Here is a 72,089-nt window from a genome sequence, read left to right on the forward strand (position 1 = left end):
CCCTGCCAATATCTCAGGATGCCTCCGAAATAGTTGGAAACATGACCTATCAAGACCACTTGAGTCACTTTTCAACTACAGCCTCAAAACAGGCTTTTGTACCACGGGAATGGAGGACTGCAACAGTTATCCTACTTCACAAGGACAGACTGCCAACCAACCTTGAAAACTACAGACCTGTTTCTCTGTCTAGTCTTATATGTAAAGCCATGGAATGAATTGTCATGGAAATGGTCAACAAAGTCATAGGTGGCCTTTAGACACTGGACCATAACTGGCTTAACTGGAAAGATCATGCTTACTAATCCAGTAGGACATTTTTGAGAAGGTCAACAAGACAATGGATGAGGGGAAAATGATGCATATCATCTACCTGGACTTGGCTAAGGCATTCAGTAGAATATCCCACTCTGGCATAGCTGACAAACTTAACAAACTGGGCATAAACCCATACATAACTCACTGAATTGCCAGCTGGATCACAGACAGGACCCAGGAAGCCAGGATTGGTGATACCACCTAAACTAAAACACCAGTCACCAGTGGGTTAACTTAGGGCTCCATGCTGGGATGTCTCCTATTCTAGCATTTACTTATCAGAGGTAAAGACTAATGTCAACAGCTTTTGACTAACCAAGTTTGCAGATGACTGCAAAGCGGGAACTATAATAGGTTCCCCCATGACACAAACATCTTTCAAGAGGGTCCAACACAGACAAATGACTAGTTCCAAAGTCACAGAATAAAATTCAGTGCCAAGAAATGCGTTATAGTGCCTTTGGGAAAACTTCTACCCAGCCTATTTATTCCATTGATAAGTTACCACTAAGAGTTCACCCGGTAGTCAGAGATCTGTAAATATATGCAGACAGTAATATGGCCTTTGGCAACATGTGCCCGAAGTAGCCAGAAAATCATTCTATATCACTAAACTTATAAGTGAGGGCATGGCATACAGATCCAAGGAAATCATAGTACCACTTTATTCGGCCCTTGGCAGGCCCATTACTGAGAAAAGTGCCCCCTTCACCATGTAGCTGACCAGACATATGCAACAGCTGAAATGCCCGTGTCTGTCTCATATAGATTACTGATAGGTGATTTATGCCTGGTATACAAGGCATCCCTGTATCCAGTTCTGATGGACCTTTTACACATCTGCAAAACTAGATCTGAAGGTGTAAATTTTTCTTCTGTCAAAAATAAGGCATTTTGGTGAGACAGATATGTGTCTCAGAGGATTTTCATGCAGTGGAACAGCCTCTCCATCCATGTGAAGCAGAATCCATCCCTATCCCTATTTAAGTGTAGCCTTGACCAGTGGATGGAAAATCAGAAATTCACCATGAGTCTGGCCCCCATGTCTCTGATAGAAGCAGACAGTAATGCCCAAACTAACATAGCCTCTCTACACAGCCTCTACAAACTTCAGAACTAACATATCCCCTCCTAATAAACACCCATGATACCCAAGGAAATAATTGCGTTGGGTTGCATGGCTAAAATTGTAATGGTCCTGGTGGTTTTAGCCTAGCATATAACTATGAACTATGAACTATGGACTAAGAAAAGAAACTCCTGATGAAGACATACCTATTTTTTTTAGGGACCCCACTAAATGAGTCTCACTCATCAAACCCTTATAGAGGTTCATATGGTTCTCCTCCAACTCTTCCAAAGTACAAGTTCTTAAAATTAGAAGGGTGCTAAGTCCCATGGTTCTTATTACCCTGAAATAAAAATATCTCGCTGAAACTAAGGTGGGTAGCATGTGCACAGAGAAAGTTCCTGTTAAGTTTAGATTGGTTCAGACAGGCATATATCTGGTTCTTCAAAATGGAGTATATTAATGAGAGAAAGCTGCGCAATTGATAGTTTTGCTATGATTCTCCCTGAACTGGCTGGAAAGAGCAGATTTTGTCTCACTGGTATTAATGATGCAAACTAAATGACATGGATTCAATCCCCACCCAGCAAGCAAAGTTGTCCTTTCTTTTTGGGCACCACTTATAAATAATTGCATTGTCTATGGAATTATCTTATGAATGTAATGCATTTTGACAGAAGCAAAACATGTTGGCATTTTTTGCAAAGTAAATGTGATACTGTACATTTTTGTGTTTTATTTACTAAATAGTAAAGAGTTTTACAGAAAAAATCTAGTGATAATTTTCTCATGTAGTGCACACACACACCTATATAGTAAACTTGTTGGTTGTGTTTGCATGGGCTTAACGACATTCAATTTTATATTTAGGACTTTAGGACTTTATGATATAAATGAGGTGAACTTCACTTTTCACATTGTGTTTTTACCTGTCAAGGTTTATTTCTGTTTTTTTTTTAATTTTTTCTTTTTAGTTACTGCTTTCTCTTTTCCTTGTGGATCAAAAACTACTGAAATTTCTATTCACTAAATGAATGAAATGCAGTGTAGACATTGTCATCCAGTTGTCTGTACTTTTTTGTGGTGGTGGTGGGGTGGGGGATAGGAAATGAACTAAGTTAACCATTGCATTTAGCTACTCATTTCAATCACACCAGCTCCACACCAATTGACCATCAACATACAGTAAATACTTTAATTACTATAATAGTAGATACTTTAATTACTATAATAGTAGATACTTTAATCACTATAATAGTAGATACTTTAATTACTATAACAAACATCTAAAATTCAGGTTCCTAAAACTAAAGCTGAGCACTATCATCATGTAACAAATATAAAAGTTACAGTAACAGCAGCACTTAGCTCTAGTTTTAATAAATTGTTTTTACAGCTCTTTGATTTTTTCAGTGAAATAATAGGCTTTGTGCATTGTTTTTGCAACTACTGTTTTGCTGAATTATAATTCAGGACATTTAGCAGTATTCTTCCATTATGGTTTGTATTTCTAGGTCACATGTTCCTTGTAGCCAAACTTGCCAGACCTTCATAAAAAATCCCACCCTGTAAGCTAAGAGCTGCTGTAAAAAGGATCTTTGACCATGATGTGGAGATTCCCATTTTAGGGGCACATTATCCACAATGGAGAAAGACCTCATTATTGGCTAATGTGCAGCTCACCATTTCATCTGGTACACAACAGTATTAGCAGATGTGTCATATTAGCAAATGCACCCCCGCTCACTCAGCCATTTACCCACACACACAACACACATTCAAACACACATACACATACAACACATAATCAAACTCACACACACACACACACACACACACACACACACACACACACACACACACACACACACACACACACACACACACACACACACACCACATAATCCATACCTGTCCCTGTTTGGTCAGAACATCCTGTATGCCTTCTTTTCTTCTGCTTTATAAATCTAGGATGAATTCCATCAGTCATTAATGCTAGAAATTAAAGTTTCACACTTCATATCCTTCAGATAATCCCTGGTTATGCAAAAGCTGTTACCCATGCCTACTCTTCCTTGTTCCTCCTTCTTGTAAGTCATAAACTGTTGCAGGCATGGAATAATGCCATAGATCGTCAACATATTTTTACTAATACACTTACTACACCGACTTCTTGGTTAGTGTAGTGGGTTGGTGATGAGGTTTATTGTGATAAGTATGCAGGGTTCAACTCCCTTTTAGTGACTTTTTTGGTACACTACTTAACAGTATCTCTGATATCTAATGGTCCCCCTCATCCCTGTTATGTGAAGTGCCCTTACAGCACAAGAGGTTATCTCTGGCATTTAGTATTCCCCAATGAGCCGTATACTTAAAGATATCCCTGATGTCTGGTGTCCCCCCACAACTAACAGAGTTGACATCCCTGGTGTTAAGTGTTCCCCTGGACTCACATAGTTAAAGATATTCCTGGTATTTAGTGTTTCTCCTGACTCACAAAGTTGAATGCATCCTTGGTGTCTGCTGTTCCCTCAAGCCATATAGCTAAAGACATCCCTAGTGTCTACTATTACCCCAACCCAGGTACTTAAAGAGGTGTGCGGAGGTATGAGAGTTGGCCCAATCCTCCCAACCCACAGAGTCCCCTCCTCACTCTGTGACACTCAGACACACACACATCCATTCACCAAGATGTGGATACACACACACACACACACACACACACACACACACACACACACACACACACACCTGCAGTGAATTAACATGGCCTTTTGGCTTTACTCCATCGCATATCGCCTACTCAGAGGTGATCTCTGCCTAACATACAAAGCTATGTCAAACCCAGAGCTGTTGGACAATCTCCACTTAAAGAAATCCCAATCCCTCCGAGCTACACGCTCTAGGGACCTAAACCTTGTCACCACAATAAACAGAACATGCCGGAGAAATAGATTCCTGTCCCAGAGACTTCCCATACTCTGGAATAAACTGCCTATCTATATCAAACAAAGCTCTTCATTAGCACTCTTCAAGAAAAATCTTGATGATTGGATGGGAAATAGGAACTTCACCCCGGGGATCACCTCAGTGGCTCTGCTCAACAGTGGCACATGAAAATAATTTTCTTGGGTGGCAAAAGCCAGGGTACCTTTTTGGCTGGGCTTGTATAGGCCCCAGGGCCGATAGCCTAGTACCTACCTATGAACCTATGAATCTATGTTCATTGCTACTAGAGGACAGGTGCCACCATGTTAATTTTTGTAGCTCCCTAAATTGCTTGGTTACATAAATAACTCACTGCATGTAATTCTGAGGGGAAGCCCTATAACGAATTAGCATATGCCTCTCCCCAGATTGCCTCATTAGAATGAAGCATCGCCATGGAGACAGTGACAGCCCAGCATGGTGCTGCACATCTTCATGCTGTATCACTGTGGTAGGGCTGTTTCTGTATCAGAAGTAGTTACCGTATGGAGTGCACCTTGTGTTTACCTCACAGTAACCTTTCTGTGGTTGTCCCAGGGTTTTATTGTCAATGCATGAATAACAATGGGCACACTGATCGGTGTGTCCAATCAGTGTGGATATTTTATGAATACTAATAAGGTTTATTGTTTAATGAAATGGTTATGGATCACATGGCCTACCAAATGTTATTTATAGTATTTAAAAGAGGTATCTATATAATCTGCCTTTCTGGATGATAACGTAAATTACAGGATTAGGCACATTACTCATACAATCCACAGTTGAACTGTTTACATTCCTATAAAGACTACACAGAGTAGGAAGGTTTTGAAATGTGCCAGAATTTCTTAGTTACAAAAATTAAATTGCAGATTGAAAGTAGTCTGTACGTTCTAACTTAATGTACAGATTAATTAGTAGGGTTGAGTCAGTGACACAGTATAGTATGTGTTTATGACAACTGATTTACCTCCATATAAAACAATTTCTTTCATGAGTAAATATGTAAGACTACATTTTTATCCACTACCCTAACTGTGGAGTGGATTTGTTCACTTCTTGAACATCCGTAGAACACATGATGTTCAACTAGTAATGCGGGTCACTGTGGATCAGCTGATAGGGAAGACAAAACATCTAAACTGTTAGATAACAACTTCCCCTTCCTTCCTGTAGGGGGAAATTAGAATTCTTCACTGCCTGGCAGCTCTGCAGTGAAAATGGAATGTATGTAGCAGTATAGCAAGGACAATGCATGAGAAAGTGCCATCAGATTTTTAGCAGCATGACATATGCATGAAAAAACACAATCTCTTACCACGCTAAAGTCATTAAACTGTCCACAGATAGAATTTATAACTTGAGAGTGGCATAATAAAAGCCTTATAACCCCGCAGTGCACTACTAAAAAGGACTGCATTATCCAGCTCCCACACTCGTAAGGAGCAACACAACACGTAGTTGTAAGGAATGGCTTTCTGTCATTCAATTGTGGTTAGAAATTGGAGAAAATAATAAATTAAGATGAATCCAAAGTGCAGAAAGGTTACTCTTCTCTTCAAATGTTTAGGTAGCTTCCTAAGAACTTTTCATAGCACTTAATATCATTAACAGCCACTATGCTGATTTCAATCATAACAAACCTGGAACAGCGAAATAAACTAAAGAAGTAAGTAATGGCGTAATTAAACGCTGAACGCCAATGAACCAGGAAACTGACTGCCAAAACCGCTTTAAACAGTGCTGATAAAAATATATATCCACGGACTGCAGAGCCAGTAAAAAAACAAATGTTTATTCCACAAACGACACAAGGTTAAGCGCTTTCACACACAAAACGTGTGCTTCATCAGAACAATACATACTGATCTTACCAAAGCTTAAATATACAATTTGGCGCCAACTTCCGAAAATACATTTAAAGCTGCAACGCTTTTTATATACAAAAATATGCACAAACCAAGCCTATAACTTCCGACTTGGTTCAGTAGGTGTTATATTGTTCAAGAAACACAATAAAAAGCAGAATTCCAAACAACATAATAACTTTAACTAATGCTTCTAAACGTTTCAAATGTGTACTGTTAATATATACTGTAAATATAATGTAAACCGTTAATATAATGTATTAAGTAATGCATAAATTCTGACTTGATAATAGCTAACTTAAATTATTAATAAATTAATTATTAAAAACTAGTGAGTTAAAAATAGTGAGTTAAAAATAAATGAATGTATAAATATACTAACTTGATAATAAATAATAAATATTGAATATTGAGCAATAACATAACTAAATAACAAACTAACTCTGGCATACTTCATTTAACTACATGAATACATGATGACATTTTTAACTCTTGTATATCAAATTACAGAATTACTAAAAAATTACTAAAGAATTACTAAAAAAATTACTAAAAGAATTACTAAAAAAATATATATATATTTGTGTATCCTATAGCTGAATACAACTCAAATATTAAAAAATATATAAAAATCAAAAAATACTTTGATAGTAAAAAATATGTGTATGTGTGCAAAAATGTATTCAGAATGTAAACATATAGAGTGCTCATACTGCAAGTATGGGTTTAACTGAGATAGATTCATTTATTCCCGGGGGGTGTAGTTGCATCAGTCAATATTTGCCAATAGCATTCCCTAAATGACAGATGCCCCTTCATGTTACCCTCCCTGGGATTTGGCTTTACTATCTCTATGATACAAAATCTAAACTCATGCTCCTCACCCTTGTTCATTATATGTTTAGCTAAAGCGTTTTTCTCATCCTTTCTCCTAATAGAGTATGCATGTGCATATATCCTTTTTCTGAACTGCTGTTCAGTTTTTCCTATGTAATAGGATGAACATGCCATACATTTAGCAAGATACACAATATTTTTAGTGTTACAATTTCCTTTCTTTGGAATTAATCTGGTCTTATTATAATTCAATAACACTATCTCTGTCTCTTCTGTAATATATCGACATTGATTACAAGAACCGCATCTCTTCGTACTGCCCACATTGTTAGTCACCTTACCAATTGTATCATTTTCCAAAAGAAATTTCAAATTCTGTCCCATCCTATATATAAATCTGGGCTTTATTCCTAATATTTCTATCATTTCATCATTAACTAATAATGTGTGCCAATGTTTGTTAATTATCTCCTTTATCTTGTTGCTATGTGGACCAAATTCTATAACACAAGATCTACCATATTCATTAACATTCACTCTATCATTTAATTCTATGTTATTAGTTACTACATTAGTAAACTTAGTACCCAACAAAGGGACATACTTAGTCCCCCATTGTTTAATCACATCAGTACTGACTTTGTCCATCATCCGCCTATTGTATCCCCTGTCAATAAAAAATGAAGTAATAAGTTGTATTTCGTTCAACATATCTATATATTCAGATGTCATTCTGAGTGCCCTTATACATTGTCCTTTGTATATGTTTCTCTTAGTCTTATTAGGATGACAACTTCCAAAATCAAGATAAGAATTAGTAAAAGTTTCTTTTCTGTGTATATTGGATTTATACACACCATCGTGTCTAGTTACAATAGTGTCCAAATAAGATACTCCTACACTATTGCAAGTAGATGTGAACTTTAAAAAATTACTGCTGTTGTTTAAATAAATGAAAAAATCTTCAAAAGAATCCTGATCACCTTCCCACATGATATATATGTCATCTAAGAAACGTGAATAATATTTAATTCTTTCTTGATATACGCTGGAGAAAATAGTCTTCTCCTCCCAACTAAGCATAACTAGGTTGGCATATATGGGGGCGCATGCCGACCCCATTGCCACACCTTTAACCTGTTTAAATATTTCTCCTTCATAAAAGATATAATTGTTATCAAGGACAATGGACATTAATTCATTTATAAGTTGCACTCGGTCCCAATCCAGTTCACCATGTCGATAGATACTTTTACTAAACGCCTCTAGTCCTTCTACTTTCAGGATACAAGTAAATAGGTCTATAACATCAATAGAGGCATAGAGAAGGTTGTCAGTGCTGATGTGAGTTGGAAAACTTGCCAAAAATTCCCAGGAATCCTTAACCAGGTGCTCTACCTTGTTGTAAATATGTTTCAGCATGGTATCAATAGCTACCCCCAATGGAAATGTCTTTGATTTGCTGCCTGATGTAATGGGTCGAAAAGGTGGGTTATTAACATCTTTGTGTACTTTTGGTATACCCACCATAGTAGCTAGTGTCGGATATTCCACCCTAAGAAATTTGTATAAATCATCAGTGATTCTATTGTCAATCAAATATTCTTCCAGGTATAAATCAATCCTTTTATATGCTATGTTCAACTCATTGGTAGAGATACTCTCATAATTTTCCTGGTTATGAAGTATGTCATGTATTCTATTCTTGTATTCCATACTGTCGTATACCACGACCCCACCCCCCTTGTCGGGCTTCATGATTCTAATGTCAAAACTAGATCTTAACTCATACAAAACTTCGGTTTCCTCCACAGTGAGGTTGGTAGTAACCTTACTTCTTCTAAATTGTTTATTTTTGTGATATATGTCATGTGTAACTGCCTTTTCAAATCTACCTACCTCTTTATTCATTATCGGCATAAAGGTACTTCTCTTCTTTAATGTGTTCACATCTGTGCGGATATGTTGTTCCACATTCCATAATGAATAAAGAGGTAGGTAGATTTTATCTAAAGGGTTGTCTTTTATTCCGACTACAAATAGCAGTATACAGGTTAAATACGAAGGGAGGCTGAGATCTCAGAGCAGGGGGAGGCAGAAGAGGAAACTGCCTGTCGAACCATCCATGAATATGAACTTGAAGAAGATGTGGCTAGGGAAAGAAACTGTTTAGTCGTTAACATTTCTTCCAGGAATCTTTCTTGTGCCGAAGAGTCTGTTTTATCTAAAGGGTTGTCTTTTATTCCGACTACAAATAGTATTCTAGAGGAGTCCTTGCGTGACTTTAAATTATTTGTTAGGAATTTATCATTGAAATTGATTTTTAATGGCAATAATGAAGGCAGCTATTTATCCAGTAGCTTTAAGAAACCAAGTGTGTTTATCCCCCCTATGCATCCATTATTGGGAGCATTTAGTAAAATGGTAGAGGACGACTTATATAGGATGAGCAATGTTAAACGAAGAAGGAAGGATAATTTAACATATCTTGAAAGGGCAGCACTTAAAACATTGATAAATGACTTTTCTATCTCATTGAGGCCAGCTGACAAGGGAGGAGGAATTGTGATTATGGACACCTGTGACTATTCAGCTGCTGTTAGGGTCATGTTAAGTGACAATAAATTTTATGAACGCATTTCCTTTGACTCTATAGCTGGTTATAGCTCTAAGATACATTCTATTCTAGAGGATTTATCTAGCAAGGGCTTGATAGATGACTCCCTGTATTCCTTTCTGGAGGTATCTCATCCTTTAGTTCCTACTATTAAAGGGTTACCTAAGATTCATAAAAGTCTGGTTAATCCACCTCTTCGACCTATTGTGTCAGGTGGTGGGTGGTTGACCGAGCCTTTTTCTCTGTATTTAGAGAAGTACCTGAGACCTGTTGTTGACGCCCATCAGTTTATCTTAAAGGACACCAAACAGTTTTTGGTTGACCTTTATGACCATTTGAACAGTGTTTCTGACTATCATGAATTTTTGTTTGTTACTTTGGATGTGAATTCCCTCTTTACTGTCATCCCTAACCATGTAGGTATGGATTATATTAAACGCCATCTTACTAACCACTCTGGGTATTGTGAAGAGAGGATTTATCTTTTGGTGAGGAACTTCAACCTGGTCCCCAGGTCCCTGATAACTTCTTCTACTATTTTGGCATTTTGGCATTTAACTTTGGTGGTGGCACCAGTTATCCGTCGTTTCTGTGACACCTTTGAAGGATATCTGTGTCAGATGTTTTTCTACTATGGCGCCCAGTTTGCAGTCATCTGCAAACTTTGTCATAGGACTGAGCCCTGTGGGACACCACTTGTGACAGGCTTTGAGTCTGACGCCAGTTTGCAACCCATCTTGTGATGTATGGGTTGACATTGCTGATGAGTTTTCAATGATACCGAATGGGGGTCAACCAAGTTTAAAAGGCATGATCTGCCTTTGACAAAGCCAAACTGGGTTGGATCCAAAGTCTGCAAATTCCCTATGTCTTTATTTATGAGGTCCATTATGATCCTCTCCATGGCTTTGCAGATAAGGCTTGTCAAGCTAATGGGCGGTAATTTCCAGGGTGGTACCACAGTTGCAGAGGTAAGACTTTGATTAAACAGCTGTCCTAGCTGTGGGTTTCATTGAGTTCATGGAGCACAACACCATCAGGTCCCATGGATGCTGTGTTTTGCTTTGGAGAGAGCAGTTCTCACTTGGGCGCTGGAGATGTTTGGGGGCTGCAATCGTTTGGTATAGATATCTCTTGCACTGAACCTGTCAGCCAGTATGTTGGCAATGTCTGTAGGATCAGTAATCTTCACATCATTTTGAACTAGCTCTGAGCATATCTGGGAGTTTCCTCGGCCTTATGATTGTCTTTTGAGTCTTTAGCTATTTTATGATTTTATGAGAGCTCTTAGTTTTTTACTTATAGTGATCAAGGGTGTCTTACCTTTTAAGGATTTTGCTCTATCTTGTAGTAGCTTCCTCCTTTTGTTGTAGAGTTTGTTTATATTACAGAAGAGACAGAGATAGTGTTAATGAATTATAATAAGACCAGATTAATTCCAAAGAAAGGAAATTGTAACACTAAAAATATTGTGTATCTTGCTAAATGTATGGCATGTTCATCCTATTACATAGGAAAAACTGAACAGCAGTTCAGAAAAAGGATATATGCACATGCATACTCTATTAGGAGAAAGGATGAGAAAAACACTTTAGCTAAACATATAATGAACAAGGGTGAGGAGCATGAGTTTAGATTTTGTATCATAGAGATAGTAAAGCCAAATCCCAGGGGGGGGTAACATGAAGGGGCATCTGTCATTTAGGGAATGCTATTGGCAAATATTGACTGATGCAACTACACCACCGGGAATAAATGAATCTATCTCAGTTAAACCCATACTTGCAGTATGAGCACTCTATATGTTTACATTCTGAATACATTTTTGCACACATACACATATTTTTTACTATCAAAGTATTTTTTGATTTTTATATATTTTTTAATATTTGAGTTGTATTCAGCTATAGGATACACAAATATATATATATTTTTAGTATTTTTTTAGTAATTTTTTTAGTAATTCTTTAGTAATTTTTTAGTAATTCTGTAATTTGATATACAAGAGTTAAAAATGTCATCATGTATTCATGTAGTTAAATGAAGTATGCCAGAGTTAGTTTGTTATTTAGTTATGTTATTCAATGTAAAAAGATACTGAACAGGGTAAACGCCCAAATCAAACAGCAGCAACGAAAATAAATGTCAAAAGAATAAAATCAAATATCATCTATCTGTAGACATCCAAGTAAAAATCTTTCATCAGACTCAATACAAGGTACAAAATTAATGAGTCTTAAATACTAGTAAAGGCAGGAAAACACTTAATAAGGCTCATTAACAAACAAGCTCTATCACTAAAAAATACATCAATACAAACTATGAATGCTCAAAACTACAAATGCTTCAAATCTAAAAATATCAATTAAAATCTCATATATTTACATAAAAAATCTCTTATAAAATACTAAACAAAATGATAAAATAAAAACATCACTTCTATATGTTTATTTAACTCTGAGTCTCCTCATCCTCAGAAAAGGTTTCAATGAAAGCTTGGCATTAAGACCAGGGATCATATCTGACCTAAGCTTCAAAATCCAAATATTCTCTCTATTCTCAGTGAAATATCTCCTCCTCTACTGGTAACACTTATGGTTTCAATAATCCTAAAACTAAATGTGTGTGTATTGTCAGTATCCATCACATGTTTGGCCAGTGCATTGGTGCCATTCTTAATTCTAATATTATACATATGCTCATCATCGATCCTTAAACATCTGTTCGTCTTGCCAACATAGAATGACGAACAGATGTATGCGTCAACCAAATATACAAGATCTCTAGACATCTGGCCTTAAATGAATAACAGATTGAGGTAGTGGGATGTATAAAGGCTTGGTCACCACAAATAAAATCACAAAAATTACATTTGCCACACTTCATAGTCCCATATGGAGACTCCCTGTCAAAGTTATTACTAACAGTCCTATCACATAAAAGCCTTTTAAGATTTTTCTTATTCTTATATCTAAAGCGTGGACAGTCACCAACAATACCCTTAACATGGGGATCCACCATTAAGATGTCCCAGTGTTTCCTCACTACATCTTTGACTTCACCCACATCTTTGGTATAGAACAAAGTAAAACCTGATGGAGATGTAACAGTGGTAGTGGGTGTATCAGATGATCCAGTACCCAAATACATATCTGAAAAATATGGGGATCTTAATTCAAAAATGTCTTCACGACCTATCATAATGTCATCAGTCTTATACCCCCGCAAAACCAACCTACTATCTAAATCAGACAAATCCTGATGGAAGCCAAGGTCTGTGGGGTTATATCTTGAAGTCCTCATACTCTGCCCCCTAACAATGTTGTTAAAGATGTAACCAGGGTGCATACTGTGTCGATGTAAAATGGAATTCTTATGACAGGGCTTTCTATATACTCCAGTGTTTATGGACCCATCAACAAAAATATCCAAAAAAGGAAGCCTAGTATCAGAAGTCTCATAGCTAAACTTAAGGTAGTCAGTACAAGCATTCAAATCTATAATGTAAGATTCTAATTGTTCTACTGACCCCTTCCATAACAGGAAGAGGTCATCTACAAAATGCCTGTAAAAAGATACATGTTCCACAAAACAAGGATGCAAAATCATGTAAACAGTTTCCCATTCAGCCATGAAGAGGTTGGCGTAGCTATTGGCAGTGAAGAAAGAACTCCTGTTCAAAGCAGAAGACATTAGTATGCAAAACGACATCCAAAAAAGTCAACAACAGATAAATCCTCTCTTCACAATACCCAGAGTGGTTAGTAAGATGGCGTTTAATATAATCCATACCTACATGGTTAGGGATGACAGTGAAGAGGGAATTCACATCCAAAGTAACAAACAAAAATTCATGATAGTCAGAAACACAGGAGCGTTAGTGCTGTTAATGATTGTGTGAATTCTGATAGTACGGTGAGTTGTACAAAGTTGTTGACTTTTTTGGATGTCGTTTTGCATACTAATGTCTTCTGCTTTGAACAGGAGTTCTTTCTTCAATTGGATGGCGTGGCTATGGGCACGTCATGTGCCAATAGCTACGCCAACCTCTTCATGGCTGAATGGGAAACTGTTTACATGATTTTGCATCCTTGTTTTGTGGAACATGTATCTTTTTACAGGTGTTTTGTAGATGACCTCTTCCTGTTATGGAAGGGGTCAGTAGAACAATTAGAATCTTACATTATAGATTTGAATGCTTGTACTGACTACCTTAAGTTTAGCTATGAGACTTCTGATACTAGGCTCCTTTTTTTGGATATTTTTGTTGAGCGTCTACATGATGGGTCCATAAACACTGGAGTATATAGAAAGCCCTGTCATAAGAATTCCATTTTACATCGACACAGTATGCACCCTGGTTACATCTTTAACAACATTGTTAGGGGGCAGAGTATGAGGACTTCAAGATATAACCCCACAGACCTTGGCTTCCATCAGGATTTGTCTGATTTAGATAGTAGGTTGGTTTTGCGGGGGTATAAGACTGATGACATTATGATAGGTCGTGAAGACATTTTTGAATTAAGATCTGGAGCAGCTGCCCCATATTTTTCAGATATGTATTTGGGTACTGGATCATCTGATACACCCACTACCACTGTTACATCTCCATCAGGTTTTACTGCGTTCTCTTTGTTCTATACCAAAGATGTGAGTGAAGTCAAGGATGTTGTGAGGAAACACTGGGATATCTTAATGGTTGATCCACATATTAGAAGTATTGTTGGTGACTGTCCACGTTTCAGGTATAAGAACAAGAAAAATATTAAAAGACTTTTATGTGATAGGAATGTTAGTAATAACTTTGACAGGGAGTCTCCATATGGGACTATGAAGTGTGGCAAATGTAATTTTTGTGATTTTATTTGTGGTGACCAAGCCTTTATACATCCCACTACCTCAATCTGTTATTCATTTAAGGCCAGAGGGGATTGTATGTCTAGAGATCTTGTATATTTGGCCACGTGCAAGATCTGTTCGTCATTCTATGTTGGCAAGACGAACAGATGTTTAAGGGATCGGATGCGTGAGCATATGTATAATATTAGAATTAAGAATGGCACCAATGCACTGGTCAAACATGTGATGGATACTGACAATACACACACATTTAGTTTTAGGATTATTGAAACCATAAGTGTTACCAGTAGAGGAGGAGATATTTGGGCGTTCACTGAGAATAGAGAGAATATTTGGATTTTGAAGCTTAGGTCAGATATGACCCCTGGTCTTAATGCCAAGCTTTCATTGAAACCTTTTCTGAGGATGAGGAGACTCAGAGTTAAATAAACATATAGAAGTGATGTTTTTATTTTATCATTTTGTTTAGTATTTTATAAGAGATTTTTTATGTAAATATATGAGATTTTAATTGATATTTTTAGATTTGAAGCATTTGTAGTTTTGAGCATTCATAGTTTGTATTGATGTATTTTTTAGTGATAGAGCTTGTTTGTTAATGAGCCTTATTAAGTGTTTTCCTGCCTTTACTAGTATTTAAGACTCATTAATTTTGTACCTTGTATTGAGTCTGATGAAACCGAAAGGTGAAAGCGCTAACTCTGGTACCTATATGCAATAAAAAAGGATTTTTACTTGGATGTCTACTTCTTGGATGCACTGTGGTGACTGACGTTTGATACGCTAGATAGATGATATTTGATTTTATTCTTTTCGAGCTGTGTTTCGCCTGAATCTCTTTTTTGACATTTAGTTATGTTATTGCTCAATATTCAATATTTATTATTTATTATCAAGTTAGTATATTTATACATTCATTTATTTTTAACTCACTATTTTTAACTCACTAGTTTTTAATAATTAATTTATTAATAATTTAAGTTAGCTATTATCAAGTCAGAATTTATGCATTACTTAATACATTATATTAACGGTTTACATTATATTTACAGTATATATTAACAGTACACATTTGAAACGTTTAGAAGCATTAGTTAAAGTTATTATGTTGTTTGGAATTCTGCTTTTTATTGTGTTTCTTGAACAATATAACACCTACTGAACCAAGTCGGAAGTTATAGGCTTGGTTTGTGCATATTTTTGTATATAAAAAGCGTTGCAGCTTTAAATGTATTTTCGGAAGTTGGCGCCAAATTGTATATTTAAGCTTTGGTAAGATCAGTATGTATTGTTCTGATGAAGCACACGTTTTGTGTTTGAAAGCGCTTAACCTTGTGTCATTTGTGGAATAAACATTTGGTTTTTTACTGTTTTTTTACTGGCTCTGCAGTCCGTGGATATATATTTTTATCAGCACTGTTTAAAGCGGTTTTGGCAGTCAGTTTCCTGGTTCATTGGCGTTCAGCGTTTAATTACACCATTACTTACTTCTTCAATCATAAATAGAAATTTAGTTGGAATTATATTTCATCTCATGCAGCATAGATATGTATCTAATTATTATCATCTTGATGAATTTATGCAATATGCTCAGTCTGTCTGTCTATGAACACAGGAATAATTCTAGGCATGCAATCATGGGGACCATAAGATGCCTAGTTTTAAAACACTGCGGTGGTGGTGCTAAGGTAGCGTTGTCACCTCACAGTAAGACATTGTTCTGTTCAATTCTCAGCTAGAGCGTCTTCTGTGTGGAGACATGCATGAATGGGCATACCTTCGTTGAAGGTTGTGCATCAGGGCTGGCAACTCGGCACGTAAAAATCTACTGCCAATCATTAGCGGACCGGAGTTCCGCTGTGGCAACCCCTAACCGGGAAAAGCTGAAAGACACAACAAGTAGTCCAACAAAATCTATGAATATATACATATCACCAACACTGCTCTAATTAACTTCTCCAATACCATTAACTCACACAAGAACCAACAGAAACTAGTCTCTGCCACCTTCCAAGACTTATTCAAGGCATTTGACACAGTTTCCCACAACAAATTCCTTACATGCCTCTCTGAACTGAACCTTGATGACCCCTACTCTGCACTGGTTAAATGGTTACCTAAGCAACTTCCCACAATCAATCAAATGGGTCAACTCCCTACCCCCCCCCACTCCCCATCACATGTGGTGTCCCCCAAGGCTCAATCCTAGGTCCCCTTCTCTTTAGCATATTTACATACAAGCTCCACTAAGCAACCACTAAAGCCGATATTGTCCAGTATGCAGACGATACAACCCTCATCTGCTTGGCACCCAACATCCACCTTCTACAAATTAAAGCCCAAAAATCTTTCACTGAAATTGAAAACTGGCTAAACAACTACCATCTGATACTAAATCCCCAAAAAACACAGTTAATGTTATTCCATTCAACTAAGCACAATGACCCCTCCTTCACCATTCTCTCAGCCAATAACACCCCATCACCCCAGTAGCTGACGCCAAACTCCTAGGCTTCACAATTGATAAGCAACTTAAATACAACAAACACATATCCCATACTATCTCTAAAGTACACAAAAAGCTAGGATGCCTCTATTGTAGCAAACAGTTCCTAACCCCCAAGTCTAGAACTACCATAGCCAGGTCTCATCTCCTATCATCATTACTTTATGCCTCTTCAGTTCTAACCAACATTAATAAAACTGACCTAACCAAACTCTCCATATGCTACAATAAAATAGCTAGGTTCGCAGCCAGTGCTAAATCCCACTCCCACCACTGCCAGTCCCTACGTAAACTACACTGGTTAGAATTTCCAAATTTACTGTGCTATCACCAACTCACCATAGCTCATCATATTCTTTACCACCCAGACAAAACCCCTGCCTTAGCTGGCATGTTAAATTTCCACAACTCCAACAGGACATTATGATCCACTAACAAATCCCTGACTGAACAAATCCATACAAGAAAAGCTCTGGAGAAGCCCTATTCTCTTATGAGGTTGGAAAAGCATGGAACATCCTCCCTCCTGAGCTCTCAGACTACAAAATCGCAAAACCATATTTAAAAACCTCCTTAAATCACACCTTTATGCTAATTCTATTTGCAAGCGCAATGACCCCACCTGAATCTTCACCCCACTGTAGGAAGCCTACCCCCAAGCCTCTGATGCTCAAATTACACTGACAACTATGTGCATAAAATACTCTGTAAATGTTATATGTACCTACTTTGAAACTCACTCTACACTGACTCCTAAGTGCAATGTATAGTGTTGTAAATATTGTAAATATGTACTTATGCATGAATAATGTACTACTACTCTAAGGTATGTGATCTCCTCACCGTACTATGACATTGCTTTGCATTTAACTTTTTTCTGCTTATATGTTAGCATTCTGCCATTTTGTTACCCAACTTATATTATTTTAATCGACTGTCACTCTTTAATAACCTATGTATTTCTCATTGTAACTTCTTGGAGCTTTTCTCCCCAGGACTGTGCTGAAAATGGGCACCTACTGTCCAGTCGGATTTATCCTGGTAAAATAAATGTTAAATAAAAAATAAATAAATAAATGCACTCTGAATGGACAGACCAATCAGCATATGCGTAATAAATCAAGCATTCTCCATGGAAAAAAAAAAAAACAGCTGACTACAGGAAAATAATACATTACAACTAAAAAAAAAAAAAAGAAAAAAACTCATACATCTTCATTTCATAAACGCTCCAGGACTAGGAATTTCTGTAGTGAAAAAAATGTATGAAACTGCTGCATTTCAAATATTAGGTCAGTTGTTACTCAGCAGGTATTTTTTCAGCATAGCTACCAAACAGATAACAGTACACATAGCAGCTTACTGGTGGTTGGTAGCTGTGCTAAAAAGATAAGTAGCGCAAGTGACACCACACAACTTTACATTTAAAAAATATATGAATATATGAATAAAGCAGGGTAGGGGCTGGGGAACTACCTTAAAAATAATGGCAACACTAAGGTTGTACTGAGAAGCTTGCATGCTGAATGCATACACAGTACTTTATTTAGCTATCCTTGTAACACAAGAGCAGTGGAAGAACACTAAAGTCCATTTATGCAATGACATTATTTAGAAAAGGTAAGCATTTGTTTTTTCTTAAATAATGTCATTGCATCATAGAAATATACTACTCCTGTATGTGGGTAATGCAGGATTTACTCATGGCTGGCTTTGTTTAATCACTCAGTCTTCAATCTTGTGATCAAACCACACCACCCATGGGGAAATACTGAGTATACTGTGGATACCTTCTTCATATATATATATATATATATATATATATATATATATATATATAAATAGAGAGACACACACACACACACACACACACACACACACACACACACACACACACACGAAGAACTGGTTGGTATAGACACACACAGTTAGGACTGTATGTCACCCCGCCCCCGTAGCCCATCCATTGATGCCTATCACAACATACATAGGGCAGGGATGATGATGTTAACCTCATGGGTGTCCAAACTGGCACACATAGATGCCATGTGTACTGCTCTTCCCCAGCACTATACCATGGTCACTGCTGCAGCCCACCATATGTTCTGGGCCATTTTGGAGTCACAGACTACCTTCATCTCAGTATTTGCAGAGATGATACCAGTACTACAGGGTGTGCAAGATAACCTATGAGTGTGCATGTCCCTTATGTGTCATATTTTTGACCGAATCAATTACCTGCTGGCACAAGGCAGGTGTTCCAGCACTGGCATGCCATGTGACAGGTCAGGGCCACAGTCATAAAGTGCCACCACTTCCATGCAGAAGTGTATATGGAGAGAAGAGGGTGTCCCAAGGCTGATGTAGTTGTGCTAGTGGCACATCTGGTAGTGGATGTTGTTCATAGTAATGTAGCATTATACCTATCCAGAGCTATGTTACTACCCACAAAACTCCTGATACCGGTATCTCCCATGGTCAGGGGTGCACATGGGATACATGCATATCTTCCATGCATCCCCTGGACCTGGCTATTAGATTGAGCCACAGTGCATCGACTACTGCTGTGGATGTTTCCCAGCATACCCACACATAAACCACTATCACCCTCACTACCTCACATTTACGGATGACTAGTGACAATGAGCCTACCAAAGCATTCTACAGTAATCTCATCCATCCCCACCTCAGCACCCACATAGGGCACTACAAAGTTTTTATTTTGAACAGCACTCACATGTTCCTCTGGAAGATACTGCACAACAATGTTCTCTCCTGCATGTATGCAAATGATGATAAATGTGCCACGCTCTTTGTGCTTTGTGTTTTAGCTTGCCTTTTTCTAATACACAGTGCCATCAGCCTATGCATGGATATGAACAGTCAGTCACTGGGTTTACATACATCACTTTTACTGTTATGTATATGCTTTCTATGTGCTGAAGCTATGCACAAGTGACTGTCTCTCTCTTTGCCAGTGCCATGACATACCACTCCCACCTTCGTGTACCATATTCATCCCTTGCTGTCTCCCATTAACTCCTCATATGGTTCACCCTCTGCTGCATGGCATACTGGGAGACGTTCATCCTGTAGTGGGCCTCCCTACTGCAACTGCTTCCTCATTATCATGTTATGTAACATTGCACACACTAGCAATATATTAACACATGTGTAAGGGTCATATTGCTTGGTACCACCAGATACATCCAGGCAATGAAATTATGCCTTCAGCATTCTAAACCGACAGTTGACTAAGCCTAGGTTTTGTGGTAGGGCTTAGCTTTATTCATGGACTGTCATGCTCCATGGATTTAAGATGGCTGTCATCAACCTGTGTTCCAGGGCAAAGTCAGTATCACCAATAAGATGCCCCTTGGGAAAGTCATCCCTCTCAAACCATTGATAAAGGTCACATATTTGATATATGTGGAAATCATGTTAATTAACTGGGTGACATGCAGACACATTATAGATAAAACTCTATGCATTACCAGTCACTTGGCCATTGATAGCATTCTACTCTTTAAGGCTCACCTACTTTCTTCTCAGGTCACCAGGTGGGGCCTTTATTTCAATGTATGCGCAGTCTATTGTCCCAGCACCTCAGGAAAGTGGGATCTAACATAGAAATCTCATTTCATGTTGGCTCTGTCAGCTGTGATACCTGGAAACTGCATATGCTCCCTCAAATGCTGCAGCATGACTTCAAGAAACTGATGGAGTATTCTTGAGGCAGATGCTGGGGATACCCCACTGTGTCCCTTGTTGGTTATTGAAAGGCCCCTGCAGGTAATGTACATAAAGTCACACATACCTTAGAAGCCACTGCGATAGGTAATCCAAAAATCCCACAAGCATGCAGATATTGCTGACACATTTCCCAGCTTCTGTATGGTGAATCTATCACACAATACCAGATTACAATGTTGGTGTTATGAAGGCTGTGAAATGTTAAACATGGTCCAGTGGCATGGCACCTCCGAGTACAGTGACATGCAGCAGTATGACTCTTAGCAGCAATTATAGCCTGTTGCACATATACATTCATTAATGCTATGGCAACCACAAGTATATATCCACACTCCCCTTCCATGCACTCCAGGGTATTGCAGTTGTCATTAACATTAGTTCTCACGCATCATGTCAGAGTCTTTATATATTTCTGAATTGTGCCATCATCTTCTTTTACCTAATTTGCATACACAGACCCCCTCATTTTAATACTGTTGGCCAGGGCCATCTCATTGTATGACATTTAGCATATGCTCCAAGCTGTGCTGTGTGGTCTTCCCCATCCTTGCTTAGCATATCTCTGAATTGCACACACCCTGTGCATGACTGCTCATTGTGCAAAACTGCTTACCACAATGAGGCGAATGCTGGTGAATCCCAGGGACAATCTTCACAGTGCTCAAGTGACTGATTACAGCAGATGACCGTTAGGTATGCCTTGACAGTATGAAAATGTGCTAACAATAACTATTGTAAGACAATAACTTTATTATAGCAGGGTATGTTAACAGAACAATTAATATATAGGAGAAGGATTTAGAAGAAGAATTGCATTTAGATATCAGGAAATCACACAGAGACAAAGATGATGTTGTCTACATTAATATTTATATCCGGATAATATCTCATAATGGTGGTTACATAGTAAAAGTTTTATCTGTTAGTACAAAATCAGTGAATCCTATTTGATTGTTTGTTTGTTTTCACAGTATCTTTTAGTTGTACAGCTCGAGTTGTTCATCCCTAGTGGTGGGTACCTCTCATAAGTTCCATATCCATTCCACTATCCAACCCCCTAAGAAACTGCCCCATGGCCTTGTCCTCCTGAAGCCTTGTGGATGCAGCATGTCAGAGCATAACCTGAGCTGGGTAAGTAATAGCTGTAGTCTGACCCATTTGCTGTTCTCCTTCTATACAGCTCTATTGTCAACAGCACATTGAAGCACTAGCAAGTGGCAGGTGACTGAATGGCTAACATTGCCACTGTAGAGAGGCTTTACATTTGTCATATAGCAGCCCTGTCCCAACTTGTGTCACGATGTATCCTTGAGACTATGCCTGCCATGAGGCATAGTTACTGGGATGTTCCCACTGCAAGGCTTAGGGCACTGATGCCTCCTTGTCCATGCACAAGCAGTAAACTTGCCCCAGCCTATAGCCTTAATTATCAAGCGCCATTAAATCAGCCAACGTTTAGTCTCACACCTCTCCCCCAGGATAGGCACAGTCATCCTCCTTGACTGTGCCATCAAGCACCCAGTCCTGTAATTGACATCAGATCATCTGACATCTTTATCACCAGCACAGGTTACTGACTGTTTAAGTGCAGAGTTCCATGAACAGAAATCAATGCATGGTGCATAATTAGAAAAAGTGAGGTTTTGGCTGCAGATTAAACACTCAGAAAAACTATTAACGGATTAAAATGATGCCCCTTTGCAGCTAACTAACTCATAAATGTCATAGCAGGAGGTAGTACTGACATGACTGAAGTAATTTGTGAGTCTGAAAATAACTGAATGTGTGTACATGTTTGTGTACATGTGTGTATATTTGTGTCCATATGTGTACGTGCATGTTTACTCGTGCATGGCATGTGTATGTCTGAGCGTATGTGTATGTCTGTGGCTGCTACATGCAAGTAGTACATACATGTATGGGTGCCACACATCAGCTATCTCATTTATGAGATAAAATATAAAAATTCTGGTACAACTGAACAATGCTTACTTTCTACTAAGTGCTAGGGTAGCCACCTGCTGTTCAAAATCATTATAACAACATTTTTCAGAAAGCCTGTGTCCTTTCAGCTATGTAGCCCTAAGTATATTCTTAAACATATTTGTTTTCAAAGATCATTTAAAGCTAGTGTAAGAACTGTGTCTGAATAATTTGAAAATGCCATAGCTTTTGCCACAAACAAGATAAATGATTTTAATTACTGGAACATTACTTTGAAATCATAAATAATATAGATAAAGATCTGTGAAATGAGAGGGTGTACACAAAAATCATGCATTTATCAGTTCTACATAGTGCTTTTGTTCAAAGCTGGACAGCTTGTTGAAATGCAGATTGTGGGTGATTGATACAATTTAGTAGAGTTGGTCAAAGATGAGATTCTGAGAAAAAAATAGGGTGGGATTCAGAAGTAAATATGCAAGCTAAACCAGAAGGACACTTGCATGTAAAGGTTCTGTGAAAAGAAATGCTAGAGGTCAGCACAAGCTTCTTGCAGCTCAACAAAGAATACACACTGCTTCTGCTTATCATGGGCTTATCATGGGAGCCAGGCAGAAAGAGCAGTTCAGAAAGTCGTTATGGTGAGACATGGGTCAAGCTGCCCCCTGGCTCTGTTCAGCATGCTGGCATTTTCAATAGACTGTACAACTTTAGTGGACATAGTACAATAACAGTGCAATAAGCCAATTTCTCTAACCTGGGCAGTTACAGCTTTCAGTAGAGGAATGTCAATTGTATTGCATTATAATGGACATCTCCTTTCCTGACAGCACACCAGACTATTTTGCCACCATCCTGATATCACACAATGTCAGGTTCCTAGGAATGATGACTGAATGTGTGTGTGTGTGTGTGTGTGTGTGTGTGTGTGTGTGTGTGTGTGTGTGTGTGTGTGTGTGTGTGTGTGTGTGTGTGTGTGTGTGTGTGTGTGTGTGTGTGTGTGTGTGTGTGTGTGTGTGTGTGTGTGTGTGTGTGTGTGTGTGTGTGTGTCTGTTGGGGGGAGTTTTAGTGCATTTAATCTTCCTGTGGCTAAATCAGCATGCATTTTAAAGTGTGAAATTAATTATTTATGAGTTCTCTGGTTGGAGCACCCTTTTAAAATCCTGAAAGATGGTTATGAGTGGGCAAACCAAATGACACAGAATAATCTTAAGATGCTTTGTGGACATTCTGAATCAAAATTTGACATGTTAGTCATCAGTGGTACATCAAGTAGGAAATGTATGCGTAATTTCCTAAGTTTTTGTAAAAATGAAATTTGATTGCTTACACTTCTGAGTTGTGTGATGAATATTCTTAAATTTTGAGTGTTTCTACCACAGTATCTTTATTGTTTTGTTTCTGCCATTAAAAAAAAAAAAGATTCCTCTGCATGGCTGCAGTACTGTACCCAAGCTGGGATTCAGAAAACATCATTGCATTGCAATGAGTGAGTTTGCATGATGAGAGGCCACATGCAGGGCTGTGTGATTCAGAGATACACTTTTCACTAGCAGGGAATGCTGAACACCAAAGCTACCCTGATATGTGTTATTGCCCATATAATAAGATGGCAATGACTAGCATTACTAAAATGAGCAGTGTAGTGTGATACTGAGTCAAAACAAGATTTCAGAGTGATTCACAAATGTAAGATTGTTGTGCCGCAGAGCCGCAAGTCATGCAAATGAACACTGGTAAATCTGTGTGCTCATGATAAGGGAATTGAGAAAAACGTTAGGGGTTGCCAAACTATTAGTAAAGATGTATCTATAAGAAGCTCTTATTGCCACAATGAGCCAAGCCATGGTGGTGAATGCTGTTGTCCCACCATGTCATCTGACCATGTATAGAATTTCATGTACTCCATAGCACCAACACTGTAGACCAGTACAGTGTGGATAGGAAGACCATGTAAGACATTGTGCACATGTGTCAGCTTTGTCTACTACATGATGGAAGTAATTGAGTACCTAAACCAGCAGATACCAAGGTATGTGTGGCCTTACATGTACTAGCTAGCGGGACCTTTCAATGACCCACTGGGAACACAGCAGGAATATCTCAGGTCTTTACCTCAATAATACTCCAAGAGGAGTGTATGTGGTTCCAGAGCTGGTATTTTATGATACAGCTGGTTTTCTTGGGCTACCAGAGACCGTAGTCTGCATGCACATTGAAATAAAGGTCCCACCTGGTGATCTGGGAAGGACGTATATGGACTGCAAAGAGTATCATTCCATCAGCTGCCAGGTGGTCTGTAATGAACATGGCATCATCTACAATGAACAACTTATTCTTGGATAAAAATTCAGTTTATTACGATCCAAAAGTCTATTAATACACTTCACCATTACTTAGCATGTATTTTGTCTGCTAAAGGCAGGCTTTCACTGTCTGGATTCATCTGGTGGTGTTCTGCAGTATAACCCTGGTACATGTGCAAAAATTGGTAACCATTTGAAATGTTGGGACCCACCAGAGTGTGTCCTGAAACACAGAAACGTAATGGCCAAAAGAATGGACTTACAGACGCTCAGATGCCATTTCTTGGAACATCCCCTTTTCTTTGTGTATGGTGATCTCCAAGTTGGCATTTATAAGTTCATGGTGTGTGGGAGTGCACCCCCAGCAAAACGAAGTTTCAAGGAGAAAATGAATTTTTGAGATTTGCTCTTCTCTTGTGTTTTTGGACTTTTTTTCCAGCTTGCTGGCACTGGGCATTTCAATAGGGAGCCTTTTCAATATGTGCAATGCATTACTATATCATACGTAGGAGTTACTTACAGTGTGTAGGGTGGGGGTGCAGTTGTATGAGGAGCAGTCTCCATCACACAAGTAGTGGAGACTGAGCCAGATAAGATGTTGATGTCAGAGCCTGCTACAGGGGATGATCATGCTAGATGAAGGTGGGTACAGTATACTGCGGCACTGGCAAAGAGGCTGTGACTTGTGTATGGCTTTGTCCCATAGTAAAGCAGAGTAAACTGCATACACTTTAGTAAAAGTGATGCATACAAATCCAGCACCAGACTGTGCCTTCCATACATAACTAGTCACACTGCATCAGCCATAGGCAGCAGAAGTAACAATCTACAACTGGCAGGTGATGGTTATCATCATTTGCACAGGTGAGGGTGGAGCACATGTTGATATCTTTCACAAGGAAGTGTGAGTGCTGAGGATAATTAAAACCAGGACTGCCCTTATGTGTATGGGCTTTCAGTGTGTGTGTGTGTGTGTGTGTGTGTGTGTGTGTGTGTGTGTGTGTGTGTGTGTGTATGATATTAATATAAAATGATTTGTGTGTGCATGTGCATGTGTGTGATGTGGGGGCAAACTGTTGTGGTATGAGTGTGTGTCTACTGTGACATAGCCTCAGCAGCACTGAATGGAGAGATGTTAAATCAGCAAACAAAGGTGGGTAATATTGCTGGAACTGAATTCATCCTCAAGTCTTGGTAAGTGCCTTCACAAGGTGGACCCTGTTTTTTACAAAATCTCACCAAGCTGACACTGATCTATAGACTGTATTTATATAGCATATATCATGGACAGAAGTATGTTGTTGTTGTTGTGTCTTTCGGATTTTCCCGGTTAGGGGTTGCCACAGGGGAACTCAGGTCCGCTAATGATTGGCAGTTGATTTTTACGTGCTGAGTTGCCTGCCCTAACACACAACCTTCAACAATGGTATGCCTATTCACACATGTCTCCACAGAAGATGCTCTAGCTGAGAATCGAACGGGACAATGTATTGCTGGGAGGCGACAATACTACCGCAGCACCACCACCATGGATCGCATGGACAGAAGTATGTTAAAAAATAAAAAAGATTGCTGGGTGCTCAAGACCCAGGATTAAAAAAAGTGCCCAGTCCTGGAAGGCACACTGGTGCGAGGACTGGAAAAATGACAGTGTAGAATCCTCAGGACCCAGAAACATTCTTACAATAGGTGCTAGGCCAGGCTCAGTGGAAGGATGCCCCCCACCCCCATTGTAGAAGGAAGTTGTAGTCGATAAAAATCGCAAAAACTGATAAGCTAAAAAAGAGCCATAAAGATTACAGAGTGGACTATTGAGGATAAGAAAAAAATCATGTATTATTTCCCTTATACAAGAAGCCAGAATTTCCAGACAGAAGATATACAAAAAGATTAAGAGAGAAATTAGAGGAAAGAAAAATACTTGCACAAGAAAAACTGTCAGAAGCTTCAAACTGTCTATGCTGTATGCTGGGGAGAGGTATCGTCCACTTTTCCACATGTATTTTGAGACAGTTTTTACTGCACCAAGTATTACAAGTGTAAGTTCCTGCTACAGGACTAGGACTAGGGTGTCAGAGGGTGATTTGACAAGGACTTCCAGTCTCCAAACATAGCCAGAGATCATCACTGATGGTATGCAGATCAGAAAAGTAACCACTTAGCAAAAGAGGTGCCAGCACTGAGCCATCAAGGACTGTCAAGGACACTACTAGTCACGCTCAGGCACTGATGAGGCACCTGCACCTACAGCATGGAGGTTTTGTCTTTTAGTCAATTTGCTATCCATTTTATTTCGTAAAGATCTATGTAATGCATTAAGCTTTTTAACTGCTTTTGGGTGTGGTCTAATAAATGAGGTGGCATTACTTGCAGGAAGGAGGTGTGGTCACAGAATGCAGGAGAAAGACCTGCTTGTCAGGAAATGGTATGATGTAAAGCTGGCAACCCTAAAATGTAGGAACTTTTAGTGAACTGGAAAATAGCCATGTGGTGGGGGCTGGTAGAGGAGGAATAAACATTTTTATGACAGAATACACAATAAGCAAGGAAAAATGGTCTGGTCCTTTTAAAGTAAGATACCTGCAACTCAGGTAATAGAAGTAAATTGTACATCTGTGTCTTTTTAAGGCCATTGAGCTACAGTATGACAGAAGTTGCTAGAACAAGGGTCCACAGGAGTCTGGAGTACTTTGGTGAAAAGAGACAAAGTGAGTATGGAGCAGTCAGCTCTGACATGGCAGTCTATTTAGAAAACAGTAACTGCTGGTGGCTCCTGGTAAATGAGGCCTAGAATATGCTAACTGGAGAGCAAAAGTTAATAAAAGTCTTTATCTACTGAGACTTTGAATTACCTAAACAGCAAGCTTGGAAAACTACTTTGGCTATTATTTAATGCAGCTCTTATGGCTATCACCAGAATTAGTGACAAACTCGTGGCAGTCACACTCCAGTGTTATGATAGGCCAGTATTCATAATCTCAGCTTATGTCCCACAGCAGGGTTGTAATATTGAAGAAAAGAGTGCATTCAGACAGCAGTTGCAGGACGTACTAGATAAAGCAGGACAACATGAACTGGTGTTGATAATGGGTGACAAATGCACATATTGGGACAGACAGAACAGGATATGAGGACTCCTGGTTCCACATGGGTGGGGCAATAGGAATAAAGAAGAAAATACCATTCTAGGCTTCTGTCTTGAAAGCAGCCAACATATGGTTCAGAAAGACAGACAGTCATAAGATTATATACAAGAGAGGCCAACATGTCACTCAGGTAGACTTCCTCCTGATAAGGAAATGGCACTGGTGTAGAATCAGTGATTGCAAAATTATCTATAGTGAAACAGTTGACCCACAGCATAAATCCCTGGTTGCCATAATCAACTGCAAGCAATGGTCAGAGAATGCACTAAGGTCAACAGAGACCATGCTAAAGATCTTGCAACTGACTGCAGATAAAGTACAACAGCTCATGGAATTACTCAAGACTCGAGCACCCCAAGAAGAGGAGGAGGAAATAGATGGAGCTGAAGAAGAATGGCAGTGCCTCAAAACAGCATGTGTAAGGACTACAGAACAGATATGTGGCTGAGCAAGGTATGGAAATTAGGTATATAAAGAAAGTAGGTGGTGGGATGCAGAAGTCCAGGAAGTCATCAAAAGAAAGAAGGAGTGCAAGAAAAAGTGGGAGACAGAAAAGATGGATCAGGTTAGAAAGGAATACTTGTTGGCTAGCAAAGAAGCTAAGAAAGGAGTTCTGATAGCAAAGAACAGGGCACTGGAGACTCTACCAGCTTCTGGAAAGTGACTCAGTAGGTGGCACAAAGAAACTATATCAAGTTGCAAGACAAAGACAGAAAAATAAAGAAGATAGACAGACACCTTTCATAAGGGATGCAAGCAACAAGAGAAGACGAGGATCCCACCCTAGAAGAAGCAAGAATAGCACTAAGGAAAATGGTGTCAGGGAAAGCAGCAGGCTCAGATGAGGTCAGAGCAGATGTGATAAAGATGCTGGGTGAGATAAGGGAGAAATGTCTCATAAGGATATTTATAGCAGTGTGGAGAGAAAGGCATATCCTAGATAATTGGGGAATAAGCATACATGTGCCAGTGTACAAGAACAAAGGGTACATCCACAACTGCGGCAGTACAGCAGTGTCAAACTCCTGTCACATTGCATGAAAGTTCTGAAGATGGTGATTGATAAATAGATATGAGGAGTAGTAGAAAGTAAGATGAGAGATGAGCACTTTGGATTCAGATCAGGATGCAGCACAACTGACTCAATGTTTGCAGTCAGACAGATAGTTGAGAAGAACCAAGCGATGAACAAAGAGTCCAACTGGGCATTTTTAGACTTGGAGAAAGCATATGACAAGGTCCTAAGAAAGCTGATTTGTCAGTACTGCAATGGTTCAAAGTCCCAGAAACACTGGTAGAATTAGTGCAGGCTATGTACAAGGACCCGATGACTAAAGTATGAATGGTGTATGGTCTCACAGAGGGGTACCTAGCAGGAATGGGTGCACACCAGGGTTCAGTTTTGAGCCCACTGCTGTTCATACTGGTGATGGACTATATTAGCAAACTGGTCATAGGGGACAAATCAACAAAGTTGTAGCATGCAGACAATGTGGTATTATAAGCAGACTCTGAGCAAGAACTTCAGCAAAAGATATGAGAATGGAATGAAAAACTAATGGTACACGGGATGAAACTAAGTACATATAAGACAGTGGCAATGGCAGCAAATTAGAGAAATCAGAAGAATCTGAGAAATGAGATAGAAGGGAAGATAGTAGAACAGGTCAATAGCTTCAAGTATCTGGGAGGAGTGGTTGAGGAGAAGGGAAGTCTGAATGAAGATGTCAAAGCTACAATCAGAAGGGCTGCAGCCAGCTGGCATAGAGTGTCAGGTGTAGTGTGTGATACCCGTGCAGTGGCCCAGCAATCAAGGTGCCTCAATCCTCACCACTAACACCAGTGAGGGGCATCCATATAGGGAAAGGATAATAAATACACACACAGTAACATAAAATTTCCCTTAAGAGCACACAGAGATCACAGTCAGTCTGGTGCTGGTCCCTTTCTCTCAAGGTCCCCAATAAAACACCCTAGTGGCACAGCTATAGGGTCTAGATCTCAGCCAGCTGGGGAAGCTAAAACCTCCAGCACCCTCTCTGTCCAACCAGTGCTTCATTTCCCTGCCCAAGTAGCTGAAACACATACACTTTGAGATAAGAGTTATATACAACCACACAGACACTCCTGGAGAAGGCTGCCACAGGTTCTCTAGCTGTGACCCTTTTACTCAGACTATACGGTAGAAATCACTGCCACCACCTAGCTAACATTTATCAGCTATTCAAATGCCCTTAAAAGGGTGTCCAATTATTACTGTGCAATGTTATTATCCAAATGGTAAGTGTGACTGAACAATCAAGGCTTATTAGAGTGACCTGGTACAGTATCACTATATACATGGAATGTACTCTAGAGCTTAAATTAACTCTACATAAAACAGCCACAGTTGAAAGGTTTAAAAATATTTAATAATAAATAATAAAAACACAAGACAATACTCTTTACTACACAGTGCTAGTCACGGGTTCAGAGATCACAGATAAATACTTAAAATAAGACCATAGAAAAGTTCTAATATCACAGAAAAACAAACTAGTCTAATTTTCCTATTTCCTAGCTATATCTAAGAGAAAACACAGTTCTAAATAAATTACATATAGAGCAAAGCAGTGCTGGTGATGTTGGATGTTCTCAAGACAAATGCTCTGAGCTATCTGATTCTCTCTCTTTAAATTGACAACACAGAGCTACTTCACATGACATCATTCTTCACACTTCCCTGGTGTTCTCAGGCTAACAGAAACTATATTTATATTTAATAAAGTTCTCTCCCCAACACATTTTATTGTATGTTCTCGTGGAGATTTAAGTCCTTAGCTCTGGTATTTGACTTTCAAGAATACAGTAGATCAAGGAAGATAGGGTCCTTAATGGTGCAGAACGCAAGGCATAGATCATGACTCAAGTGCTTTTAAGAAACCAAGAAAAGGAATATTGCTTTAATCCTTTCCTGATAGCTCAGGACTTTAAGACAACAGTCTTTTTGGTTAAGAATCTTTGGTCCCTTTCCGGTTACTTAATATCTCTAGAAAGGTACATCCTGAAGGAAGCATTGTACTTAACAAGGTTCTATAGATGAATGATTACTTCCTTTTACCTGGATAATATTCCTAAGTACATTATCATTTTGGAGTGGCACAGCTAAGGTGTGTATGACCCAGGTGCAAGGTGCTAGCAGAATGATTAGCAAATGTGGATAGAACAGTATCATAGTACCAGTGTTAATAAATGCATGGCGATACTGCATTTGCAGTTATGGATGAAGCAATGAAGTACTCTGTGTGTGGTTGGTATTCTAACTGGAGCAAACTGCTTGTTACAGTTATCAGAAGAAGAGCTTTGTGTGTGTGCACTCGTGCAGTGTGTGTGCGTGTGTGTTTGCGTGTGTGTGCGTGTGAGCGTGTGTGCGTGTGTGCGTGTGTGCGTGTGTGTGTGTGTGTGTGTGTGTGTGTGTGTGTGTGTGTGTGTGTGTGTGTGTGTGTGTGTGTGAGTGCTTGTTTGGGTATGTGTGTTCCTTAGCTTAAAGACATGAAGTTTTCTTTTCTGTTTTTTGCTGATTAACTTACAGTTAAGGGGGAGCCAGATCAGGGAACTGGACTGAGTGCCAGACAAGGTAGCTACAGTTCTGCACTGGGCTTTGCTGTTCATGGATGAAAAGTGCTGTTTTTCAACTGTGACAATACTACACTTTTTTGTGTTTTATTTTAGCCCTTTTTCTCCACACACAATTTATTTACAGTTCTTGCTGTAATGAATGGGTATCAGGGGGTGACTTGACAATAATGCCCTCTCTGCACACATCTGCAAACTTAGTTAAGCAATGTTCTTATTGTCAGTCCAGACATTGCAGAGGTACATGTCAAAAGGAAAGATCCTATGACTGTGCCAGGGGTGCATCATTAGTTACCTGAATACTTTCTGAGGACTAACCTGCCACCTTAACTATGTGGGTTATTTCATATAGTTGGCTATTATCATTACCATGTATGAATCTACTGTTAATGTACTTATCTTTTTAAGAATGCCAGCATAGAGTATTGTGTCAAATGCTTTGATCAGATCTAAATAAGCTGTGAAAGTTGTTGTTGTTTGTCTTTCAGCTTTTTCCCGGTAGGGGGTCACCACAGTGGCACTCCAGTCTGCTAATGATTGGCAGTAGATTTTTACAAAATGTCGAGGTACCAGCTCGATGCCCAACCTTCAACAAAGGCACACCCATTTACACACACATGTCTTTCAAATGCTACCCAACCGCGGGGAGGACATGCAGACTCCACACAGAAGGCACTTCCAAGCCAAACCGAGAATTGAACGGGAGAACCTCTTGCTGTGAGGTAACAATGCTACCGCCATACCACCGCGGCATAAATAAGCTGTGAAAGTAAAGAGAAGATTATTTGATTATTTGATGTGTATGCATTGGCAGAAAGAACATTAATGGTAGCACCTATCAATGGTTACAGAACTGTGTGTGTGTGTGTGTGTGTGTGTGTGTGTGTGTGTGTGTGTGTGTGTGTGTGTGTGTGTGTGTGTGTGTGTATATATATATATATATATATATATATATATATATATATATATATATATATATATATATCTACCTAATAAGCTGTGAATATTTTATATAATTGGGGTGGGAGGTTGGCATAATGGTTTAGGTGTTTACCTTGCAGACACAAGGTGCACGGTTTGATTCTCACATTGGGTAATTGGCTAGGCTTTAAATGGCCCACAAGGGCAGTTAGCCATGAACTATGAACTAATATATATATATATATATATATATATATATATATATATATATATATATATATATCTATATATAAAATTAATGGTACATGCAAAACATAAAAAAAAAAGATTTTTGCAGGGGATGCATACCCGCCTGCACCCCCACACCCCTTGCTAATTATTTATACTAACTCTGACTTTGCACAAAATCAGGGAAAGGGAATAGTCTCAAACCCTGGTATTGTGCAATGTCGCACATCTTCTGACTATCTGTTTAGTCAATTAAAAGTGGGCAACTGAACAGATGTCGAACAAACACTTTGAAAGCTGAAGCATAGGCACCTATGTGCATGGGTGTGTGTGTGTGTGTGTGTGTGTGTGTGTGTGTGTGTGTGTGTGTGTGTGTGTGCATGTGTGTGTGAGTGTGCACGCATTTTTTTAGCTGATCGGTGGGCTGGTGAATGGAACATTTTCAGCCATGAGCCAAGCCTAAAGATAATGAGAACAGAGAAACACGGACTATATTAGTTACAGTAAATGTGAGGCCTACATTGAATAAGACAGTTATATACAGAACAGATGTCATACCTCACAAGCATATTGTTAAAAATGCAGTAGTTCAGTTCTGTACTTTTACATGAAGACGTACTTCTGCACCTTTCTCTCTCATTCAAGTCATCGATACAACATTTAGTGAGTGGGCTAACAAACTGTTATTAACCAGTATCTGCATTTCTACTTGTAATGATGCATCACATTTGTTTTAGGTCCTTGCAACATTGGATTAGTTCAGTGATTGATTGAAACTCCACAGAATAAGCATTCCATAATGCTGGGACACCATTATAGAATAAGCACTCTGAGGAGGTTAAGGTATATGAGGTCTTTGTAAATGAAATGTAGCAGTTATTATATATTGATCTTTAATGGCACAAACCTACTATTTCAACTTACAGAAAAAGCACGAAAATCAGCCACAAAAATTCTGGTCAGGCCTTAACAGGCTGCTCCATCCAGGTAAATCCACAACCCCCACCCCTTCAACTACCTTACATCTACCCCCTAAAAGTGTAGCAGATGCTTTCAATACTTTATTTACAGAAGCAGTTCAGTCCCTACCTAATAACCTACCTCCTAACTCCTCAAACACCACCTCACCCACTGCTGACATGTATCCAGTCAGACTCTCCCGGTTAACAAATGTAAAATAAAATAAAAAAAAATAAAATAAATGGCAGTAACAGCATTTTTGTAACTGAAGTCCTGACTTGACTTTTCGATTCATGATGTGTTTTCTCATAAGGAACAATTGTTTTAATGCTGTTATTAAGCAAATGAAAAGTGAGTATATTGGGAAGGAATGGAATTCAGACAGATCTTTTAGCAAAGTACTTTATTATAATTCAAAGGCTACATTGAAGACAAAACCTTTATGACACTAAATAAAAGCCTAAAACAGGCAATGACATGCACTTGTGCAACATTTCAAGTTTATCAAAAGTATTTAACAGTGTCTCAGAGCATTTTTAGCTAAAAAGGTGTTCAGCATATGGTTCAGACATTATCTTAATTAGAAAACATTCATCACCTAAGCAGAGGATCAAACTTTCAACATGGTCACCCTCCTCAGAGAAATCTTACATAAGAAAGTGTTAAACAGAGGGTTCAGAGATTATCTTAATGAAAAAACATATATCACTTAATAGGGAGATCATACATCCCTACTCACAGACAAATATTCTGGAGTTTATTACCAGGTCATCTCTTTCTCATCTTTATTAGATCCTGGCAAAACTGTGGCACATTTGACATAGTTCAGTAGGCAAATGCCTGCTATTTTTGCACTAGCTACATTGTTTTCTGAATAAGGATTACAAATAAACCCTGCAGAATGAAACCTATGCTATCTGAATGTAAAAGCTTCATGTAAATAGAACTGATCTCAAATGCATTTTTTCTGATACAGGAATAAAATGGTAAGTGGTTGAAAAACACCAGATGCATCGTACTCAGTTTAGATCAGGATCCTTTATATAAGGAAAAACAATAACATAGCTGCTGCTGAGGCAGTACTTCATTAGGAGTAATATAAAGGGCTGAACAATGCCTTACAAATTATATTAAAATGACACTACGTTATTACATAGCACTAGTACAGCTCTGATCACCTGCCATTCAAATGTGTACCCATGATGCACCAGTAAGTTGGCAGTACAGTGATGAATTATTTCCAGTCACTGCTCAGTCTGAAACAACGTGACATGGCTAACACTGTCCAATAGATTCCTATATAAAGTTAGGGTTCACCACAGCCAAGGAATCATTTACCTTTCTTGTGACAAAATGAGAAAATATTTATGCCATAAAATCCAGACAAATGATTCCTTCTAGAACATAAATTAAGCAAAATGTATTTAGAAGGAATCTAGTACATGTGACCAATTTCATTTATTCCAAACAGTGATCCACCAAATCATCTTCGTTGAATCTATCACTCAGCAATACTGGACTTTCTTGGAAAGGGCAAGTATATCCTCAACTATGCAATAAAATCTCTCTATTAATCATAGTATATATGCTGACTGGCAGAGCCATGGACATAACCATTATGAAGCCAGCAGAATAATTTCATCAAATGTGAGTCCTGGGGGTCTATCAGTTGTAACTACTTTGCTACATCAAATGGAAATAAGTCATTCTGTTTAGTTAAATCTATGTGCCTATTAGTTAAAATATATACACATGACTAGCAGTTTGAGTGGTAATAATTTAACTATGAAATGTATCTCCATTAATGTAAATGATCTGAACAATAATTGTAAAAGAGGAAATCTCCTTAAAATAATTCAAGAGGTTTAACGCAGACATTTTTTGCAAGAAACAGCCCTTATACAAGAAGACATAAATAAAATTATCACAAATAATGATACAGTTTTAATAAGTTCACACTATAAACGAAAAAGAGAGGAGTAGCAGTCCTATGGAAAAAACTCAGTCTTAATGCCAAAATTTTTAAATACATATTATGTCAAAATAGGATGTTCTGTTTAGTAATGATAGCCATAAATGGGAAGATATATACTTTAGTAAACATCTATTGGATACCTGGATTAGGTGTCAAAGTAGCCAAGCAGCATTTAGAAGACATTGTACACCATGTTAAAGGGGAAATAATTGTAGCAGGAGAGTTTAATTGTAGAATGAATGATGAGGACACTGATGCGTGAAACACACTGTGACACAGGGAAACACTGCCAGCACACCTATCTGGAATTTTGTAAATAATTCTATGTCATCTGTGAATACTGATATGATTTATACAGAAGTGTGTGTAAAGTACCGAGCTGAAATGTAACCACAGCATGCCCTGTTGGAATAGAATAGGAATGTACCTGGACTATACTAACTGTTTACATGTATATCCAAAGCAAATGGAAGCAAGTCCTGTAAAATAAAACTAAAACAGTAAAATTCAGCACAAGTAGCCCAACGAAATGCAGCACACAGATTTATTCAGTCAGTACATCATTAGGATGAAAACATAAACACTTATATCCACAAGTACGTTTTAGTCTACACATATTTCTTCAGATGCACAAGTGAATATGACTCACAAAAAGCAATTTAAATACTTGTGCTTAAGTAATGCCCATTCAATCACATTATAGCTACTTAAAATTTGAACTGATAAAAACCGAACAAGTCACATAAAATGACAATGTAAATGTATAAAAGACAAGATAAAACACTTAAAACATAGCATCTTTCTAAAAAATATGTTAAATAAATATGTCATATTAAAATCAGTCACAAAGTATACATCAAATACTAAACCTCCCTCTAGTGGCCATTTTGAGAAAACATTTACTTTCATACATAAAACATGAAGCAGGTTGTATAATAGAAGCTGGTTGTATGATAAAAGCTTTTTATGTACTATATTGTAAAATACTATTTAAACAAAAACTGTACAAGAGTGTATTATAACCTGGCAGCACATAGTTTTAGAACTGGAGCTAGAGAAATAACATCATTGAGGTTAGGATATTTATTAGCCTCTAATAAAATCTGCCAGGACACTTCTCTATATACTCAATCGTGGTTTCCCAGGGTCCTCCTCTCAACCGCTTAGCTATTTTTTCCACAACAAAGAATGAAAATAAAGCTTTGTTGGGGTGTTAGGCAGACTACAGAGAGCAGGGTTGAGCATTAAGCCCAGTAAGTGTCAGGTGGGTATGGCAGAGGTCTTCTACCTGGGACATAGAGTGGGGAGTGATAAGATCAGGCCAGAATCTGCTAATGTGGAAGCCATTCAGGCATAGCCTGCACCTGTTACCAAAAAAGCAGGTGAGGGCATTCTTAGGGACAAGCAGGATACTATAGAAAATGTGTCCCCAATTATAGTACCATAGCTGCTCCCCTCACAGACCTGACAAGGAAAAATACGCCAGATAAGGTAGTGTGAACTCCAGCACGTGAGCAGGCATTTCAGAAGCTTAAAGGAGCATTGGGAGGACCCCCTGTGTTAGCCAGTCCAGATAACAGTGAATAATTTGTTGTGCAGGTGGATGGTTCAAACCATGGGGTGGGGGCTGTGCACAGCCAGTTTTTTTCAGAGGGAGAAGAGCACTCAGTGGTATATCTCAACTGTAGGCTCCAACCCTATGCAGCTGTAGAAAAGGAATGTCGAGCCATAGTATGGGTACTGCAGAAACTTCAGCCTTATCTGTATGGAAGGAAATTTACTGTAGTTATAGACCACAATCCCTTAACATGGCTACATAGAGCCACCCAGCAAAATGCAAAGTTACTAACGTGGAGCCTAGGATTGCAAGCATATGATATGACAGTGCAGCACAGCAGTGGAGTTAGCAATACCAGTGCAGATAGGCTCCCAAGACAGGGAATGGGGTAAGGTATTCCCAGATAGTTAACCCTATCAAGCAGAGTTTCTCAGGAGATACTTGAAAAACTAGCTTGAGGTTTTGAGGGGAAGAAGTGTGACAAAGGGAAAGACAGTTATCTGGAATTTTGTAAATAATTCTATGTCATTTGTGAATATTGATATGATTTATACAGAAGTGTGTGTAAAGTGCCCACAGCATGTAAAACCACATTGTGACCTATTGGAACAGAACAGGAATGTACCTGCACTATTGTGACTGTTTAGATGTATATGTTTAATGGAGACTGGAAGACAGGAGGTTAACTTGGAAAAAGTTCAGAGAAAATAGTTGAAATTAAATTGTCTCTTAACCATGTAATAAAAGAGATGCTATCTTTCAGTTTCATTGCAGTAGCAGACACAATGTTTAGAGCTGGAAGTTTTTTGTATTGTTTTGAAAGACAAGTAATTACTATGTTTAAGAGGTAGAAGCGTTTTATTGTTTTATGACTTCCAGGATCTGCAAACATCTGAGCGATATGTATTTTTCACAGGGAGATGCTAACATTCTGTTAGTCTCTGACAAAGGAGGTTTAGCTTGGGAACTGAAGTAAGGTGACAAAAAGTGATATCATCCAAGCTAATAATGCAGTAATTATTTGATATTAATTTAATAACTCAGAGAGAGACCAGGCATTTTGTATTTTGTCTTTGACCTAACGAGAACATCCACTCATCATCACATCTGCAATTGCCTTGCTGTTAAGTAAGTTTTTAGGGCATAGTAACTCTTTTAGATTCAGATAGGACTATAGTAAAGTATAGCTTAGATATTTTGTATTTATTTGAGACAATCCTGCAATGTTGTTTTAAATATTTGCTGTGATTTTGGACTCTGATGTAACTGATTACTTACTGAGTATTGTCTCACTCTTTTATTACTTATTATTAAAATAATATATTTAAACCTTTTAATTTTGGCTGGTGTGTTTAGAGATATTTAAGCTCTTAGAGTACTTGCATATGTATTTGGTGACACTGTACAGAACACTCCTAAATAGCCTTGCTCTTGATCAGACTATCATTTGGATAAATAGTAACATTATCCAGTAGGATTGGACACTCTTTGCAAAGGGCCTTAAAGTTGCTGATAAGAGTTGCCTGGTGGCAGTGAAAACTACCTTATAGTCTGGGCAGAAGGGGGCTTAGCTAGTAAACCTGCGCCAGCTTTTTACAGGTGTGTGTGTTTGTGTGTATGTGTATGTGTATGTTTATATATAAATCAAATCTCGAGGAGTGTGTTTCAGCTACTTGGGTAGGGACACAAAGCACTGGTTGGATAGAGAGGGTACTGGAGATCTTTGGTTTGGCCACTCAGCTGAGATCTCAACCCTATAGCTGTGCCAGTGGGGAGTCTTACTGGGGATCTGGAGAAAGAGGGCGAAACCAGCCCCAGACTGACTGTGATCTCTGTGTGCTCTTAGGGGAAATTGCACTTTTCTGTGTGTACTTGTCATCTTCCCAGTGTGTATGTTCCCTGCTGTTGCCAGTGATGAGGATTGAGGCTCCTTGATTATTGGGCCAGTGCAGGGGCGTCACACACATAAAAGAAAACAGCAGTTTCTAAGGTGCTATCTGATTTTACTGAAACTATTAATATCGTAGACATTAATGAATATGCTTATCCTAATACATTATTCTTTTCCACATTACTCTCACGGACATGACACACATTCAAGATTAGTAGAGCGAACATATCAAGAGATCTGATTATAAAGTTGGATAAAGTCTAAGTAGTCACATGCCCATTGTCAGACCATAATGCAATTACTTTTGATGTAGATTTAAAAACAAAACAAAGAATAACTGTAACTAGAGTTCCTTCATATATAACAAACAAAGGATTTTAAAGAATTTTATGTTAAAGAGATACAAACATTTTTAGACATAAATTTTACTGAAGACGTGCCAAAGATAAATATTTGAGACTCTTTAAAGTCATATTTATATGGTAAAGCATTAATATGGTTTAAAAACAAGAAAAGACAATGGGACAAAGACTTACTGGAATTCGAAACAAGAAATGATACATTAAAGCTATTCATTCAGAAGGGAAAGATGAATTTAATAAGTAAATTAGATGAGATGAACAAAAACTATTTAGAGACACTACATCATAAGACAGTGATAAATACAGAGAAGATCAAACTATGTTCTTATCTGATGAACCCCAGAAATCAGAAAAGTATAGCCAATAGAACTAAAAAGATCATAAAAGCTAATCAAATAAAGGAAATATACATTCCAGATACCAGAAAGTATCAAACTTAGAAAAGATATTAGGAGTATTTAAATTATACTTTCATAAAGTTAATACCCAAAACAAAATAACAGAGTCTCAAAACATATTAAAGTCTTTCTTTAGAAAACATATTAAAAGCAAACTAACAGATGATCATATAAAATTAATAGACAAACAAATAACCATGACTGACTTTAAGTCACAAATTAAAAATTTAAAGCCAAACAAAGCAACTGACATATAGTACATGAGCCTAAAAATGTTCAAATTATTAACCAAATAAGCTCTGGCATTACTATTAAACATGTTTACATTAGTAAAGGAAAGCAAAAATATTACTCCTTCTTGGAAATATACAATAATATCACCTGTTTTGAAACCAGATAAAATGCAAAGGAATGTTTTTACAGACTCTTTACTAAATGTTGATTATAAAATGTTATGGCAATACATGCAGCTAGGATCAAACAGGTCTATATCACCATATCGAATGGTGATAATGCCGAACAGAGAAAATATCGAAAGTTCACGAGAATGAACTTGTGTTTTTGGGGTCGCGGAACAGTGAGGATTGGGATATTTGCCCTTTCCTCACTGTAGTGCGACCTCGGAGTTAGAATATATATTTAGCGGTGGGTGTGGGGGGTGCAGCCCCCCACAATAGCAAGTTCTTTCTCATGAACTTTTGATATTTTCACCGTTCAGCATTTTCACCATTCGATATGGTGATATAGACCCGGATCAAGCAACTACTTCCATTATTAACAGATGAGGAAAGACAGAAATACATATGATAAGATTAAAAGAATTATTTCTTTAATCGATTATATTAATCATGCAAAAGATAACATGAATATAGTCAGTTTAGACATAAATAATGCCTTTGATTCTGTCCACTGGGATTATATATGGTCAGTTCTAGAAGAATATGGATTCTCTCAAAAATTCACACTATTAAATCACTTTATGATAAATCCTTAGCATATATAAAGATTAGATCATGCTTTTCTAAATCTTTACAAATTACTAAGGGTACAACACAGGGATACCCCTCGTCTCCATTATTATTTTCCTTAGTAATCAAACCTTTTACAAATTATATTTGAATGGATGAGAATATTAAGGGTATACAAACTGACAATAGTCTGGAAATGAAGGTATGTTGTTTGCAAATTATATTTTGTTAATCTTAAAGGATGGTAACACCTCTCTAAAACGCTATTAAATTTAATTGAACATTTTCAGAAACTCTCTGGCCTTAAATTTAATGAAAATAAGACACCGATATTACTTATAAATTCTAATAAGAAAGGCATAGACAAGGATTTTTCTAAATATATGGCTGCTGACAGTAAGACAAAATTCTTGGTTACATTAACATATAAACTAGGTAAGATAATAACAATAAACTACACTAATACTCTAACATTAAAAGACTCATTCATAAAGTGAATAAATACTTTTTACAAAGAGCGGACAGGCATTATAGAATTAAAATGATTACTTTTCCAAAAATATTATACTCTGTACAAGCTTTTTCTATACCTCCTCCTAAATCTCAGATAAAACAATTTAATAAAATAATAATAAACTTCTTATAGTACCCCAATAAACCCAGAATAGCTCTGAATTATCACTTAAATGATTGTGAAGAAGGAGGAATCAGTCTTCCAGATATAGAAACATATGCGCTGTCATCTAGTATAAAAACAATATCTTTATGGGTAAGTAATGCTTATTCTGCCAGATGGAAACACATACATGACAAGATATGGCTAAAATCAGGTCTTACATTACCATCACGATATACTGAATTAGTTTCAGATAACCTTCTTTGGATGACGAGAGAACATTTTTCAGAAAAAAGAACAGATGCACATAATTTCTAAGTTTATAAAAACATATTAAAAGGATATAAAACCTTTATGAATAGGAATCCCAACATAAAAGCTTGGTCATTCTTGTTATATCCTATTGAATGCATAACATTAAAACTTTTGATATAGATATAATCAAGACTCTTAGAAAGCATGAAATGATGTAATGGCATCAGTTAACAGTCTCTGGAAAAGCTTTAACAATCGAACAAATAAAGAACAGATTTGATTTAGGTAATGATCCATGGCTAAGCATACAGGACATAAGACAATACATTTTAAACAGAACAGAGACAATGCAATTATCAATCAGACAAAATACATCTAAACTTATAGAACACTTGGTATTTTCAACAACACAAGCTGTTCAAGGAAAAGGTTACTTATCAAACATCTATAAAATAATTAAGAAAACAAAATTATATCTTTCAGAGAATCTTTGGGACTACTACAAAACAATAAACAATCAAATGACAAATAACAAGAATACTTCTCTCCTCAAAGCAAACGTCTCTTTCACTGCAATGGAAACTGTTCACATGGAAATTCATTCATAGGTCTTTTATAACACCACATACAATGGCAATAATGTTTAAACAAAATATAGGGTGTTGGAGATGTGAAAGGAACTTGAGAGTAGGTTGGAGGCATAGTTTTATGATTATCATTTACTTAAAACTATTTTGGGATAAAGTTAATTTTTTTCTTGCAAATAGCCTCACATACACACACACACATACATACACACACGAAGATGGATGGCTAGATAGAGGTTGCATCTCATTTGAGTAGACATCATGTCCACTGAAAAGAAACATTCTCTTTGTCATGCAAAGGTGGTTTAGACATTATGCATATGTGATACACTGATAGTATAATAGCTTCAGTAAGTTAGCAACATGCATGTGCATACTTACATACAAACGCACACATATGCCTGCACACACACACACACACACACACACACACACACACACACACACACACACACACACACACACACACACACACACACACACCTGTCTATGCAGACCTCTCTGCAGCATCCTCCAGCTATTTTTCTTGTGAGGTCAAGCTGAATGGCAGGTGTACTAAATGCTACTTCTGTAATATTTTCTGGATCCATACTACAAACAACAAAACACCTTTTTTTTCTTTCCTTTTTGCTGTTACCATTACTATAGTAATTGCAAGACAAAATTAATTTCCTCATAAAAAATGTATTTTTGCCTACTGTTTCTGGACATGCTTTTTCTCTATTGATCCAAGGCCTCACAGTTTCTTCTGTTTCCTGTTAAGAATTGCAAAAATAATGATCAAAAACAAATCCACTAATCTTATTCCTGAGAGTCAGAAACAAGAACTAAAACTAAAAAAGACAGTTTTAGCTTACCAGTGGAACTCTTTTTTTGCTTCGAAACATAAATAAACGTCTCATTCTGTAAAGGTTTTACACAGTCCTGTCAGTGAAACTTAGGAACTACAGTAAGAAAAGGAACTTGAAGAAGTATTAGCAAACCAGGGAAGTGACACACTACTGTTCAGTACCACAAAAACCTGATGATGACACACGGTTAGCTTCTTTTTGTTAAACTGGGCAAGCATGGTTGGCTCTGAAGCCACAAGGCTAGGTGTGGCAAAAGAATGGGGTACACATGAAAATGTTTATTCTACACGATAGAAAACCTGGCAAGACTACAGTTAGTTACTGGGTAAGCATAGCACTTTAAAGACATATAGGTGAGGGCAGTTAATATGCCACAGAGTTTGAACTAGAAGCTTCTTAAGGAAAACAATACTTGCATTGCACGATGCCAAGCCATAGAAAACAGGAGGCACAAGCTATGAAGTCTTTCACAAAGGGAAACAGGCAAAAAAGTGAAATTTAAGGCTAATGCCTATCAAACAACTGAAGCAGCATCTTTTGAGACAGATTAAGTGAAATATTTCTGAAATTAAAGTGTGGAGGGTTGTTGATTCAGTATCAAAAAAATGAAAAGAAAAAGGGAAAGAAAACATGGGTGAGTGGCTTGAACTATCGTGAGCATTCATAAGCATATCTTACTTAACCAGCAGTGACTTACTGTCCACCTATGACAAACAACAGAAGAAATGAACTTGTCTGGAAAAATGTAACTTGCAGAGAGCTTGAACATTTAACAACAGGAAAAAAAAACAATTCTGAAAGGGAGAAGAGACAAAACAATACATTAATTGATATGTCAGAGTTTTTCTTTGTATCATACACTATGTTTAAGATTTCATGAGTGTCCTAGAATGTATATTTATTTCTGATCTATTGTACAAGACTAGTCAGTTAGTGTACATATGAACATTTGTGACAAAACCAGAAATATAAAGCTGATCAGCAATGTTTGGTCTAAGGATATAAACTTCTTCTGCAACATGAGCACAATGATTTGGAATGACAGGTATATAGTATCTCACACAGGATACCACTGTTCTGGAACAGCCTGCCTATCCACTTAAAACAAAGCTCATCCTTGTCCATATTCAAGTACAACTTGGATCTATGGATGTGTTGTACAGAATTTATCCTAGGAGTGCCCCTTTACTAATGGACAGAGGCAGCTCCTAAATGTATTATCCCATACCTGAGCACACTCAGATTATCTATGTTTGATCCCAGTTACTTTCACTAGGGGTATTATATAATTATTAACCATGGGTGGGTAAGGGCAATCTAACATCAAATGTGATAGGTTAGTTCAAGCACCAAAAGGGGAATTGGCTAGGATTAAAAATAGCCCCCAAGGGCCGCTAGCCTAGTAGTTATCTATGAACCTATGTCAATAGTCCAAGAGCCAAGGTAAGCTACTGCTGCAGCATTTGCCATAGGAGCATAAGTATTTATGAGAACCAAATTTACGAAGGCTTGCATCCTCTTTATCAGTCTGATGTTTTCTAGGATGGTCACTGGAGGAGTCCCTCATAGCTTTGTGCTGGGCCAGATTCTTTTTGGCATCTACTTCTCGGAAATCAAGGTCAATGTCAAGGGCTTCTGGCTGACCAAGTTTGCAGATGTTTGCAAACTAGGAGCTTTCTTAGAATTCCCCCAGGAAACTAACATCCTAAAGGAAGGACTAACACAGACAAATGATTGGTGCCAAAGCCATGGCTTTAAACTCAGTGCCATGATTTGCATAATAGTACTCTTTGGGAAATCAGCCATCCTAGGAAGTTTTCTGATCGATAACATACTCCTAATTTCCTACTGATTAGGAAATCATTCTTTGTTGCTCAGCTTATAAACAGGAGCATGGCATCTATTAAACAGGAGCATGGCATCTATTAAACAGGAGCGTGGCATCTATTAAACAGGAGCGTGGCATCTATTAAACAGGAGCATGGCATCTATTAAACAGGAGCGTGGCATCTATTAAACAGGAGCATGGCATCTATTAAACAGGAGCATGGCATCTATTAAACAGGAGCGTGGCATCTATTAAACAGGAGCGTGGCATCTATGTTCCAGGAAGTCCTCTTTCCACTATATTCATCCCTCATCAGGCACATCATTGAGTCCAATGCCTCCTTCAGTATGGACGACGGACGTAACCATTAACATGCAACAACTGGAATGTCCACAGAGTTACCTCTCAGAAAGAATACAGGGCATAAACAGCATGTCCTTTGCAGATCACCCCCTTAAAGCCCTTTCCCTCTACTCGGTCTCCTCAGATTGCTGAAGTTGGTCTATGTCTGGATTACAAGGCATCCGCAAACCCCACACTTATGAAGCTCTTAAATATTTGTAAGTCAAGAGTACCAGAAATACAAGGTCTAGGGATCTGAATTTTGTGTGTGACTTAAAAGAACATACTGGAGAGACAGACATGTGTCCCAGAGACTATCCTTCCATGGAAAAGGCTTCCCATCTATGAGAAGCTGAGTTAGTCTATTACCTAGTTTAAGCACAAACTAGACGAGTGGATGGACAGAGGTAGCTTATAAATGTCTGGCCCTCAATGTCCTATTTGGATGCAGGTCATGATTAGTTTTTCATAACAACTTGGCATGGCTTAGAAAGGCCCTCCTGGGTCATTACCCTAGTAACAGTCTATGAATGTATACATTTATGAATTAGTTAAGTACCATGGATATTTCCCTATTTGAATTTACCTGCAGCATGGAGCCCAACATGGCAAAAGCAGCACTTGCTCTAGAAGAGAATACAATTATTTGTACAACTTTGCAAGAAGAAAGGTGATACCTTGAAGGCCTGTCAAAGTGACGCATTTGAAGCTGATGCTGCTGACACTATTCATGATAGCTTCAAATAGTAAGAAAAAAACAATGATTTACAAAATGAGTAGGCTGTTTTACCTGCTCAAAACACTCACAATACTTTAGATGCCTATCCAGATCCATGGAAACATGAACATCTTCTGCCTTTTAGATTAAACGAGCAGCAGAATGTTTTCAAGTAACACTGGGCAGCCACAGATGCTTGCAGACAGTTCATGCTTCGGAAATTTGCAACATGAAGCAAGAAGCTTTTGGATTTAAAGACTGCTGAAATGAGCTGCCCTCCCCCAGATTATAGGCAGTTTTTGGGGTGCAGATTTTTTTTCCATTTGAAGTACAATGCAGCATGTTAGGATCATAATATGTGTTCAGAAAGAAGGTCGATATTATATTAACTTGGAAAGTCTGTAAGTTTTGTCTATAGTATGAAAGAAGGAAAATCAGGGTACTTTAAAATAAGTTTCTATTCTATTCACTTGGACAAAAAATATGTATTCGAAGTACAAGTCTTCTCCAGGAATGAGTATTTGGAGGGATCGGATATTACAGCAGAAATGAGTAAGGTATGCAGTGGTGTCTTTATCTTTCCTCATATGAAAGGCAAAAACATGCTTTCTAGACTTGGAATTTAGATATGTAGTTTAGCTATCTTTTGAAAATAGTACTTTAAAACAGATAAGAAAACAAAAAAGTTTGAAAATTGTCAGATGTGTTCTACAGTCTGTCTGTCCATACACCCCTCCATCCATCCGTCCACAACCCCTTTTTCCCATTTTTTTTCACATGGAATCAGGGTATCACATTAGCAGTGGCAATCTCCACTAGTTCTATTGTATTTGGAGAGATGAGACATCCAGATGTAAGTATAGGAGTATATGTGATGTGCCACAATAAGAATTAAAATGGAGACTGGGAGCACTTGCCTTAGGATGGTAATAGAAGGAGCTAGGGATCATTGATTCCTAGCTGTGGGCAGCTATGTTGAGACCGGCACTATCTCCACTACCAGACTGATAGCACCTTCAGTAATCAGCTCTATACCTTATAAGCACTACTTCTCCCTTCAGCCCATATTAATGAGTACCTGGAACTACTGATTTGCACTTTCCAGCTATCTCTGTAGCCAACTTGGTTAGAATGGACATCAGTGGGCAATGTAGCAATTGTCTCATGTTTACAGACAACTATCTCTTACTCAAACAGACTGACACAGTGTGTGGGACATGTGGTTTTATAATGTTGTTAGAGGCAGAGCTCTCACCTGAACCCATGCCAAATAACACGCAGGTTGTCAGTGCCACAAAATACCACACTAAACCAGTCACACACAGCTCAGAGCAAACTCATACATCTACATATGCTGAGGTTCTTAAAAGTAATCTACCTAAATAACAAAAAGGCTCCTAAATGTAACAAAACAAGTACTTTCAGCAACCTCACAAACACAACTCAGTTGGTACTCCCCATGAAACATACATCTAAGAGCCACTCTGATGCAATTCAAAAATCCATAAGGCAAACCTTCACACATTCCAATATGTCAGTAATACAAGATGCCATAGTGAAAAACATCAGTGCACATCTCGCCAGGCTGCGTAAGGAAATGGTCATGGTCAGTTACCTTTTAGATGCCAGGATTCATCACATTACACATGCATTCAAGCCTTTGAACCACAAGTACACATATGACACACTGTTAGTACACGCGGGTGCAAATGAAGTGTGACATACATCCCTGGACTACATGAAGAGAGGCATGATGGAGCTCTCTGAATATGTGTCTGTTTCAGGTATGAGCCTTGCCTTGAACAGCATTCTACCATCACCTAGAATTATGCTGCACTGCAAACAAATAAATGATTATTCACTTCAACAATTGGCTTAACTTCTGGTGTCATTCACAGGGAGTACAATATATGTCAGCCAGGGAGGAGATGGTAGACATTCCCAATTGCTTTGCCAGGGATGGCCTGCACTTATCCCCCCAAGGCTTTCATATATTGGCCAAATCTTTATCCACCCCATAGTGGCTTTTTAGGCAATGTTAGTCTTCTAAAGCTTCTAGCATAATAAAGTAGAATCCTTATAACATAAACATATTGCTGCTCAATGCTAAGAGCCTTAACAAAAAGCTTTACTCCCTCACTGACTCCTTACCCTGGAAAACATTCATATGTGTGTCATCACAGAGACCTGGTTCAAGACCAGTAACAGTACTTCATCAGTGCATGGTTTCAATGCCTACCACATGCTCAGTTACACCCAATTATATGAAGGCATCTTCAGTCTCATTAGCTGAGATAATGACTTAAAACTTCTCTGCATCCAACTTACTATTAACAAATCTGCATATCATATCATATCATAGCTAACTGTAGGACTACCTCTATGTCCCCCTCAACCCACACCTCCTACCTAACCAGTATGGGGTCATTATGAATTAAGCCGAACACAATTCTCTTTGGAGACTTCAACTACTCCTTCTTTAACTGGAAGACTTACGCATCCTCAAACATGCATTCTTAGAAACTTCTGGACTTCATCAATACAAACACTCTGGGCCAGTTAGTCTCCACTCCAAACCAGGTTTGATAAATTCCTGGACTTGGTCCTTACCAACACGAGGCGGCTTTGCACCCCCACTATTTATAACTTCCTCCCTTGGCAAAAAATACCACAGATCAGTCATATTCACCTTAAGATTAAAGATAGAAAGCATCTTCCAATGTCCCAGTATTCAGTGATTATGTCATGGCTAATCTACAAAAACTGAGCGGTGACCTGGCTAAATTCAAAAGTCAATTCCAGTTTGATAACCACACTACTTATGGTGAGTCCTTTGCTAACAAAGTCTATGTACATGTAAATAACTGCATAGAAGCAGCCCCATCAGCAGTAAATACAATGCCAAATTGGAACTTAGGATCCTAACCAAATCAACCAAAGCCAGATATGAGGTCAAAATAGCCACTCAGGCAAAGAATAGCCACAAAGACTTCTTTAACTATGTTAGAAACTTTTGAAACAATGCCCAGCACTGTGCACAGCTAAAAGTAAAGGATATCACGTACTCAGATCCAAAGAGCATAGCCAATCCTCTCGCACATAAAGTTAGTTCAACCTACACTCTCTCTCCCCTCCTCCTCATATCACACGCCTACATCTACATTCCAAAATCCCAAAGAACATGTCCTCAAGGTGCCATTTCAAACCAAGAATAATACTTCTGTATGGCCAGATGACATATTGAGCTGCCTACTGGTCACTATGAATCATGACCTGTTAGACCACCAATAGAGGTTATTAAATATCAGCCTCTAAACATGCTTTATGGTGGATGAATGGAGGACAGCAGCAGTCATCCCCTTCCACAAAGGTAGCGTATCAGCAGACCCATAAGCCTCACAAGCCTCAACTACAGGCTATGAAAAGCAGCATTATGGAAAATAAATAATGACAAAAATGACCTGCAAACTCTCGACTGATGCCAGTTCAGATTTGTCAAAGGCAGATCCTGTCTACTTCATCTGGTTGACTTCTTTGAGAAGGATACTGATTCAATGGATGAGAGCAAATCTACACATACTGTATACCTAGACCTTGCAAAGGCATTTGACAATTTCTGATACTCGGGTATCATAGATAAACTCTCTCAGCTAAATGTGAAATGTTTGCACTTATTTTTAAAATTGTTTTTTTCTCAAAACTTGCATTTTATCTGTCTTTGGCCTAGCACTCTTGTGTGGGGTCATTTACTGCACTGTTATAACTTGTTGATACTTGTGAACCTCTGCTATCTCTGAAAAAAAAAACAAAAAAAATCTTGCTTTTTTCCCACTTTTCTGAGATTTAAAAAAGTTCAGTTACAGGCTTGCTGTTCTTGAACTGTTTGTAAGTTTCTGTGAGGCCATTTTTTGCTTGGGCTAAAGGAAAGTCTCTCTGTTGATCAGTGGCAATGAAAAACATTGAGCAGCCTGCCTGCCCCTGTGGGAGTGGTTACTGACTTGAAACTGTAGTTTTATTGGCCATTTTGGGTCAATTCCAAAACTCCTTCATCTTCCTCTCTTAAAACCCTCTTTTGCGCAGTTTTGCATATTTTTGAGCATAGCGCAACAATGGGCAGCGCCGCCTAATTGGGTTTAAACTATTCCTGGCTCCACAAAGTCTGCTCTTCACTTTTTCCCTTAGAACTGCTTTATCTCTCAATTTAAACACCATATTCCCATTCTAAGGCCCTTCACTGGTCCAATTAAGTAATCCTACAAGTTAGCACTATTAAACCATAAGCACTACTTACTCTTATACTCTCTATGATTACCCTGTCCTCTATTGGTCCATCTTAAATTCAGTTTCCCTATTACTCTAGCATGTCCAAAGGTCAGTCAATGGTTTCCTCTCCAGTCCAGCTGGTGAATCTGGGAATTTTGAGGCAATGTTACAACTGTCTCATGTACACGGACAACCCTCTCCTCCTCCAAACAGGTTCAAATATATGTGAGAGATGCAACTATTTAGCCAAACTGGAGGCTGAGCTCTCTCATCTCAAAACTGGTGTAACCAGTCAGGAGGAGAAGGTAACCTCACACAACACAATTCCAGTATCACATAATCCCACCACATCAGCGAACCAAACACATAAATACACAAAAACATACCCGGAGGCTATAAATAAAAATCTACCTAAGCAACAGAGACCTCCAAAGCAGACATCCAAGCAAACGCTACCTCAAAACAAAACACACACAACACATAACCCACAAAGTCAGTGTGCCAAGCAGACACAGCTCTTAAGGCGCAATAACACACCTGATACTCTTGTTATAGGTGACTCTATTGTCAGACACACTGACGTCCCGCTCACCAGGCTGAATAAAGAGAAGGTCACGGTGAGCTGCCTGTTGGGTGCTAGGATCCGACACATAACGCAAGCACTCAGATCACTCCAAAGCAAATACAAATATGACTCAGTCATTGTACATGCTGGTGTGAATGACCTGAGACATACCTCCCTGGACTACATGAAAAGAGACATAGAGGAGCTCTCTGATCATGTAGCCCAGGCTGGTATGACCCTGACCTTGAGCAGCATCTTACCCTCATCTAGAATGATGCCACAGTACAAAGACAAAATGATCGATTTTAACAATTGGCTAAAATTTTGGTGTCATTCAAAGGGGATCCAGTGTCTGTCAACCTGGGATGACATGCTCGACAAGCCACGTTGCTTCACCTGTCACCACTGGGCTTTTGGATATTGGCAAAGGCTCTTGCCACCCCCATAGTGCCTTTTTTAGGCAAGGCTCAAAAGTCAAACCCACCCCCATAGACAGCACAAGGAACAAGAAACTAAGGGTAATGCTGATAAACTCCAGAAGTCTTAACCTCAAGATGCATGCACTCGAAGCTCTCCTCAGTATGGAGAACATCGATATCTGTGCAGTGACAGAAACCCGGTTCAAGGCTCCAGAGAGCACCCCAGCACTACCAGGCTATACCTCAGATCATGCTTTTCGGCCCCAAAACCCTGACCGAACCACAAAAGGAGGGGGAGTTTCCATATTTATCAAGGATATCCACACCTCCAGGTTAGTGGCATTGCACGAAGTATCGGAAACCATCCATGTGCAACTAACAGTGGGCAAGACTGCTTTTCAGTTTATAGCATCCTACAGACCACCCTCTCAAAGTCATGAATCCCATTCGGCTTTCCTGAAAACATTGGAGAACATGAAGATCTCTCCGAACACCATTATATTGGGTGACTTCAACTACCCAAACATTGACTGGGAGCACTAATCAAGCCCCAGCACCTTAGCCCAAAGATACCTGGAAATTATAAACTCAAACGCTGTGGAACAACTAGTCACCACTCCCACAAGAGGGGACAACATACTAGACCTGATCATTACCAACATGGGGACACTATGCTCCACACCAGAAGTATATCTCTCATTGGTAAGATAAAACCATAAATTAATTTCACTGGATATCCACATCCCGACCCAACCCCCAGCCCAGAAAACCACAGTGAAAAACTTCTCAAAAGCGAACTTCTCACTTCTCAAAACTGAAGTGGAATCCTTCAAGGCCTCAGGGCCAGTGAAAACTACGGCCCAAACTGCAGAATCCTATATAAATGCATTCTACGGACATCTCCAGGAATGCATGGATCATGCTATCCCAAACAAAACCAAGACCCAATCATCCAAAGGCAGGCATCCAGTCTGGTGGACCCCTGCCATAAATAAACTGTACAACAGAAGGAGGAAGCTACTACATGATAGAGCAAAATCCCTAATAGGGAAGGCATCTCTGATCAGTACTAGCAAAAAATTACGATCCCTCATAAAATCCTCCAAGGCCAGCTTTGAGAGAAAAATTGCACAGGACACCAAAGACAATCATAAGGCTTTTTTCAGTTATGTTGGAAACCTGGGATGCAACTCCCAGACTTGTTCTGAGTTGATTCTAAATGACAAAAAATACACTGAACCCACAGACATTGCCAATATCCTGGCAGACAGGTTCAGTGCAAACTTCTTCACCCCCCCCCCCAAAAGAGCAAGTATCTATCCCGGCAGAGGGCTGCCTCCCAAACATCTCAGATGCTCAGGTGAAGGCTGCCCTCACCAAAGCAAAAAACACTGCTTCCATGGGACCAGATGGCATCCCAGGTTGTGTCCTACATGAACTACAAGAGGAACTAATCCCTCAAATAAAACAGCTATACAATCTCAGCCTCACAACAGGATATGTGCCCACAGAATGGCGTACAGCAACAGTGGTCCCACTCCACAAAGGTGGAGCCTCTACGGACCCTGGAAACTATTGCCCCATAAGCCTGACTAGCTTAGTCTGCAAGGCTATGGAGAGGATCGTCATGGAGCTCATAAACAAAGACATTGGGGACCTACAGACACTAGATCCTACCCAGTTCGGCTTTGTCAAGGGCAGAGCCTGCCTTCTGAACCTGATTGACTTCTTTGAAACAGTCACCAAAGCCATAGATAAAGGGACGGTAGTCCACACAGCCTATCTGGACCTTGCAAAGGCATTTGACACAATACCCCACTCGGGCATCATAGATAAGCTATCCAGCTTAAATATAAACCCCTATGTCACAAGATGGGTCAAAACTGGCAAAAAGACAGAACCCACAGAGTGAGAGTTGCTGGAGCCATGTCAGACTCGAAACCGGTCACAAGTGGCATCCCACAGGGTTCTGTCCTGGGACCACTCTTGTTCGGTATATACTTTTCCGAGGTACAGGCAAACGTGGGAGGACTATGGCTCACCAAGTTCGCAGACGACTGCAAACTGGGCGCCATAATCAACTCTCCAGCTGACACAAACATCCTTCAAAAAGGACTCAGAGACAGATGACTGGTGCCAGCACCATGGTTTAAAGCTAAATGCCAAAAAATGTATAGTCATACCCTTTGGCAAAAACAATGTGCCCACAAATTACCACATAGGCGGAAACCCATTAAGTACAGAGAAAGTTATTAGGGACCTGGGGACCCAAGTTGATAGCAATCTCTCCTTTGAAAACCACATTGCCAAAGTGGTTAGAAAGACCTTCTACATAGCCCACCTCATCACGAAGGGTTTCACATCTAGATCAAGAGAGGTAATCGTGCCCCTTTATTCATCCCTCATCAGGCCCATCATAGAATACAATGACCCTTTTGGGATGTACCTTACCCGACACCTGCAGCAATTAGAAAGACCCCAAAAGTATCTCACCAAGAGGATCAAGGGTCTCAAACAGCTGCCATATGCTGCTCGGTTAAAAAAACTCCAGCTCTACTCAGTTGCATACCGCCTACTTCGAGGCGATCTATGCCTGACATACAAAGCTATGTCAAATCCAGAATTAATGGACATGCTCCACCTCAGTAAATCTAAATCCCTTAGAGCCACACGCTCGAGGGACTTGAACCTCAGCACAGAAATAAATAGAACTTGATGGAGGGACAGGTTCATAACCCAGAGGCTCCCTTCGCTCTGGAATAGAATTCCAGTTCATGTGAGGCAGAGCACCTCACTGAATCTCTCCAAGAAGAATCTCTAAGTGGATGGGGGATCGTAGGTTTGTCCCAGGGATTACTCCCGTGTCACTATTAGACAGAGGCACAGTAAACTAAACCTTAAAAAGGGCACAGTATACTCAAATCAAGGGGTGGCGTAAGCCATACAGAATCGGGCTAGGCTTATAATTGCCCCAGGGCAGATAGCCTAGTATGAACCCATGAAGCTATGAACCTAAATGCCTGTGTAACTTACTGGATAGCAAATGGGCTCACAAACAGAACCCCGGAAATTAGGGTAGGTGGCTGTACCTTTTCCAAAAGACCAGTCATTACTGGTATACCCCAAGGTTTAGTCCTTGGTATTTACTTCTTGGACATCAAATCAAATACTAAGGGTTTATGACCTGACCAAGTTTGTAGACAATTGTAAACTCAGTGTTATCATAAAGCCTCCATAGGGCCTTTCCCAAACAAGCATCTTTTGTCAAAACCATGGCTTAAAGCTATATGTTGACAAATGTATAGTTGTATCTTTTGGTAAGCATGACTTCCTTTTATAATTGTCACGTTGACAACACAACCCTGAAAGATGATCCAGTAGTCAGCGATTTGGGAATCTGTGTCAGCAATGAGCAGTCCTTTGACTGCCATGTATCCACTATCATAAGGAAGTCCTTCTTCATTGCACTGCTTATATCTACAGGTATGGCAACTATGTCCATGGATGTAATCATTCCACTGTACTCAAGTATCATCAGGTGATCATTGGATATAATGGCCTATTTGGTATGTAACTGTTAAAGGAAATACTGCAAAAACACTGGTGTACTGTTTCTTTAAGGAAACTAGTAAGCATGACTAAGTGGTGTAGGAGAACATGCTATTAGTTACTTCACAGTATATATAAGTGTTTACAATTAAGCAATTTTGATTCTGATGAAGCCCATGGTCATGTGGGTGAAAGTGCTCAATCCAATAAAGTTTTTTACATTTGTATGTTGATGGGTCTTTATGGTCCAAGGTTATCCAGAACTGCCTTTGAGAGTTTTTGCAGTGTTATGTAACTGTCCAAATACTAGTTAGAGCTGGGGTTACCACAATGCTTTGTTATTAAAAAAATACAGGGCCTGAATACTAAAAACTATGCACACTTTCTCAAAGCCTTATCTCTCTTCTGAATATCACATATGCTACTAACAGTCGACCTACTGCCTTCTGTACTGAGCCTCAGCTGATGCTATCCTGTCAGACCTATTACACATTCACAAGTCCAAGGGTAGTGTGAACACCCACTCAAAGAGTCTCAATCTCATGTGCAACATAAGTAACACAAGTGGGAGGTATAGGTGTGATCATAGAAGATTCCTCTTCAGTGGAACTGTCTTACACTTCACATAAAACGTAATACTGCTCTTACTCTATTCAAATGAAATTAGGTTGACTGAAAGGGGAACTACAAATTCATTCCCAGTTTAGCACCCATTTCCATCATGAATAGGGACAACAAGTAAACGTACCAAACTATCCTTGTTTTGCCCTCCTCTGGGTTATTCATATGGAAAATATAAGGGCTAGAAACTGCCAAGGGAGTGTAAGGCTAGACTTTTTAAGCTCTTAAGATCCTCCCAGATCAGTAGACTGTTAAGAACCTGTGACCTGTGAAGTTATAAGAAATGTGACCAACTGAGGCAAAGGTACTAGAGACAAAATTAGTGGAACTACTAGAATAAAATCCTCTAAGGATGACGGAAGTCTTGACACAGTGTTTGGTACCTGATTTTAAAAATCCAACTGTAACACCAGAAAATGTAATCCACACAAAATTGACATAATTGATTACCCAGACAATTAGACAGACAGTAAACAGTAAGAAAGAACTTGCATTTTGCTATACTGCTATGCAGTAAAGATGGAACTCCCAAAACAGGCTACACCTGTAAGAACAGTGGGGAAAGAAAATATAGAAAATTAGGTCCATGCCAACTTTTTGAAAAGAAATGTACCGAAAGTCAAAATACTAAATGATCAGTGTTGAAATGTCAAAATCCTTTTCCCCAGGAAATGACCCATGTTAGTGCTCATTTCAAAGTTTCACTAACACGTAGGTGATATTGTTTGTTACTGGCTATGTATTTCATCTTTAAGTATAGCACTATTCAATAAGTAAACATACCCACGTCACCATTGTAAATGAAAAAAATAAAAAATATCACAGATGCCATTTTACAATTGTTAATTAAAATGAAATAAAACAGTATATTAATAAAGAAACACAAGTACAGCTAGAAAAATATGCAATGAAGTATCCCAAAAGAAAGAATAAGTGCCAGACGTATTTGCAACCGTAATGGAGACAAATTGGTTCAGTAAAAGAAGCAAGATTCAGTATGGTGCATGTCCTATGTAGGAAAGAAATTCAAATTAACTGATAAGCCTAAAGTGAAATGAAAGATATATAAAGATGTTTATAAGAAAAGATACTTAGATATGATAAATATTACAAAAAAAGATAATAACAACACATAAGTGTTGAAGTGGAAACAATTCAGCAGTGCCGAAAGGAAGCAAAATGAAAATGAAGTGAAGGATTTTAATTGGAGCCCCAGAAGCAAAGAACCCCCCAGATTCTCTCTGCCTTGCACGGTGTGCAAGATCAGTGCAGGAGCCATAGCAGGCAATATGTCTGCCGTGTGATCCAGGAACAGCCTGCAGGGGCATGCATGAGCGCTCCTGCACTAGTCCTGCAATGACAAAGCCCCTGTATGCAAATCACCTCATTTGCAGGAGAAATCCATGCAAATGAGGTGAATTTGTGATCCAGGAAGCTTGCAACCGGCCATGCACGACTAGTGCAATCTGCAGAAATGTACTCGGTTAGTAACCAAGTACATTTCTGCATATCATCTAGGATAAGGCCATTGGCATTGCAAACAGCCAAAAAAAATTAAAAAAATACTTTTATTTTTTTTTAGCCGATCTCAGCTGTTTAAGCGTAGGGCAGTGGCACGCAAACGGGATCGGGGGGAAAATAACAAAATAAACCTAAATTAAGCATTCTAACTAAAATCACTATTCTGCCATACAAGTTAATGGCAGGCAGAAGACAACATGGTCAGTGAGTAGTGGTTGCTAAGGGGGGAGGCTCAGTGTGAGACATGTAACTATGTATTAGCAGGCAATCCTATGCAAATGAGGGGAATGATAGTGAATCACAGTTTTCCCCAGCATGCTAGTCAGGTCCCAACAGTGTAAGAGTAGGAATAGTTTGTTGCAAGCCTAGGAGTTAGATAACATCATGGGGGGGGGGGTGTCAGGCATACTGTAAGCGGACTGGTGCCCTGTGGCTTGGGTTTGCTCCTAGCTTAGCACAGATAAGCCAGGGGGTGTGTCTGACTCTGCCTAGCACTCTTTACATTGCCTAAGTGGGTGTCCGCACTGTGCACAAGGTTTTAAAGGAAGAAAAAGAAAGTTAAACCAGGAAATAGCAGCACTGTGCACATTTGAGAACACCCCCAGGCTTAAACAGGAAACCAATGAGAAGGGAAAACAGCAGTAGGAAGGTAATCAAGGAGAACTAGCATAGCTGGCAGGTGAAATGTATCAGTATCAGCCAATTACACATGCAGCAAACCAGACCAGCCGAGAACACTAATATAAACTATGCAAACACCTTCCCCTCTGGATTTTCCCACACTCTACACCACCGGTGTAAACAAACAGGGAACTTTAACAAACAAACCTGGAAAATGAGAGGGGCTGCAGCAGGTAACATATAACAACATGTGCAAGAGGCTGAGGGTGGTGAGGATGTGAATGCTGCTGATCAACCCACGGTGAGGAGACGGAGAAGAGTGTACAGACCCAGAGTAACCTACCAGGGGCTACATGAGCTGGAGATAGTGGTGCACTATAGGGTGGACAGGGACTTCCTACAGCAAATTGTTGAGCTATGCCGGCCACATCTGACACACCAAACTGACCGAGGGGAACCCATCCCAGTGGATACTAAGGTATGTGTAGGCCTAGGAATACTAGCCACAGGTACCTCCCAAAGCTCAGCTGGGGATATAATGGGGATCTCACAGGCATCAGCATCCAGAGTATTTCACCAGTTCCTGGATGCCATGTCAGTACATGCCAGCGAGCACGTATATTTCCTCAACACCCGTGAGGTGTTGGCCAGCAATATGCATCTCTTCCACCAAATAGCAGAATACCCTGAGGTAGTGGGTGCTGTAGACTACATGCACATACAAATCAAAGCACCACCCGGTGATCAGGGTAGGGCCTACATCAACCGCAGGGGGCATCCCCTCCATCAACTGCCAGGTCATCTGTGATGCCCAGGGCATTATAATGAATGTGTGTGCTGGTTGCCCTGGAAGCTATCAGGATTCCCACATTTGGCATTTGACGCAGCTGTACAAGAGGTTTGCCAGAGGGGACATCCTCTACAGTCACCTAGTGGGGGATGCTGGTTACACACTGGAGCCGTGGCTGATGACACCCATCAGAAATGCACACACACCTGAACATGAACGCCATAATGAGGCACATGCATAGACCATACTTATAACAGAGCATGTGTTTGGGATGCTCAGGTCATGAATCCAGTGTCTGGACACATTTGCTGGTGCCTTGCAGTACTCACCAGCTACATGTACCCAAATTGTTATGGTATGTGCCATGCTGCACAATATGATCCTGTTGAAACAGCTGCAGCAGGAACAGCACGGGGCAGGGACACACAGCCCCTGCACCAATGCCAAGGCCTGCACAGGTACAGAGTGACTCAGAGGAGGAACAAACTGAGCCTGCCCCAGTAGGCAGATGGAGGCGTGCCCAGTATGCCGAGGCCACGGCAAAGAGACAATGCATAGCACATACACTGAAACAGTAGGGACCCAGGGAATGACACCTCTCTCTCTCTGACAAGCACATACAGTAAAAGGGATGCCAAACATGACATTACCTGTGCTCAACCATGTATAGGGCGTATACTATGTGCATCTGACATAGGCAGCCCTTCAGCACCATCCGCAATTCTGGCACAACCGCAATGTAAGTCAATCAACCTACCAATTGCCAAATGCAGTAGAATGTGTTGTTACCTGTATCTATGGTATGGATGTGAGCATGCAAGGGAATTGGGTGGCTGAATGTTATGGCAGCAGAAAGTAGACACCCATAGTGGCACCATGACATCTGTAACACATACTGGAGTCACCATAGTAACCAGTACCACACAGGGTGACAAAACCCACTGAAGGAAATGTGCTGGGTGACATGTGTGTCCATATGACTTACACTTGCCAGTCAGGGTGGTTCACATACCAAACAACAGTCTCAGCCAACAGGACAGGTGTAGACAAACTCAAACAGAGCCTGTGCTATGGCCTCTGAATGATGGCTATGGGTAATTACCCCCCAGGCCTACACAGACAGACTACAGCAGGTCAGGCAGTGGGATATTAGTTTTGAAGGTTAGGAAGTCAGGCACTAATATGTAGGGCAACCAAAGCTAAGATCTGTAGTACACTGGTATGCCTCTAGTCAGCATGATAGGTAAGAATACAGAATGAAATGGAGTACCTGACATACCAGTACAGTCATAGCAAATGTGTACAAGTGTCAGGTGTGCCCCTCCATCCTATGTAGTAATGTAATAACAGTTAGGTGTGCCCCCTGAATCCTGTGTAAAAATGTAGTAATAGACAGGTGTGCCCCCCCATCCTACGTAGTAATGTAATAATAGTCAGGTGTGCCCCTGCCAATCCTGTGTAGAAATGTAGAAATAGTCAGGTATGCCCCACCATCCTACGTAATAATGTAATAACAGTCAGGTGTGCCCCACGATCCTGTGTAGAAATGTAGAAATAGACAGGTGTGCCCCCCCATCCTACGTAGTAATCTAATAACAACAGGTGTGCCCCCCAATCCAGTGTAGAAATGTAGAAATTGCCAGGTGTGCCCCCCCCATCCTACATAGTAATGTAGTAACAGTCCGGTGTGCCCCCCAATCCTGTGTAGAAATGTAGAAATAGACAGGTGTGCCCCCCCATCCTACATAGTAATGTAATAACAGTCAGGTGTGCCCCCCAATCCTGTGTAGAAATGTAGAGATAGACAGGTGTGCCCCTCATCCTACATAGTAATGTAATAGCAACAGGTGTGCCCCCCAGTCCTGTGTAGAAATGTAGACATAGACAGGTGTGCCCCCCATCCTACATAGTAATGTAATAACAGTCAGGTGTGCCCCCCAAGCCTGTGTAGAAATGTAGAAATAGACTGGTGTGCCCCCCATCCTACGTAATAATGTAATAAGAATCAGGTGTGCCCCCAATCCTGTGTAGAAATGTAGAAATAGTCAGGTGTGCCCCCCATCCTATCCAAAAATGTAGTAAAAGTCAATGACAAATTATCGACAGATACCCTGCAGAAACAGCATGCTACCTGTAGGTGTACAACACAAAGGTCAGCACTGCAGTTCAAACTACCTGGACTCGATCCACACATTAAATACAGATGAGTATACTGAGCATGCTCACCCACTTAGTGATATGAAGACAATGTCAGTCAACAACTTACTGAAAGGTTATACTGGACATGCTCACACACTTAAACACATGAAGGCCATGTCTGCAAACACCAGTGGACCAGATATATCTGGCAGTCGCAGATGTTAGTGCAGACACTCCTCAGTATGCACCACTCATGCCTTGCACACACAGTGGATAGGAATACAGACATATATGTAAGGACAACACACTATAATAAGTCAAAGGTAGATGTACATAGATGCGTGGAAGAGGGTGACTGTGAAAAGGAGCCATCTAGGCCTGTCCCACCCAGCACACAGCCAAAGGGCCCCAACCACAGGAGGGTCAGATGTCACTTACTGCAGATACTAGTCACTGGTATCTGTCAGCATTACAGACTATGTGGTGCACATGCTAGCTATGCAACGTGACTGTACAAGGAAATAGTCATTTAACAGCTGTATACATGTACCTGTGAAATATGACCCTGTGTGTGCCTGTATGTGGCGTGTCAACCTCTAGATGAATCAGTTATGGCCCATGCACACACACTGCCCTCCCCATAGCCCTACTATGACAAGCCTGCTGAGGTCATCCACTGTAAAATACACCTTTGGGAGAGTTGTAGCCTAGTAATCTCTGTGGCGTGTCCCATAACTGCGTACTGCTGTAGTGTGATAAACTAGTTAGGTAGGAGTTCCAATCCCAAACATGGCAAGTGTGTGTGTGTGTTTGTGTGTGTGTCTGTCTGTGTAGAGAGCAATGTTTTTTAGGGTAGTCACACTCCCTACAATTGAAATGCTCTACTTTGGTAAGGCTGCTGATGTCATCCACCTAGAAATACATCTCTGGGAAGGTTGTAGCCTAATATTCTCCATAGCGAGTGCCATAACTGCGTACTGCTGTAGTGTGATAAAATAGTTAGGTAGGAGTTCTAATCCCAGACATGGCAACCATATGTGTGTGTCTGTGTAGAAAGCAATGCATTTTAGGGTAAGCACACTCCCTACAATTGAAATGATCTACTTTGGTAAGGCTGCTGATGTCATCCACCTAGAAATACATCTCTGGGAAGATTGTAGCCCAGTAATCTCCATAGCACATGCCATAACTATGTACTGCTGTAGTGTGGTAAATTAGGTAGGAGTTCTAATCCCAGAGTTGGCAAGTGTGTGGTTGTCTGTGTTTGTGCGTGTGTCTGTCTGACTCTGTGTAGAGAGCAATGATTTTAGGGTAGTCACACTCCATACAATTTGAATGCTCTACTTTGGCAAGGCTGCTGATGTCATCCACCTAGAAATACACCTCTGGGAAAGTAGTATCCCAGTAATCTCCATAGTGTGTCTTATAACTGTGTACTGCTGTAGTATGATAAATTAGTTAGGTAGGAATTCTAATCTCAGACATGGCAAGTGTTTGTGTGTGTCCCTCTCTGTGTAGAAAGTAATGCTTTTTAGGGTAGTCACACTACATACAATTTGAATGCTCTACATTGGTAAGGCTGCCGATGTCATCCACCTAGAAATACACCTCTGGGAAGGATGTAGCCCAGTAATCTCCATAGCGAGTGACATAATTGTGTACTGTTGTAGTGTGATAAAGAACTCTGGTAGAGTTCTATTCCCATCAATGGCAGTTCTGGATGTTATGAGTGTGTTTCAATGTCTGTGTAGGGAGCAATGCATTTTAGCCTAGCCAGACTCATTACAATTCGAATACCCTACTTTGGCAATCCTGCTGATGCCATCCAATGTGAAATATACCTTTGGGGAAAGAGTTCTCCAGTAATTCCCATGGTGCAACCTGTAACAGCTTCATGCTGTAGTGTGATATAGGTTCATAGGTTCATAGGTTCATACTAGGCTATCTGCCCTAGGGCATTTATAAGCCTAGCCAGAGTGTGTTTGGCTTTTGCCACCCATTTTAAATGAATTTTGCTGTGCCCTTTTTCGAGGTTAGTATACTGCGCCTCTGTCTAACAGTGACACAGAAGTGATACCCGAGGTAAACCTATGATCTCCCATCTACTCATCAAGATTCCTCTTGAAGAGAGTCAATGAGGGACTCTGCCTAACCTGGATTGGGATTTTATTCCAGAGTGAAGGGAGCCTCTGGGTTATGAATCTGTCCCTCCAGCATGTCCTACTTATTTCAGTGCTGAGGTTCAAGTCTCTCAAGTGCGTAGCTCGATGGGATTTGGATTTTCTGAGGTGCAGCATGTCCATTAATTCCGAGTTGGACATGGCTTTATACGTCAGGCACAGATCGCCTCTGAGCAGCCGGTATGCCACTGAGTAGAGCTGGAGTTTCTTTAACCGGGCAGCATAGACCTCTATTAGGGGTTCTATACCCACACATGTTGGTTGTGGATATTTTGTGTGTATTTCAATGTCTGTGTAGGGAGCAATGCATTTTAGCCTAGCCACACTCACTACAATTCTAATGCCCTATTTGGCAATCCTGCTGATGTCATCCAATGTGAAATACACTTTTGGGAAAGGAGTTCTTCAGTAATTCCTGTGGTGCATCCTATAGCAGCTTCATGCTGTAGTGTGATATAAACCTTTGTTAGGGGTTCTATACCTACCCATGTCAGTTCTGGATGTTTTGTGTGTGTTACAATGTCTGTGTAGGGAGCAGTGCATTCCAGCCTAGCCACACTTACTACAGTTTGAATGCCCTGCTTTGGCAATCCTGCTGATGTCATCCAATGTGAAATACACCTTTGATGAAGGAGCTCTCCAATAATCCCCGTGGTGCATCCTATAACAGCTTCATGCTATAGTGTGATATAGACCTCTGTTAGGGGTTCTATACCCACACATGTCAGTTGTGGATGTTTTGTGTGTGTTCCAATGTCTGTTTAGGGAGCAGTGCATTTTAGCCTAGCCACACTCACTACAATTTGAATTCCCTACTTTGGCAATCCAACTGATGTGATATACACCTTTGGGGAAGGAGCTCTCCAGTAATCTCTGTGGCACGTGCTATAACTGTGTACTGCTGTAGTGTAATAAACTAGTTAGGTAGGAGTTCTAATCCCAGACATGACAGGTGTGTGTGTGTCTGTGTGTCTGTAACTCATATCCTGTGTGGAGGTGGTTGTGAGTGCGTATCAACTGGGCCCAATATGAAGCGAGTTTTGCAAATTTCTTATATGGTGGCCCTAGTATATATCACAATGTCCACCATACAGGGATAACAGATGTGAAATAGCTGAGAGGCTGGGATGCATATCCATACCCATACATGTGACATCAAGGCCAGGCAAACAAAGTTAGCAACCATAGTATTAGCCAGAGATCACTCTCAACCCATATCTCATAGACACACACACTTGCCTAGGCAACAGCCGCTATGTTGGTAGTACACTGCATATTGCCCACTGATAGTAACTATGGAGTGATTGCAGTTGCCTACAGAGGGCATGATACCCTGTCCATCTGTCCAATTGGGACGTACATGCAGACAGTGCACCTTCCCCATGTTCCCCATTGGACACCTGCAACACCTGTGGTGCTATCAAATGTGACCCACAAAGGACATACCATGCCTGAAGAAAACATGCCCCATATGGAAAGATGCCACTGAAACCAGGGAATGCTGTTAGCATGCTATCAATGTAGATGCAGGGTAAACCTGCTGTCCATTATCAGTTCCTGCCACATGAGGCCAGGACTGGCACATCTGATGATAATCTGTGTACACAACATGGACCAGACACCCCTAGTACAGTTCCACATGTCACTGTACATGCATGTGGGAGGTGTGCACATTACAGACATGCATGTCAAGGACTAAGGAACACATACATGACAAGCAATGCACAACATTGGCCACACGCAACAGCCACCCAGGTGACTGGATGGTGAATACAATACCCACCTGTGTGGGCAAATCCAGAAACTACAACCCTGAGCTACAAGGCAGACCATTATCATGTGGCCTGATGCCAAGGTATACCCATCAGCTATCCTTGTATAGCCATCTGGCACAGTTGACCACTACACACCCGTGAATCAATGCACCCATGCATGTCAGTAATGGCACCCTGTTTGTGTGTGTGTGTATTTGTGTGTGTGTGTGTGTGTGTGTGTGTGTGTGTGTGTGTGTGTGTGTGTGTGTGTGTGTGTGCGTGTGTGTGTGTGTGTTGTATGATGCGTATATTTACATTCACACCCACTACAACCCCTATTGGCATACTGAAGCATGTTGTCTGATGTCAGACACCTCCCCATACCCTTTGCCCATATAACCTCCATATGACCCCTGTAGTGCATGTGATACCTGCGCAGTAATGTGTTGTGGCAATCTCACTAGTGATGAGTTGTATTCCTGGCCCTGCCAAGTGTGTCAATGTGTGTGTATCCATGTGAGAATGTGGCTGTGTTGATGCTGGGACCTGTTCACGTGGACAGGCATGTGTACTACACCTACCATATAGCTACCATATCCCTGTTGCAGATGTCACTCACCATCACATATATGTTCTGAGGGCTCCACAACATGTAACCTATCTGGCGCATCCAATAACTGCATAGAAATGTGATAGCAGGACATAATCATCAGGGGTTTGTTACCCAGTGCTGGCAGGTGTGTGACACAAACATGCTTACGTTTTACTCTTCCACCCCTCCCTGACTTGTCTTTGCCTCTGTCTGCCTCTCTCACTCCCTCTCTGGTGGATGTGGAGACCTACACCTGCTTTGCTTAGGCAGCAGAATGTGTATTTTAAGTGATGCTCATGATCAGCTGATGGCCTGTGCACCTAGCTCATTGCATGTGGAGCAGCTGTGGTAACATTCCCATAGCCAATTGCCTGGAAACACACTCCAATATCTAGGAACATCATGTTGGTGTTGGGCCTTTTCAATCACTGTGAGCAGGAACTCGATCTGTTGTTTGGCAAACAGCATCTCAGATGGATTGGGGATTTACCTCTAACAACATACACTGTGGAAACAAGGCAACACACAGGAGTGGGATGTGCCTGACCTGACTACAGACTGTAAGTACTGCTATACTGCATTTGGAGTAATGTTGGTTTAACAGGGTGTGTGTAGATATGGCTGTCCTACATGTTTTAATACCTGCCATGTCAGTTCTATGTTTATGAGGAATCCCCATTTGTCGGGTCATCTGCAGACTGGGCAGTGTGTGGTGCCTTTGGTTTCATGTGTTACACACAGAGCATCTATCTGTGAACTGCAGAATGTAGTGTGAGGATTGCAGTCTGTAGATGGTGAAAGCCATGACTGTTACTGACTTCATGTCCCTCATAGGACATATGTGCAACAAACCCTGTTACAACAGTAAATGTATGAGGTTATCACAGCAACATGTCAATATTGGCCCTGTGTATGTGCTTCCAGCCACAACTCTGTCAACCTTTGTACATATGTCATGCATTAAGAGGTGCATATGTGCTGTACACCATAATTAGTGTCATCATATCTGATAAAAAGTCAGTGAGATATCAGATTGCTACACATGTTATGTACAGTAGGGGTTATATTTGATAGCATAACCTGAACATTCTGTCATTGTTTGTACAGTACTGAGGTCTGTGTACTTATGGTGAATGTTGACAGTGTGTGTATTGTTAATATGTACATTGGCCTGCGTACAGACTGTGGTAGAAGTAATTGTTCTTGGTGCCATCCTGTCTGATGTTACATGCTGTTCCACTGTATGTTACTGTATTGGATTACATGTTTGCAGGGTCATACACACACATGTCCCATACCACAGACAGGCATCAGACCATACTGTGTAGTGACCCAGTATATGTAGGGTTAGTGTGTGAGTGGCACATATGAGGATGGTGTTGAACAGATAGTCCAAATACTGTAATATTATGCTAGCTTACCATATGTGGCTATGTCTGTGTTCACATTGGTTGTGGTTATGCACTTTCACACAGGTGTATCCTACCCTGTGCTGTGACATGCCTGTAGAGCCTGCTATATACACAGGTACATGTGCATTCCCCCATAGGAGATGTAGGCCAGTGTTGAACCAGTTTGCCTGTAGCCTGCACAGTGCTTTGTTATATGCCAAGCAGCTTAGTGTACTTACCAAGTGAAATGTCATGTCCAGATACTTGCCAGATGTACTGCTGCCAGGCCTCCCTTAACAGTCATGTATGTCAGACAGAGCAGTGGGATGCTGTACAGATGTATGTCAATTTCTAGTGGGTAGTATGTGGCCATGACAATTCAGTACCAGCAGTTATTATGTGTCAGGACAGACAGGGGTGTGTGAATGCATAATCTATGGGGGCAAATGTATACCAGTCATTATGTGTCATACCCATCTACATGGCTGTTAACATCCATATTGTTAGGCTTGGTCCACATGTTTTGCACTAAGGGGTTCTGTGTATACCTCTGGACTGTACAGAGTGTGTCAGAATGTCCACATATATTGGCCAATATCTCTTCTGTAGTCCACAGGAGCATTACGTGTTAGCAGCGGTACTGTACTATGATGTCCTTAGGATGTCTGTCAGTAGCCAGTGGTGCACATGTGAAATGCAGATGTGACTTCCCACACACACACCATGTCTGTGAAGAGAATCCCTATTACAGTAGCAATAGTCTGCTAATATACCTGCTATACATATGTGACATCCCCTTGCACTATGAAGTTGGAACTATAGGGCCTGAGGTAGGGCTACACTTCATGTTCAGGACATATGGTGAAAATATATGTACATATAATTATCCAGATATCTTTATAGATAAATACACATATACATATCGACAGATATAGATGGGTATGTATATGTACATAGATATACATATACATACCTAGATATATACATATACAGAGCAATATATGTCTACACATATACAGATAATGATAAATATGCACATATACGTATGAATATCTACATATATATTGACAGTAGTAGGTATATCAGAATATCAGAATAGATATGTATGCACATATAGTTATAGATATCTACATATATAGCAACAGAACTAGGCATATCTGTAGACATAGGATGTGTATACATGGTTCCCTATTAGAAGCCTGAAACACTATAAGCCTGAAAGTCAAAATCCTGAAAACTATAGACTGAAAATGCAAAATCTTGAAAGTGCAAAATCCTGAAAGTCAAAATCCTGAAAACACAAAATGGACATACTGACGTCATTGTGGCTTTGCTATTGTTAGCCCTGTGGTGTTAGGTCATGCGTTGGGTCCAGGTAAGTGTGCGGTTGGTTTTATGTTAGGGTTAGGGGCGGTTTAAGTGAGTTAGGGTTAGGGCGCAAGTTAAGCATGTATGCAATAGTGACAAATATTGGGGTTAGGGGCGGTTTAAGTGAGTTAGGGTTAGGGCGCGGGTCAGGTGAGTGTGCGATAGTGACGGACCTTAGGGTTAGGGTTATGGTCAGGGTCAGTTGGTAGATGTTAGTGTCTTTATAGTGACATATTAGCATTATTTGTGTTTTCAGGATTTTGACTTTCAGGATTTTACACTTTCGAATTTTTGCATTTTCAGTCTATAGTTTTCAGGATTTTGACTTTCAGGCTTATAGTGTTTCAGGCTTCTAATAGGGAACCGTATACATATATAGCTATATAAACATATATCTATACATATCTCTGCATGTGCATGTGTAGTCACATGTATATATATATATATATATATATATATATATATATATATATATATATATGTGTGTATATCTGTATCTGTGTATATGTGTCTGTGTATATGTATTCTGGGGATGTTGATAGCTTCCACATTTTACATTTCCTATGGGAGCCAGACTGTACTGCATGATATGTTACCAATACCAGCCTGACATCATACAGGTGGGATGTAGTACTGTTAACATCTTGTGCCCATGTCGTGTCAGGTCCTGGTTATGGGATCTGCAACACTTGGTAGTGTATTGCAGGGCGGATGTGTTTGGCTGTGGGGGTGGTATACCTACTCGTAAAAGACATATATTGTTTGGGGCCTCTCAACCCCATTAGTGGTGCATGTGGACATATATGTTTTTGTTAATCTACCATTGTTATCTACAGATGTACGGCCATATATACCTATATAGATATATATATCTGCTTACATATATATATATATCTATGTCCATATATACCTACATAGATATATATCTGCTTACATATATGTAATTTGCTGTGTATATGTAGACATATAGGTGTAGACATATATATGTCGATGTAGGCATTTGCATGTATATATGTTTATATATTTATATATATATATATATATATATATATATATATATATATATATATATACACATATATAGATATGTTGTATCTGTTAAGATATTGATATATTTACACACACACATACATGTAAATGTTGGAATACATTCTCTGTACTGTTGTATGACTGGGCTGGATGATATGTTTTTGAAAACATCAGAGTTATGTATATCTGGCATGATTTAGTGGTAAATCACTTTGTCTATGGTGTGTAGGGTCCTGGGTTTGAGCCTTGCAGAGACTGTTTATTTTGTTTCTTGGCAGAACACATTGGATACAGAGTGATTAAGGCACTTTAAAGCAGTTGTAAGTGGGTTTGCATAGAGGTAAGCACTGATAACTTCCGGTTACAGTTTCTTATACTCTGTTAGCTTCTGAATTGCTTAACCTGTGTAGGCATTGCTTACCGCCGCACAAACAGGCTTAAACCCACTTACTGCTGCTTAAAAGTGGTTACTCCCGCTTCCCCCGCACTATTTTCTTCAAAAGAAAAGAAAAAGGGGTCGATAGGAAAGTGGTGAAAAAAGGGACACAAAGAGGGAAAGACAGTAGGGAAAATAGCCAGGGATGTGCTGGAAGCATGTAGGGAAAGCCCATACCTGCCCATTTCTTCTACAGCAACAGCTGTGCATATACACTGAATTTGGAGGTAGATTTGGACACTCAAACCCCTGGGAGAGGGGTGAGGACAACAGTAATAAGTTGTGATGCCAATTAGACCGGATTACATGTGTCCAGTGGACATGTGTGCAAAATGGACAGTTATGTATGGGACAAGATTTCTGTGGGAACAGATTGCCCTTTTTTTTCTTCAGGTGAGAGTGGGATGTTGGGGACGGGAAGTAGGTATATTTGGGGAGGTAGGTTGGGTAGGTTAACAGACAAGACAAACAAGATGCATACAGGGGTGGTATAGGACACATGTGGGGGGTAAACACATTGATGGGGAAGGGTGCTGGGATATCAGAAGCCCACAAGCCCCCTAGTGGTAACAGTGGGACTGAGGTCCCCACCCATGGGCAGTCTCCACTGCACCTTCACAGCCCCTAAGGTGGCTGTGCTGGGGGCTGAGTCGCAGAGCCAGGCTGACTCTCTAATTGCGACTTGTGGCCCTCAAGCTGGCGTAGAAGATCATCAAACTGCTGGTTGATCTCTCTATGCACCATGCTCCCGACCTGGCGATGAGTGACACGCCCACTCCCGGGGGGGGTGTGAGCCCCATCCCCTAAGGCAGTTCCACCCAAAGGTGGTGCAGGACCAATGGATAGAGAGGTCCCAGGTTGGGCCCCAGACATGCTGGTGCCCGGTGCCACAGCCAGCTGAGGTGGGACAGGTGGGTCCACTGGGACCGGCCTTGCCAAGCGTGCTATAGTGTTTAGATTTCATCATAATTTGTGGGTTAGTAATAGTCAACACTTTCCAGGGTTAGGTATAACAGCATGCATAGATATTCCCATTAACCCAGACACCAGATAAGGAACAGTTGCATAGCCAACAGAACACATGCATACATGGGACCATAGTGGTAATAAGAATAGCATGCAGGTACATTGATGGCACCATGTCACCAATGTTGGAATAATTCAATATAGCACATGCATGGGAACCATCAAAATATTTATCAAACAATTGGACATTATCAGAACATAGGTGCCATTACATACAGTTTGGGGTGGGTATGTTGATTATTATTGGAGATATGGAGGGGGGGATGTCAATTAGCAACTAGTATATTCCTGTAGTCCACATTACTTTCCTAGTCAGTGCTGTTATCTGTACCTTACAGGTCTTATTACACTACCCTACAGCCTTAGTTTGGACAGTGATATGGCTGTCACCATCATTACACATGAACCGGTGTTACCTGCAGTATACATCCCTTACCTGGTATACCTGTGGAGGGAATGTTTGTTAACACTAACTAACTGTTTGTACACATACTCCCAGATTCTGGGTTGCTGTTTTAACACATAGCTATCCAACTCTTTCTGCACAGACTCTGGCCATGTGTTGACCACATGCTGGTGTGCCTGGACATATCTAGAATATTGCTCTCTTCCACCTTTAGTGACCTGACACACACGTATACATGCTTTCCTACACAGTTATATTATGTAGCACAGTGTGGGCGACAGTGACTAGTGATACTTTACTATTCAGAGAAACTGCAACACTCACAATCCCCAACAATACCAGGGTGAATTGTATCAGTACAGGTTATATTGGTCTGTATTTCTCAGCACAGTGTTTGTATCCAACGTACCTGTGGGAGCAATGTTTGTTAGCACTACCTGACTGTTGCCACACAAAGTTCCAGATTAGACATTAGTATTATGCACATACATCTCACTCCGTTACTGTACACACTCTGGTCACAGCTTGACAACATGGGGGTGTAGATAGGACATACTTGGCTTATTACTCTCATAACAGTTTTGGGGGTTGGTACAGTGACAGGTGTGTTCTCATAATGGTTGACAATCACTTGTATTCCCTGTTTGCTGGCTAAACATCTGGGATCATCCCACAGACTTACCAGGGGGACAGGGGGACAAGCAGCAGATATGGGCACATATACTTGACATTCTGGCCTCATCTGTACAGTTGTGGGGTATGAATCTGTATGCAACCTAATTTCACTCCAAGGATTCAGACCATGGCTGTGTCTGCTACAACTTAAACACTGTCCATCACAGTTGTGTCTGCTATATAGATATTGCTGTATATCACCTATCTGCTTTCTGTCTTATTAATCCTCTGTGCTTTTGCATTCTGACCTTGTATTGAAACACTCGTATACAGATTTCCTAAACAGTTATATGCTGTTGGACAGTGTGGGTGACAGTGATGTGTAATACCTCATTATTCAGAGGAACTGCATATCATTCTTGTGTTTCTGGGCACAGTGTTGGTATCTGACAGACCTGTGGGAGGAATGTTTATTAGCATTACCTGAATGTTCCCACATACAGTACCAGATTCCACATTAATATTATGCACATA

The sequence above is a fragment of the Protopterus annectens genome, chromosome 1.part0, assembly GCF_019279795.1.
Source record: "Protopterus annectens isolate FY-2018-M chromosome 1.part0, PAN1.0, whole genome shotgun sequence".
Classification (NCBI taxonomy): domain Eukaryota; kingdom Metazoa; phylum Chordata; order Ceratodontiformes; family Protopteridae; genus Protopterus; species Protopterus annectens.